At 47.7% G+C, this 71,434-nt stretch overlaps 1 protein-coding gene across 1 annotated transcript; it reads left to right on the top strand.

Moving 5' to 3' along the window:
- Positions 1-23,269: 23,269 nt before the first annotated feature.
- Positions 23,270-70,445, top strand: KANK4 (KN motif and ankyrin repeat domains 4; the record flags this gene model as incomplete). The annotated part of the gene is made up of 15 exons (XM_080691432.1): positions 23,270-23,689; positions 24,031-24,366; positions 24,582-24,660; positions 29,301-29,380; positions 31,061-31,252; positions 32,308-32,340; positions 34,117-34,219; positions 38,720-40,624; positions 41,838-41,949; positions 44,479-44,697; positions 46,840-46,927; positions 51,192-51,411; positions 54,808-54,950; positions 61,790-61,990; positions 70,323-70,445. 15 exons carry the CDS (start codon positions 23,270-23,272, stop codon positions 70,443-70,445), a joined length of 4,254 nt encoding a protein of 1,417 aa, XP_080547558.1.
- Positions 70,446-71,434: the final 989 nt, after the last annotated feature.

The following is a 71,434-nucleotide window of genomic DNA, read 5'->3' as shown; positions in this document are numbered from 1 at the left end:
TTTCTGATTATAAAGTAGTTGTGAACTTCATATTTTTAAAAATTTTTACTTTCATTTTAGTTTTACTTTTTGTGTGTGTGTGGTTCTCTGAGTGAGACCCAGGGGCCTTCTACTTCCAGGCTATACCCTTGGCCCTATTTTGTTTCGTATTTGGAAACAAGGTCTCACTAAGTTGTTGAGAGCCTCACTAAATTGCTGGGGCTGTCCTCGAACCTGCAATCCTTTTGTCTCAAACTCTTAAGTAGTGGGATTACAACCATGCGCCAACACGCTGGCTCATTTCTTTATTCTTAAAATAGGTGAGCATCCCTTCCTCCCTGTTTTGTCGAGGATTTACTGAGCTAAAGCACCTGCTCAATGAGGGCCTGGTGCCACGTGCTGACCGCTATGTCCCTCCTGAGTCCATACGTCAAAATCTTAACTCCTAATGTGGTAGTAGCAGGAGGTAGGGCCTTCGGGAGGTGACTAGGCCATGAAGCTGAGCCCTCTAGAATGGGATTGGCGCCCTTATCCCAGAGACCCCACTCCAGGCTAAGGGAAGCCTGCAGTCTGCAGGCTCAGGTGGTCCCTCAGCAGAACCTGGCCATCCTGGTGCCCCAGCCCCAAGCACTCAGCCTCCAGAACTGAGGCATAATTGTCTGTTTACAAGCCACTAGTCTCTGGTGCTGTTCTTGTTATATCGGCCAGAACAGACTAAGGCACCTGTTCTTCTAAGAGCCATCCTGCAGCCAGTGGGGTGTGTAGGGGAAGGTCTAGGGGGTCACTGGGGAGATGATGGCCAAAAGAGGGAGGAGAGGCGAGGGGACCCTGCCCCTCACCCAGCTGCTTAGCTTCACCGTGGGCGGGACCCTGCCACCCCTTTGCCTGTTCTTTTTTCTCTGATGTCTGACTTCCCAGGGAATTCTGTCCTTGGGGTTCCCTCCCTGGCTAGATGGTGGTGGGAGGAGAACAGGGCCCCTTCATGGTCTCATCTCAGGGCAGCTGTCCCTGGGTGTCAGAAACCCTCCTTGAAAGGCAGCTGGGCTTTTGAAAACATGAACTGGGCCAAGTTCTCTGTGGTTTCCCTAAGGCCAGGGTGGCTCTCTGGCCTGGGCCAGGGAAGAGATCCCCCAGGAGCGAGGGCAGCCTGGCTGGGCAGCTGGCCTGTGAGTGAGAGGGTGCGAGGCGCGGCTTGCCCATGAGTTTCCTAGCCAGCGGTGGAGCCTCTCTCCCAGGCTCATCTAAAAGAGGATCCTCCCTGCCCAAGCAGCTGCCAGGGCTGAAGCAGTCCTGGCCATCTCTTACACTTGGCCTGCTCCAAGGCTCTCCAGGGGGCTTCCCCGCTGGCCGCAGAGGAAGGCTTGTCTGCATTCACCCCTCAGAATGGCATTTGCCCTCCCAAAGCCAAGCCTGACCCGTGCAGGCCACATCTTCCTCGGCCAGGAGTCTAGGAACAAAGAGTAGCCCAGAAGCCAAGGAGCCACCTGCCACCTGCCTGCCCCACTGGTGGGGGTGATGGCTGGAGCCTCCCGGACAATCTGCTTTCAGCCTGTAGCACAAGGGAGCATCCGTCCCAGCTCAGAAAGAGGACTTGAGGCCTCTGCGACATTATAGCTCATAGTTCTTGGTTGCCTGTGGCCCGTTACCGTCCTTCCTCCAACGCTGCTCCTCTGCCTCCTTCCCTTCCTTCTACTGTGCAGTGAATATTGACTGATCACCTGCACTGGACCAGGCACTCCGCTAGGCAAGGAGTTTACCGTCCACCAGAAGAGACGAATAATCAATGAGCGGGTTAGGTGAGTTTCCGGAGGGAGGGGTCCAGTGCCACCTGGTGCGTGGGAAAGGGGAGGTGCTGACAGATAAAGCTGTCTTCAGGGTTGGGCAGGAGTTCCAGATGGAGAAGGGAGGAGAAGAATCCCTCAGAGGGAGCAGAAGGGAGTCTGGAAGTCACTTAAAGCTACCCCCCTGCACACAGGAAGCTCAGGGTGACCACAAATGCCCTGTGTTTGGGTTTTTCTCCTACAAACTGAGAGCAGTGACAAAGTCATAACTGGCATTAAAAAAAAAAAATTGCCCGCCCTCCCTCCCTTCCTTCCTTCCAATGTGTGATCCACCAGAAAGACTTAAACATGCAGAATTAACAATAGTTTGAGGCAGAACAGGAGATGTGCTAGAAATTGGTGGACATGCAGGCAGGACAGAGAAGGAGCTTTCTGAAGAAAGCCTTGGCGGCTGGGCAGTATTAAGAGAGATTAATATTTAGGACTAGAAGGAGTTGAGAAGAGGGGCAATGTAGGCAGATCCTTGAAGGAGGGGAAGTATAGACAGGGAAGAGGAAGGGCATCCTGAGGCTGGTACAGTGTAGGCAAAGGCACAGGTGAGGGTGGGTTGCATTGGCGAGGGCCAGAGGAGTCGGGGAGGAGGCCAGAAAGGTGGGCAAAGATCCATCTGGGATCACATGGAGGGGGGCATTTGGCTTGCATTCAGGTTTTGTTTGACCTACACCTTTTTTTTGGGGGGGGGGTACTGGGGTTCCTGGAAGCCCTTCTACCTCCGGGCTACACTCTCAGACCTATTTTTACATTTTTATTTGGAAACAGGGTCTCCTAAGCCAGCGCACGCGGCTGGCTTTGAACCTGCGCGATCCTCCTGTCTCTGCCTCCCAAGCGCAGGGATTACAAGCGTGCGCCACCACGCCAGTCAACCTACACAGTATTTTTTAAAAGGAAAGAATTCAGTCAACATTTAAAAATCAATTTTCACATAAACCCACGTTCCTGACTTTTTTTTTTTTTTTTTTTTTTTTTTTTGTGGTACTGGGGTTGCTGGAAGCCCTTCTAGGCTACACTCCCAGACCTATTTTATATGTTTATTTGGAGACAGGGTCTCTTAAGCCAGCGCGGCTGGCTTCGAACCTGCGCGATCCTCCTGTCTCTGCCTCCCAAGCATGGGGATTACAAGCGTGCGCCACTACGCCCGGCTCCTGACCTTTTTTTAAATTCAGGTCTGGCAACACTGGACTTGAGCGAATCTCACATAGCCACATCTAGCCAAAAGGCCATCACTGGTCCCACAGCCAATAAGCTTGTCCGAAGCCTTTACCATTAAGTCACTCTAGAAGTCTGGACATGGGGGTGCACACTTGTAATCCTAATACTTGGGAAGCTGAGACAGGAGGATCACAGGTTCACAGCCAGCCTCAGCTACTTAGTGAGGCCCTCTGCAACTTAGTGAGACCCTGTTTCAAAATAAAGGATAAAAAAAATCGGGCTGGGACTCCCTTAGAGTCCTAAGGCTGGACATCCATCCAGCCGTCGGATGCCCTTCCTCTTCTGTCTGTACTTCCCCTCCTTCAAGGATCTGCCTACGTTGCCCTCTTCTCAGAGGTAGAATGTCCTTCAATTCCATCTTCAGTAACACACACACACACACACACACACACACACACACACACCACTCTAGAGTTGATACATGTGCACAGAAAGCAGCAAATAAAAATGCTGGGGTGGAGAAAGGAAATTCCAAGCCATTTGCCATTGTAATCCCTTTATCAGATTAGGGAATTAGTTTTACTGCTATTTGGGAACACTTTAATTGTGGATAGAAAAGCAGTTAGGCAGGACAGAGGATGCTGATGCTGGTGGCCTGGGTAGAACGCTCTAGCAAGTGAAGGACAGGGTGGGGCAGCTGGTAAAATGGAAGTCCCGGCCTGGGTGGGCCCTTCTGGGCTTTCCAATTCATAGAAACATTTAAAGTAATGTAAAGGTGAAAACTCTAAACCGTGGAGAACTGGTAGTGAGGGGATCTGGGACAGTTGGGAGCATGTTCTAAGCTATGCATATAGGCCAGGCTTGGTGGTACACGCTTATAATCCCAGTACTTGTGAGGCTGCAGGAGGATCCCAGGTTCAAAGCCAGCCTCAACTACTTAGTGAGGCCCTCCGCCATCTAGTGAGACCCTGTTTCTTTTTTTTTTTTTTTTTTTTTTTTTTTTTTTGGTGGTACTGGGGTTCCTGGAAGCCCTTCTACAGAACTCCAGGCTACACTCCCAGACACCTATTTTTTATATTTTTATTTGGAAACAGGGTCTCTTAAGCCAGAGAGGCTGGCTTCGAACCTGTGGGATCCTCCTGTCTCTGCCTCCCAAGCGCAGGGATTACCAGCGTGCGCCACCACGCCTGGCTATTTCTTATTTAGAAACAGGGTCTCTAGGCCGGGCGTGGTGGCGCACGCTTGTAATCCCCGCGCTTGGGAGGCAGAGACAGGAGGATCCCACAGGTTCGAAGCCAGCCTCTCTGGCTTAAGAGACCCTGTTTCCAAATAAAAATATTAAAAAATAGGTGTCTGGGAGTGTAGCCCGGAGGTAGAAGGGTTTCCAGGAACCCCAGTACCACCAATAAATAAATAAATAAATAAATAAATAAATAAATAAATAAATAAATAAATAAAAATCAGGAAGGGGGTGTAGCTTAGAAGTAGAAAATCCCTGGGGCCAAATAAACAAAAAAGATTGAAATGATAAGTCCTTGCTTCAAAGGTTCACATGAAGATTAAGTAAAATGGAGATGTGCTCAGTGCATTGTGGAGGGTGGTGGGCATCCCGTTGCCCCCTTGAGGAAGGGCAAACCCATCTCCCACTCTCTGGATTCCTCGTTCTGTGCCCTGCCCCGTGCTGGGGAGGCTCGAAGGGCATGAGTCTGGGATGAATTAGAGCATTCACAATGGATTCGAATCCTCTTTCCTGTGCTGAGTAGCATTCAGATCTCAAGCAGTTTATTAACAGCTGCCTTCACGTCCTGTTGAGGATATTTCCCCTGGAATCACTTCTATTTATTCAGCTGAAGGAAAATTCCAGAAGCTGGGTATGGTTCTCTGACAGGAGGGCTGTGGCCTGTACTGGCCCCTCCTGCTGGTGGGGAAAGCCACCCCTCAGGATGACGGGGATCCAACCTCACCTTGGCTGGGAGCTTGCCCTTCCCAGAGCATCTTCTCCCCAGAGCTCCCCATTCCACTTTCCCCTTCCCTCCTCTCCTCCCACCTCCAGCTCTGAGTTACAGTATTTCTTTTCCTTTGTAACAGCTCCTTTAACAAAGCAAGCCTTTAGATTTAGGTCAGTATTGTTAAGTAGTGATTGAAGCTATTGCAGCCAGAGAAGTTGTGATGTGTCTGAAACTCGCAGAGCGGAGTGGGTTGTGTGTGTGGGGTGGGGGGACTGGGCAAATCTGAGTTCGGATCCGGATTTCCTGGCCCTCGAGCCGCACAGCGGCGCTGTATTGTGCTGCCCCTTACTTTATCGCTGGCGGGCGGCTCCTGAGCAGAGAGGATCTTGGGAGGAAGGAAGCGGCCCTAGCTCTGGCCGTTGGAAGAGGCTTTTTGGGAAGTGTGAGGCTGTGGGCCTGGAGTTCTGGGACGAAGCTGGAACACCAAAGAGGGTCCTGGGTTTGCAGTGGACCCAGGGTCAGTCCTTATTGTCACTGGAGGGCTATGGGCTTTTATTATACGTTTGGCCCTTTTCTTGCACCTTTAGCAGCACGCCATAAGAACTCTTGCTACTCTGAAGAGAACCTCTTTCCCAAGTCAGGTCACATCTCCCTGGCCCTCCATTCCCATGTCCAACAAATCAGCTCCTATCAGTTCCCTTTCCCCTTCTCAGAAGAGCTGAGAGAGCTATTCAGACGGATTCCTTTGCTTAAATGTGCATACTGGCCCAGTGCGTTGATTTAGTGCAATTTTTTTTTTTTTTTTGCGGGTCTGGGGATGGAACCCAGAAGCATTCGACCTCCGAGCTACATCCCCTGCCCTATTTTTTATTCTTATTTTTGAAACCGGGTCTCACTAAGTAGCTGAGGCTGTTGGCGAACCGTGATCCTCCAGTCTCAGCCTCCCAAATGCAGGGATTACAAGCGTGCGCCAACGCACCCGGCTAGATTTAGTGCAAATTTAATATCACAGTTGCCTCATAGACCAGGTCTTGCCATTAGAAGTGCAATTTGTCACATCTTAAGTATTTTTTCCCTCTTTTCCCCACTTCTGGGGCTTGAACCCAAGGATACTCAACCACTGAGTTATACCCCCAACCCTTTTTATTTTTTATTTTGAGACAGTGTCTCACTAAGTTGCTTAGGCTGGTCTTGAACTTGCAATCCTCCTGCCTCAGCCTCCCGAGTCACTGGGATTACAGGTATGTGGCCGGCTACATTTTCAGTGTTCTAGTAGCAAATTAAGTAAAATAAAAACAGTTAAAAGTAATCATACCATATTTTATTTAGCTCAATATATCCAAAATACTAACATTTCAACATGTAATAGGTACCCTCAAAAGAGGGAGATTTTACATTCATCTCTCGTACTAAGTCTCCAAGTCCCGGTGTCTCTCATTCACAGCACATTTAATTCAGACCGGACTCATCTCAGGTGCCCATAGCCACAGGAAGTCAGCGGCTATAGTATTGAGCAGCTATGAGCCTCCAAAGTTCTGTCAGGAAGATCTGCAGGTGCCGGAAGCTTTGGGGCCCTTTGGAATCTGGGTGTCATGGATGGGGCACTGATCACTGGAGCTGGGGTATAACACATCATAGCCACTTGTGCCACCCTCACCTGTGTGCTGGTTGGGGTGGATGACCTACACTGGAAATATTTCCCTTTCCCACTGATTGCTGTGGCACATGCCTGTAATCCCACTACTTGGGAGGCTGAGAGGAGGATTCCATGTTCAAGGTTAGCCTCAGCAACTTAGTGAGACCTTCAACAATTTTTTTTTTTTTTTTTTTGGTGGTACTGGGGTTCCTGGAAACCCTTCTACCTCTGGGCTACACTCCCAGACCTATTTTATACTTTTTTATTTTTGGAAACAGGGTCTCTTAAACCAGCAAGTCTGGCTTCAAACCTGTGCAATCCTCCTGTCTCTGCCTCCCAAGCGCGGGGATTACAAGCGTGCGCCACCACGCCTGGCCATGACCCTCAACAATTTAGTGAGACCCAATTTCAAAAAAGAAACTAAAAAAGGGGCTGGGGGTATATTTCAGAAGTAGAATGCCCCTGGGAGCAGGGTGTGGTGGCGCACGCTTGTAATCCCAGCATTCTGGAGGCTGAGACCAGAGGATCGCGGTTGGCGGACAGCCTCAGCTACTTAGTGTGGCCCTCTGGGGCTGGGGGTGTAGCTCGGAGGTCAGATGCCTCTGGGTTTCATCCCCAAATCCCCCTCAAAAAAAAAAAGAATGCCCCTGGGTTCAACTCCCAATGTCAGAAGATATTCCCCTTGCCCTTGCCCTAACTGTCCTTTGTTTTTGTGTCCTCCCTCGTACCCTACAGTATCCCCGGCTTAACTCTTTTCCATCTTGTGAGCCCAATGCTAGGTTAAGCCGGGCCACACCATTGCTCTGACCTGCCTTGGACCTACTGGATGCGCGTCAGGCCCCTGCCCTTTGACCTCAGCTGCGCTCTTACCGTCATATTGGCCCCATCGTCTCTCCCCCCAGCCTCCCACTGACTCAGGAACTCTGCAACTCTTGCAAGCTCTTGGCTCCCCAGCACGCCCTCTCCTGCTTCCCACTCTCCTCTCACTCCACCGTCACTCTGTCTGCTCTCCTCTCCCACACCAGAGCGATGCCTTAAATGTCTTCTCTTAGCTAGGTACTTAGGAGGCTGTGGCGGGAGGATCACAGGTTTGAGGCCAGCCTTATTAACTTAGTGAGATCCTGTTTCAAAATAAAAAATTAAAATAGGGCTAGGAATATAGCTCTGAGGTAGAATGCCTCTGAGTTCAATCCCCTGTAGCCCCACAAAAAAAGCCTCCCCTTTTTCTCCCACCCCACAGACTCTTCCCATCAGACCAGCCCTTGGGTAAAAGCCACAGACTCCAAAGCAGAACCTCTGGCTTCAAATCTCAGCTAACTGGGTAATATATTTAACTCTGTCTTAGTCTGTTTGGCTACTGTAACAAACCGCCATAGGCCGGATGGCTTAGAAATCAAAGGAATTCACTCCACACGGTTTTGGAGGCCGGAAGTCCTAGGTCACAGCACTGGCAAAGGGCCGCCTCCTGGTTCACAGGCGGTCGCCTCTCTCTGTGTCCTCACGGGGTGTCGGGTGCCAGGCAGCTGTCTTGGCTCTGTTCTGCCTGCAAAAGGCCCCATGTCCTAACACTGCCACACCGGGAGTTGGGATTTACCGTGTGCATCTGGGCGGTCCACACACATCCATTCCTCAGCAAGTTCTCTGTGCCTCGTTTCCTCATTGTAAAATATAAAAGAAAGTCACAAGAGCACCCAGCTCCTGTGGCTGTCATGAAGGTTTAAATCGAATGTCCGGTGCCCCTTTTAGCACAGTGCCTGGGATAAACACTGGCTCAGAGGCCTCCTCTGCTTGTGCCTCGGGCCATCCTTCTCCTTTGAGTCTTCCCTGGCAAAACGACTTCCTCAGAACTCCCCTGTCCCTCCCAGGAGCTGCTGCCCGATCTCTGGAATTTCACTGGGAGACGCAAAAGAGCAGCCCCACCTGCTGCCTCCACCGTCCCGCTGGCACTAGGCATCAGGGCCCTGCTCTCATGAAACCAAGTTCTGGGCTCTTGGCCTTCAGAGCCTCCAGCACCTCCCCGCACAGAAGGGCTCTATGTTCTCACACCTTTGTGTATCCCAGCAGCGGCCACCCTGGCTCCTCCTCCTCCTCCTGTGCTGCCTGCGTGTGACTCTCCAGCCTCCTCAGACCCCGCTCTGCTCTCTTGCTTCCCGTCGCAACCCAAAGTGACTGCATTGGGATGGAGGACTCTCGAACGTGCATCCCTGATCTTCAGGCTTCGGCGATTGCCTGCTGAGCCGCTCTCTCAGCCTCCCTGGGTGCAGCCCTAGCCAGGCGTGCCCAACACCACAGCAGAACTGCCCCTCCTGCTGCTCCCAAATCTCTTCCCCTTCTGATTTCCTGGACCCAGTGGTCCCCACCTCTCCAGTCACCCAGGTCTGAAACCCTGACGGTATCGACAGCTCCCTCCTCCCCCTCACCCAGCGCTGATCTAACCATGTGTTGATGTATTTGATGTATTTGGTGGCCAGCAGCTGGATGATCAACGACTCCCATCAGGTGCCAACTCCTGCTGGTTCCTTCCGACCTTTTCTCCAGAGGATCACTTTGCAAGTCCTACTGCAGCACTATGATGAACATTTTAAGTGTCTCAACTGACTCAACCTGTACAACTCCACAAGGGAGGAAAGTAGTGTTTCTGTTTCATACATGTGGACACTGGGGCCGGGGAAAGTTAGGGAACTTGGTAAACACACTGTTAAGTAGCAGGGCCAGGGTTCAACCCCAGACTTACCTAACTTGAGTCTTAGCTCACCCCTTAATCTTTCCACAAGCTTGCCTCCGGCAAGTCAGGACCCAGGATATGCAGCTTGCAGATTCCTTCCTTTCTCTCTCTCTCTCTCTCTCTCTCTCTCTCTCTCTCTCTCTCTCTCTCTCTTTTGATGGTACTAGGGACTGAACCCAGGAGCATTCTACCTTTGAGTTACACCCTCCAGCCCTATTTTTATTTTGAAACAGGGTCTCACCAAGTTGCAGAGGGCCTCTCTAAGTTGCTGAGGCTGACTGTGAACCTATGATTCTCCTGTCTCAGCCTCCCAAGTACTGAAATTACAGGCGTGTGCCTGGTATCGACACTATGCCTGAGTTTCCTTGTAGAATTGCTGAACACCCTGGACCATACCGATGTGTTCTTCGGTGTTTGTGCATCATGTTCTATTCACCCTGTGATACAGGCTCATCCCTGGACTGTTTCTGAGCCTGTGCCCAGACTCTCACTGTTAACACTTTAGGGTCTTGACTGAGCTAAGGTCCCTGCTGTGGCATACAAGAGCCAGCAGTAGGAATGTGCCCATGCTCTGAACAGGGCCGTTGTTAGGGTTTGTATCTGCAATGACCACCCTCCCCTGCACAGCTCGCGTGTTGAAGGCATAGTCTCCAGTGCAGCAATGTCCAGAGGTGGGGAGTGGTTGGACGATGAGGGCTCTGTGGTTTAATTCATTCGATGGCTTCACAGTTAGAATGGACTCCTGGAAGGAGGTGGGAGCTCTAGGCAGATGGGGCATGACTGGGGGAAGTAGGTCACTGGGTGTGTGTCCTTGGGGACTGTATTATCTGCTTCTGTCTGCTTCCCGCTGTCAGGAGCTGAGCAGCTCCCTTCTGCCACGCTCAGTGTTCTGCTTCACCCCAGGCCCAAAGCAATGGCGTCAGCCAACCGTGAACTGAAACCCTAGAACCATTGCCCAAATCAATCTTTCCTCCTCTAAGTCATGCTTGTCAGGTATTTTGGCAATGAAGAGCTGTCTAACACAAGTTTATTTCCCCTTCTCTGTGTCTGTCTCCCCAACTGTAAAATGGTGGCACAGGCCTGCAATCCCAGTACTTGGGAGGCTGAGACAGGAGGAACACGGGGTCCTAGCCAGTCTCACCAATTTAGTGAGGCCCTCAGCAACTGAGTGAGACCTCGTTTCCAAATAAAAAATAAAATAGGGCTGGGGATATTGCTTGGAGGTAGAATGCCCCTGGGCTCAATTCCAGTACCCTATAAAAGGCGAAGGAGTTGGATCAGATAACTGCAGGAGCCACCCCACTGTTTGCTCCATATACGACAGGGGGGCTGCTATGCAGCACAGAGAGGGCACATGAGACTTCATCCCGGCAGCCACAGAGCCGAAAATTATGCAGGAAGACAAAGCCAACATAGAGAAAACTGCCAGCCGTATCAGATGCTGTGTAATTACACCTGCAATTTCAGATTATATACATTTGTGATAGCTCAATAAAGGAGAAGAAAAGCTGCTATTCTCCTAAAAGAAAAAGAAAACAAATAAATGGAGCATTTAGTGAGAAGTATTAACTCTGGCTGGAACTCTCACCAGACTTGTGACTCTCTCTTCTCTCTCAAAATCAGTTCACCCTGTAAATACTCGTGGCGCATCTGCTGATGGGCTGGTATCCGGGGACGCGCCCCCTTGCTGCAGGCAGAGTCCTGTGCAAACTCAGTTCTCGTGCTATTCCTCTCCTCAGGAGACTTGGTTTCCTACTCCACAGAGTAAAACAAGCAGACTCCCAGCCCTGCCTTCCCTGTCCACCACTGCCCTGTACTCTGGCCAGGTGCCTGATTGATTAATTGTTCCTCAAACTGTTCTCCAGGTTTTCCTCTTGGACTCCTCTGCCTGGTGAGCTCTCACTCATCCTTCAAAGCCCAGATCAAGCATCACATCTGTGACGCCTTAGCCATACCCTCATAACACCGTGTGTTTTTATTTAGGTCTCTGCTCCTCATTTTGAACTGTGAGTTCCTTAAAGGGAAGAACCCTGTCTTATCCACCCATGAATCCACAGAACCTGGCCCAGGGTGTGGCGATAAACTCGGCTGGTCAGCTGCTTGCACGCCTCTGGAGAGGCTGGTCTTTTGACCAGCAAAGACTCTCTCTTTTCCCCTTAAACAGCTGGGCTGTTCAGCTTCATGCCCAGTGGCCTATGGAAGTAATCGCTGTCTCTCAACAGTAGCGGGAAGCCCCAGCCCGGGGAGCCTCCCCTTGGCCCTGCAGGGGACTTTCAGAAGCAGAGGCAGAGGAAGCCCCACGCCCAGGGACTTTAGCAAGGAAGGCATCTGTGTGTGGCCTGGCTGCGAGGTCTCAGCTCCACCGCACAAGTGGGTAAGTGTGTCAGGCAGGCTGCGGGCTGCACACACATGCCGAGGGCCGGTCCTGACGCCTGCTGACCTGCAAAGAAAAGAAGGCATTGTGTGCAGGGGCGGTGAGCCAAGGGAAATACTCGCTTGTTCTCTGTTGAGCCCTCCCTCTTTTGAAACAGAAAAGCCCTGAAGCGAAAATTCCTCCCCAGCTCCAATACATCCTGCCCACCGATTTCAGTTCAGTTTCTGCCTTCAAAATATTATTTAAAGTCTGGCATGGTGGTACATGCTTGTAATCCCAGCATTTGGGAGGCTGAGACCAGGGGATTGTGGTTCACAGCCAGCCTCAGCTATTTAGTGAGGCCCTTTGCAACTCAGTGAGACCCTGTTTCAAAATACAAAATTAAAAATTAAAAATAGAGCTGGGGGTGTTGCTTGGAGGTAGAATTCCCATGGGTTTAATCCCTAGTATTGCAAAAAAAAAAAAATCTCATATAAGTAATTCATTCATTCAACAACAATGTGGCTAAGAAGTGTGGGTCAGCACTGTGGTGGGCACAGAGAAGATGCGGTCCTTATTATGTTATGCTCTTTATACAAGTGTCAGGTGTTTGAGTCCATATGGAGCCAGCTCCTCTCCTCCTCTTGGTCCTGGTTTCCCTCTGCTCCTCAGTGCTCCTGCCACAAGGCCTCTGCCCGGCCTGTGCGCTGCCTTGACACCCTGGTCCTGTCTTGGCCCCTGATAGTTACCTGTTATGATCCCATCCGTGTCCCTAGACCTGGGCCTTTCAGACAGGTATGGATAGAGCCATGGCCCCATCTGGCCATTAAAAGCTTAGGCTGGTACTATTGTGGTAGTGCAGTATTTGGGAGGCTGAGACAGGAGGACCATGGGTTCAGGACAGCCTCAGCAACTTGGCAAGGCCCTCAGTAACTTTGTGAGACCTTATTTGAAAATTTAAAAAAAGGGCTAGGAGTAAAACTCAGAGGTAGAATGCCCCTAAGTTCAATCCCTACCCCCCAAGAAAAGCTTAGGCAGGAACACTCGAATTCAACCCCAGCTCTGCTTTTGGCCATCTTTGAGTTTTTGACCCAACTATTAAACCTGTCTGAGTTTTAGCTTCCAAGTCTGTCAAACAGACACACACACACACACACACACACACACACACACACACACACACAAAAAGGACGGACACTGCTGGGGAAGAACAAATGATCATAATGTGGTACTTGGCACCACACCCAACGCACCATAGCAGCTCTCAATAAGCAATAACAAGCAACTAACAATGGCTGAGCACTACCTGGCCTCTCCCTTCCCTCAGAAACAACAGCCAGCACAGCCTCTGACTGTTTTCTACATGTCAAGTGCTGTGTTAAGTACAGGCATGTAGCCATCTGGACAGCCTTAGAAAGTGTGCAGTGTTAAGTTGACGTGTTGTTTTATACCTTCCCGGATCTGAGGAAGCTGGCTCAGAGGGGTAAAGCGACTCGCCCAAGGTCACATCACCTGCAAGCTCAGGGGCTAGGATTAGTGCCTGGGTCTGTCAGGCCCTTCCCACCACATACCCGGATCCCAGGCCTTGCTGGGACCAGCAACACCAGCATCCCGGAGAGCTTGTTGGAAATGCAAGTTCTCAGGCCGCCTCCCACACCTGCCCGGGGAATCAGCATCTGCATGTTAATGAGCTCCAAAGGACATTCACATGCATAACATGATTTGAGAGGCACTGAACTACAGTTGACAAAATGCTCTAAAAAGTAGGCTGAAGCCAGGTGTGGAGGCACATGCCTGTCATCCCAGTACTGGGTGGAGCCACATGCCTGTCATCCCAATACTGGAAGGCAGAGACAGGAGCCTCATGGGTTCTAGAACAGAGTCAGCAAGTAGTGAGACTATAATCATCCTAGCGAGACCCTGTTCCAAAGTAAAAATAAATAAATAAATAAAAATAGTGAGGGGTGTAGCTGGAAGGTAAAATGTTTCTGGCTTCAATCTCTAGCACTAATAATAGTAGTAGTAAGAAGAAGAAGAATTTGAAGAACTAAATGAGTGATGTGTGCATATATGCCTCTACCATCTTGTACTCCATCAAGATGTATGACTACAAAGCACCAATAAAATTAATAATAATAATAATAATAATAATAATTAATAATAATAATAATAATGCAGGTTAGAGTGGGTATAAACATTACCTGGATGGTTAGTTAAAACAGAGATTCCTACCTACTGCTTTTCTCCACCACATCCATTGCTTTCACATCATGGGTTCCTCAGAGTTGGTACTGAGGATGTGAATGGGATCCATGAAATCTTCTGGCTCAGATCTTAGTCCAAGGTAGCTCATAGTTTATATCTGCCATTCAGCAAGAGCTGGGCTGGACATGGGCCTCTGCCTAGGACCACTGGCAGCAGCAGCCCCCTGATTTAGGAGAAACCACACCACTGGCAGGGAGGTGCATCTCTTTCCCAAGCTGTGCAAGACGGAGCTATGGATGCCTTCATCAGCCACTCCAGCTCCCTCTGCCCTGCCTGGAGAATGGCAGACAAACAACATTAATTTGTAACCTAAAACCCTTGTATCTGGCCTGAAAATATGTCTTTGCGGTGGGAACTTTGACAGAGTGCTAGATCTGCAAAGAGCATTTTATATAAAATTGATATCTGTGTAACTCAGCTGCTGCAAGCTGGTTTAATAGCAATTAAACACCTCAAGACTCCTTGGAACTTACAAATATAATTCAAGAAGTAATTGTGTTTTATTGACTAAATAATTTTAAGTTAATTATAAAGTCATTGCATTTTTTAGTCTATGTCATTTCAAATAAGTCTATCTTATTTATAGACGTATTGCATCCCCCAACAGTGTTGTTTATATTTTAATAATCATCTGAAATTTAATGAGCGTGGTCGGTGATGGAATTTAAGGCTAGGCTCATTCCTTAACTAAATCCTGATATCTGGTTTCTTTTTCTATTTAGATTCCACTGGCAATTTGCTTTATAGACTGTTACAGAAATAGGACTCGAAGTCAGAGAATGCTGAGGTTAAGAGCTTGGTCTCTGGAGTCAGACAGACCTCAGTTTGAATTCTAATCCTGCCACTCACTAGACATGTGTCTCAAACTTGTCATCTGTGAAAAGGACATAAGAACACCTACCTGCACATTATACGATCATTGTGAAGTTATGCGAGCTAGCCTTTGTGAAATAGAGGTCAGTGTCTGGCTAATAATTATTATTGCAGCACTTTAGGTACTTTTTACTATTATTTGTGTGTGTTTATGGGGAACAGGGGGAGAGATACTGAGGACTGAGCCCAGGGACACTCTACAATCCCAGCCCTTTTTATGTGTTTTTTTTTTGTGTGTGTGTGTGGGGGGGGTCTGCGGATGGAACCCAGGGGCATTCGACCTCCGGGCTACACCCCCTGCCCTATTTTTTAATTCTCTATTTTGAAACCGGGTCTCACTGAGTTGCAGAGGGCCTCACTAAGTAGCTGAGGCTGTCCTCGAACCGCAATCCTCTGGTCTCAGCCCCCCGAATGCTGGGATTACAAGCGTGCGCCACCACACCCGGCTTTATGTTTTATTTTGAGGCAGGGTCTTGCTAAGTTGCTGAGGCTGGCCTTAAATTTGCAGTCCTCCTGCCTCTACCTCTTGAATAGCTGGGGTTACAGGGGTGCACCATTGTACCTGGCCTGCTGTCGTCATCATCGTCATCATCATCAGTTCTGGAAAGTGAACAAGGGACATTCTACTTCCAAGCTACATCCTCAGACCTTTATATTTTTAATTTTGAAACAGGGTCTTGCTAAGTTGCTGAAGCTGGCCTTAAACCTATGATCCTTCTGTCTCAGCCTACCAAGTACTATGATTAGAGGCATGTATCACCATGCCTGACTCTGATATTGTTATATATATATTTTTTGTGTTACTAAGGATTGAACCCAGGGGCATTCTACCTCTCACCTATACCCCCAGCCCTATTTTCTTTTTCCGGTACTGGGCATGGAGCGCAGGGTCATTCTACTTCCGAGCTACACTCCAGCCCTATTATTTTATTCTTTCTTTTGAAACAGTAAGTTGCAAAGCACCTCACTAAGCATCTGAGTCTGGCTTCAAACCTGTGATCCTCCTATCTCAGCCTCCCAAATACTGGGATTACAAGCGTGCGCCACCATGCCTGGCTTGCTATTATTATTTTTAAGTCTCAGTTTTCTTGTCTGTAAAATAGGTGGACAGTTAATTAAAAAACATTAGCATGTGATTATTCAAGATTTTGTCTTTGGAGCCTTCTAAGTAATTCTCTTCTAAGGAAATCTCTGGCATAGTCTCCTTGGCTGTAAATGGAAGTGACCCAGGGATGGGCAAGCCCTGGGGAGAGGGAGGCAACACCAGGATCCCAGTGAAGAAGGCAGGGAGGAACTTGGCAGAGGCCAGGGGTGGTGGGATGGCACCCCAGCGGGGCTAGGAGTCTGCACAGCGAGGTTGGGAGCCAAGCTTCTGCAGCAGTTGCTGTGCTGGAAATAAATACTTAGACTAGCAGAGAGAGAGGCAAGCAAAAATTTAAGACTTTTGCTTTGTGCTAAGAATGCACTTCCCCTCTAGTATTTTCTCTAGAGACTGCAGCGGAGGTTTGGATTGCTTCCAAATAATTTTTTTTTCTACTCAGCTGCTGCTTCTTTGCGCACAATACTGACTGACTCAGATTGGGTTGTGAAACAGCCATCTTTACCTCGTTTACAGAGGATCCATAACAGCAGCATACTGGGCCAGAATAAGGAGGAGGAAAGGACTTAGTAAGAGAAAGTGCTTAGTTGATGTTGGCAAGCCTTTTTATTATTGTGCATGGTACTTTCGCCATAGCCAGAGGCTGTAAGCAAAGGTCACAGTAGGAGTATGAGCAGTTCTCTGGCAGCATTACCGCAATACAAACTCCATTATTTCCCTGTTTGAACTGGGGACACTGCCATGTTGTTTTCAAATAAACCATTAGTTCCATATCTTCCAGTATCACAACTGCAGACAATGCCGTCAGCATGCGGTTTATAAAGGAAAGCACAAGATTAGGGATCTAGAAAGCAGACTCTGACCTTGGCCAGGATAGGTGGCATGGGCAAGACACAGAGCTGCAGTGCCCATTAGCAAATGAAGATGCAGTCTGAGGTCCACCCCCGCTCTTATTTATTTATATTTATTTATTTATTTATTTATTTATTTATTTATTTATTTATTTTCTTTCTGTGATACTGGGGATTGAACCCAGGAGCATTCTACTATGGAACTATATTCCCAGCCTTGTTTTATTGTTTTATTTTGAAATAAAGTCTTGCTAAATTGCCAGGGCTGGCTTCAAACTTGCGATCCTTCTGTCTCAGTCTCCCAAATACTGAGATTACAAGTGTGTACCACCAGGTCCAGCTGTGTACTTCTCTTCGAATGGTAGAATCAGCAGGACTGATTGGGTGCTCTCCGCCTGCAAGGCTTTGGGTTGGAGCCTTAAAAAGTTTGCAGAGGCATGAACAGGAGCCTTGCTTGAAAAGCCCATAATCTGGCTGGGAGTGAAGATGGGAGCGATTGCCTTTAAACAGTCTGCCTGTGCTGTGCTGTGAATGCTGAACCATCGTATGACCCCTTTAAGCTTCTTTGAGGTGGATGTGAATTTCGGCATCATATTTTCTTAGTGACTTTACCCAGGGCCTTAACTTTGCTTTCTATGTTATTTCTAGGTAACAGAATACCTGAAACTAGGTAATTTGTAACAAACGGAACTACATTAGGTTCACAGCTTTGAGGTCTGGGGAGCCCCAGAACTTGGTGCTGGCTCTGGTGGGAGCCTCCATGCTGTGTCATCCCTTGGCAGAGGCAGAAGGCTAAGGGCAACTGAGCAAGAGCGGGCCAAGCTCACTTTTATGACAACTCCCTCTCCCCGTCACTAACACTCCCCCGGAAATGACTTTAACCCATCCGTGCATGCAGAGCCTCCTGACCCACTCGCCTCTTATGAGGCCCTGCTGCACTGGAAATCGAGTTTCTTACATGTGAACTTTGATAAATACATTCAAGCTTAACCCCACGTTAAAGAAAAACAAAAACTAGACCACAATAGTATATAACCTTCCTTTGTAGTGCCAGGTGACACACTGAATGAATCCTTCAAAGGCAAGTTGACATTAATGGAAGTTTCCTGAGCCCTTCCTATCTGATTCTCCTCTCATGATGCTCGTCCTTCCTTGGGCCAGCTGTGGCTCAGGCCGCATGCCCGTCATCCTCGGTTGACCCCTACTGCCTACGTCCACTGCTCTGCAGACTGAACTTGTAGGAACTAGGTGGGGTGTTGTGAAATGATAACAAAAGCCTTCCAACTTGCCCAAGAGATCTGGAAACATCACTGGCTTCACCCCGGCATCTGGGGAATCGCTTCTCTGGCTCCGTTTGGAAGAAACGGACTTTGCTGAATGTGCAGGCCCTATGTACTTGAGCCAAGATAAACCTTCCTCCCCACCCAGAAGGCAGATGCCACAGCCCACGCAAGCTCAGCTGCCTGCACCTGCGGCCATGCCAGGCATCCAGGCCGAGGCCTGAGAGGGCTACAGCTGGAACTGGACCAGGGACAGCTGGGGTTGGGAGCTGCTCAGAGAGGGGCTGCAGGGATGCCCCGCTGCAGAGGGCGGCTCTCACTATTCCTGGAGATGCTTTCACTGAAGAAACACAGGGAGGGGTGGAGCTGTGTTCCCTGAAAAACATTCACACCAAGTTGTGGTTCCCGAGCGATCTTGATGGCGGCCTGCTTTGGCAGAGCCCAAGACCATAGAAGCTACTAAGCCCACTCACTCCCACTTCCTCGTGGGAAATAATTTAGTAATACAGGACTGAAGAATAAGAGAAAATAATTAAAGTGGTAATTCAGCAAATACTCAGGATAATAATCAACAAAAACTATTAAAAGTAATTTTATAAGTAATATAAGTTAATAGACTAGAAGAGATTAAAAACCAAGCAATGCTAGTACCGCATGGTAGCGGTCGAGGACAGCACCTGCTCTCGCAGGCTTACAGAAGAGGAATTCGCTGAGGCTGGTCTCGAACCTGCGACTCACCCCCACCCCACACCACCCTGTCTCAGTCTCATAGGACCTGGGATCACAGGTGTTTGTCACCACCTACCTACTCAAGAGGGATGTGTCAAAGGCTATGGAGTAGCTGAGTGTCACCCCACCCTCCATTGCTTGCTTGTAGCCTTGGCGCTCCCAGGGCATGTTCCACTTGGAAGTCTGGCTTGGCTGTCTCTGCCTGCTGAGTAGAGGTCCGAAGGCTGCCTCCTGGCGGCACAGGGTCTGGCACTGTGAAATCTAGTTCAGGTCTACTTCAGAGGAGGGAACTAATTCAGGCATAGGAAGGGTGTCCACGAGGTTCCAGGAGCTGACAAAGCCCAGCTCCTGTCTTCTGCAGTAATAACAATCTGTCCTTCCCAAGAACCACCGAGCTCCGAGCTCCGGCCTGGGCTTCGGTGCCTACTCAGGAGCTTTATGGTGTCGTTCGGTGATAATGGAGGCCAGCCCTCCTTGCAGTATACAGAATTAATGTTCTTCCCAGACGCTTGTAGCAGACTTATGTTTGCTTATTAGCTCCAAGGTTTATTAACCTTTAATAACTCGCTTATTTTGTCCTTAGTTCCTCATAAAAATGAAATCCCGTGTAATTCTGTCAGTTGCCTGTAGGAACTGGAGAAAACACATGTATTTGGGATCCATTTATGACTCCTTTGGAAATGTTTACCCTCTTCCACTGGGCCAGGGACTCTGCTTTGAAAATTATGGATCTGAAGAGCTGAGGCACAGGGAGGGAGTTCACTGGAGAAGGGGGAAATGAGGCTGGAGGAAGGGGAACTCAAATAAGTCTGCGTCCATACATAGAGGTATCGCTGCCAGTCTCAGGGCCAGCAGGAGGGAACGGGAAGCTATCTAGTGGGTACAGCGCTTATGTTGGAGATGGTGAAAAGGTTTTGAGTATGCCCATGGTGGTGGTGGTGATACCACAGCGGGGGTGCGTTTATTTTATTTTATGTGGTAGCAGGAATGGAACCCAGAGGCATTCTTCCTTCTAGCTATACCTACAGCCCAATTTTATTTCTTATTTAGAAACCAGGTTTCACTAGGTTGCCGAGGACCTTGCTGAGTTGCCAAGGCTGGCTGTGAACCTGTGATCCTCCTGTCTCAGCCTCCCAGTACTGAGATTACAGATGTGGGCCACCGTCCCTGGCTATGAATGCATTTAGTACCACTGAATTGCATATTTTACAAATAGAATGATACATTTAATGTTATGTAATTTTCTATAGGTTTTATTTTCATTTTATTTTATTTTGTTTTGAGGTACTGGGGTTGGAACCCAGGGGTATTGTACTTCCGAGCTACACCCCCAGCCCTATTTTTTAATTCTTTTTGTTTTGTTTTGTTTTGTTTTTGTTTTTGGTGGTACTGGGGTTCCTGGAAGCCCTTCTACCTCCGGGCTACACTCCCAGACCTATTTTTACATTTTCATTTGGAAACAGGGTCTCCTAAGCCAGCGCACACGGCTGGCTTCGAACCTGCGCGATCCTCCTGTCTCTGCCTCCCAAGCGCGGGGATTACAAGCGTGCGCCACCACGCCCGGCATTTTTTATTCTTTATTTTGAAATGAGGTGTCACTGAGTTTGCAAAGGGCCTCGCTAAGTAGTTGAGGTTGTCCATGAATGGCGATCCTCCCGTCTAAGTCTCCCAAATGCTGGGATTGCAAGTGTGCACTACACCCAGCTTTTTTCCATAGGTTTTAAAAATTAGATTGTGGTAATGTTTGCACAACTCTGAATACAACTATGGAATTGTGTAAGATTATATTTATTTATTTATTTATTTATTTATTTATTTATTTCCTTCTTTCTTTTTTCAGTACTGGGAACTGGAACCCAGGGGCATTCTACCTCTGAACTACATATCCAGCCCTATTTTTTATTCTTTATTTTAAACAGCTCTACTCACTGAGTAGTAGCTGAGTCTATCCGTGAACCATGGTCCTCCTGTCTCAGCCTCCCAAATGCTGGGATTGCAAGCATGTGCCACCATGCCCTGCTTTTCATAGATTATATTTCTTTTTCTTTTTTATGTGGTACTGTGAATGGAACCCAGGGGCATTCTACCTCCAAGCTACACCCTCACCCCTACTTTTTATTCTTTATTTTTGAAATAGGGTCTCACTGAGCTGCAAAGGGCCTCACTAAGTAGCTAAGGCTGTCTGTGAACCACGATCCTTCTGTCTCAGCCTCCCAAATGCTGGGATTACAAATGTATGCCACCACACCCGGCTCTTATAGATTATATTTCAATAAAGTTGTTTTAATATTCTTTCTAAGCCATGGTGGCACCTGTAATCCCAGTACTTGGGAGGCTCAGTCCCCATAGTCCCAGCTTCTCAGGAGGTGGAGGCAGAAGGATTACTTGACCCACGAGTTTGAGGTTTGCCTGGACAATATAATGAGACTCCGTTCCAAGAAATAAGTAAACGAAACGTAATCACAGGTGAATGTATGGAGTACACACTGTGCTCCGGGCCGGGCACCACGCTCCTATGCCTCGTCACCTGCAGTCCTCACGTGGTACACTGAGCTGGGTTCTTTTTGAGCAGGGAAAGTTGCTCAAGGTCACACAGCCAGGACTGGAACCTGATCTGGCTTTCCTTCAAGCCCGCACACCTGGCTCGCAGCCACCTGAAGTTGGGATCCTCCCCCACACCTGCCTGAGCACCTGGCAGGCTGGCTGACGTGACGGTGTCTTCAGAGGGAGACTTAAATCTCTGAGGTGGACAGACCTCTGGGGGGAGTGAGTTTAGAAAACAGTGCCTCAGTCAACAGGGTCTTGTGCAATAGTGTGTATGGGGGGTGGTGCTAGGAGTTGAACCCAAAGGCATTCTACTACCAAGCTATACCCCCAGCCCTTTTTATTTTGAAACGGTCTTGCTAGGTTGCTGAGGCTGGCCACAAATCTGTGATCCTCCTGTCTCAGCCTCAGATTGCAGGTATGCACTACCACCCAGCACGTTTATAGCAATTATTAAAAAGCAAGCATAATGATACCTCTTTAAGTGGTTGTGTGATGAAAGTTTAAACAAACTTTAATTCATACTTATATTGATTGTGTTATATTCATTGTATTATTAAGATTCATAGCTAGTATATTTTCTTCTTGAACAGACTCTACCAGATTCTTCTCTAAGTGTTCATCGGCATTACCATTATTTAGTCCCTCCGATAGCTCCATAACTTGTAAAAAAATATCACTAGACCCATTTTACAAGTAAGAGGCCAGAGAAGGTAACTGATGTGTACAGAATTTCTCAGCCAGTCAGTGGCAGAGCTGGTGTTTCAGCTGCATCTGTTTGACTTGGAGCTCAGACTCTTTACCACCTCGGCCCCTTGGGTTCAATCCCCAGTATCAAAAAAGGAGGTCTGCCGGGCGTGGTGGTGCACGCTTGTAATTCCTACGCTTGGGAGGCAGATACAGGAGGATCGCACTGGTTCGAAGCCAGCCCTGCTGGCTTAAGAGACCCTGTTTCCAAAAATAAAAAAGTATAAAATAGGTCTGGGAGTGTAGCCTGGAGGTAGAAGGGCTTCCACGAATCCAGTGCCACCAAAAAGAAAAAAAAAAGGAGGTCTGGGAACTTAGCTTAGAGGGAGAATGATCCTGGGCTCAATCTCCAATATAAATAAGCAAGTAAATAAATAAAATGTATCAGAGAGGCAGTACGTTCCTCTGTGTTTTTCATATTACCCTAGCATTCAAGGTGTATTTCCCGTTTTTATTCTGATGCTTAACATAGACAAATACCAATTTCATAGCTTTGTTGACTATCACATCCTCCTGCACCCTTCTGAAAGTCTAATCATCTCTAGATGAAGCAAGATGCTCTCAGATCTTCTGAGGAAAATAAATGGTAACAGCCAGGTGTGGTGGCACACGCCTGTAATCCCAGTACTGAGACAGGAGGATCGCAGGTTTGAGGCCACCCTCAGCAACTTAGTGAGGCACTCTGCAACTTAGGGAGACCCTATTTCAAAATAAAAAATAAAATAGGGCGGGGGGTGTAGCTCAGTGGTAAAGTGCCCTTGGGTTCAATCTCCAGTATCACAGTAAAATATAAATATAAATAAGTAAATGAGAGGAACACAGAACTCTGCCTCAGGAATCTTCACTCCTAGGCAACCCAAGGGAAGTTACTTAGACCATCTGTCTCATTTTCTTTACATGTCCCTGGCCTGGATGCTTTAAGTGCTGGTGTGAGATGGGATGTGAGGTAGGGTAGAGAGAGGTCTCCAGGTGGACCAGGTGTGATACAGGCAGCATTTCAGGGTGACACTGGTGTCAGCATCAATTTCAGCCTGGGTTAGACAGGAACCTGCCCTGGCCTTGGAAAGCACACCCAACCGGGTCCGTGGAGGTCCAAACTGCCTCCAACGTGTCTTCCCCATGGGTCTTCACGTCCTGAGACAGCCTCTCTTGGCTGGAGCCTGGGCAGTCAAAGGGACAGAGGCACTCTAATCCTCCTGCTGAGCCTGTGTAAAGAAGCCCAGGGGCTCTTTGGGTCCTCCATTGGACCATGGCACTCCTGTCTCCTTTGTGTCCAAGAGCTGTGCAGGGTTGGAGAGCCCAGAACCTTGTGCCCACATCTCATTCCTGCTTCTTCCCCAAAGAGCCTCAGCAGCTGTGGGCTGGACTGCTCACCATACCTGCCTGGACCACTCAGAGGCCTTCCTCCTCCCGCTGCTGCCTCCTACCTGGCTCCTCTACCCTCTCCTCCCAAGTCACTGGTCTTTACCATTTAGAAACCCTGCCTGAGCTGGAGCCAATAGATAGTAATTTGGTTGTCACAGTTTATCTTCCTGCCAGAATCGGTGTTTTTGGGTGCTCAAGGGCAGCAGGTTGGTGGGGTGGCAGGAAGTGGGAGCTGCCAGTCTGGCCCCGGGGACCACTGGCCCTGTCTTGGCTCTGCCCCTCTGGCCGCCAGACTTCCAGTCACGTAGGGATCAGAGGCTCACGCAGTCCTGGGACCCCAGGAGGGAGATGGGGAAGGATGTTTCTAAAGCAGAGCCAGGAAGAAAGTGATGCACCCCTGAAGGGTTTTAACCTCTAAGGAGGCTGTGTCCTCATTAGGAACAATTTCATTAATGAGCCACATTGGCTGCAGGGGGAGGGAGGAAAAGCAGGTTTAATTGACTGCTCAGATGAGCTCCTGGATTCAGAGGCGCCTGGGAGGAAGGCGTGTGCTGTTTGGGTGTCTTTAGCTGAGCCCCTCCGAAACTATGGCAGCTCTGGAAACTAACTTTCTGACTGAAGAACTACATTCTCCCTTTCTGCAAGATCCAGGATAAGCTCATTGAGTGCTGGATTCCTTTCAGACCCCATTTACCTATTCCTGGAAGCAAAAAGGAAGTCAGTATTTGCTTTTCCAGCAAGGTCACGGATCACCTGACCAAGTTCCTCCACAGCTGGGAAGCAGACAAGGTTGTGCTGAACCCCACAGATCAGCTGGGATCCTGCAGCCCAGAGCTGGCTCTGTGGGAGGGAGAGGAGTTCTTCCTGCTCCCTCTGGGCTGTGCAGGGGGAGGATGCTCTAAGGGTAACCTGCCTGCAGCTTTCCCCTCTTACTGTTCTCTCTTCTTTTGGGAAGCTCTGGATCCAGCTGCTGCAATGCAGGCAAAAATGATAGACACTTGCAGAGAAATGTGGAAATGGACTTAATGAGATTGTGTTAATGCATTCTTTATTGAGTATGAGTTATCTCCCCGCGTTCCCGGTCGGTGGGAAGAGAGCGGCTGGAGAACTCGGTTGGCAGAATCTTTTTAGCAGCCTCGCTCCAGCCTCTCAGTGGTTAGCAGCTGCTGTCAGATGCCTCTGGCTTCCTGGTCCAGGAAACATTTCCACTTAAAGGCTTGAGGTCCTGGGACAGGGAACGAAAAGCCCTTGCCATCTTTGCAGAATTGGTCCCAGGTACGGGTGATTTTTTTTTTTCCTCTCTCTCTCTCTCTCTTTTGAAAAGACTGCTTCATCTTTGAAAGTAACTGTTCGGGGTTTGGTGGGGTTGCTGTCTGGCATGCTACCTTGCTAAATATTTGACTTTGTAAGGTTGAATTCTCCAAGAATTCTCGTGGTAATGAGACTGTGCGTTGAGCCAAGCTCTCTTTTCAAGGAAACCCAAGGTGCTATTTATTTTGGCTCGCAGCCTGTTCCAGGATGAAATACGGCATTTTTATTATTGCAGAATAAAGAGGGGTTTGAAGAAAACAAAAAAGCAGAACGAGGTTTCAGTTTCAGACTAAGGAAGGGAAGGGTGCTTTGTATTGGGATTTGAGGTTAGTAATGAGGTTGAAAATGGCATCATCAAGGAAATCAATCTGGAGGGGGGAGGTGTGGGTGATGCTTCTGGAGCGGGGCTGACCTAGGGAAGCAGTGCTCTCTGGTGGGGGGCGGGTGGACTTCTGGACCACTCTCTATTGTGGCCTGGGAGTTACACGTGGACTGTGATTGCTGTCCAGCAGCGGCTGCCTTGGTCTCCGCCTCCTCACTGTCCCACAGGATTTGAAGGGCCCTGTGGCATGATGGGGGCACAGAAGCTCTCCAGCCCCGAAGGAACCCAGGGCTTTGGGCTGGCCACTGAACCTCTGTACTGTGGTGTCCTGATTCATAACTTAGACCTGTTTCTCAGGATTGTTTCTGTGAGGGTGGAATGAGAAATCGTTCCTAGAGTAAGTGCTCAGCACCTGTTAATTTCTCTCCATGGATTTTCTTCATTGTTGTTGTTGTTGTTGATTTAAGAACCATGCTGAGTGTCATTTTAGACACATCGATTGGACAGGAATGAGACTTGTAAGAATCCTGACCTTCACAAGCTTCTGGGTTACTAGAGAGCAACAAAGCTGTACCTACTCAAAACATCTAGAACATGGTGAGCTAGTGAGAGAGGTGGGGCCCTAGCTGGGGAATCCTTGGGTAGGTCACAGACAAATGAAAAGTTAGGTTAACAATAGCAGATATTGGGGGGGGGAGTTGATGAAGGAAACAGTTGAAAGGATGCCATGTCCTTAGACAAAGGTATCACTACCCATCTCGCTAACATGTACGGTGGGTAGTGGAGGGAGACGGGCGAGATTCAGAGGAAACACTCCAGGTGCTGTGTGCCTGTATGTTTGTGTCATTTTGAACCTCACTATGGTGTCTAATTACAATGCGTCAATAAAAGAACAACAGCAGGTATTAAAAGGTGCCAAACACTGGAAATGCAACTTAACAGAGGGAGGAATAAATTGCTGTTTGTGGAAGCTTTGAATGTTCCAGAGGGTTGCAAACTTCCATTTTAAAGAGGAATGCTGTCCAGCGTAGCTTTTTTATATTCTGTTGTATTACAAAGGAGCATGTGTTGATGTGGCAATTATTCTTGTTTTCCACTCACCTAACCACATCAAACATCCACTTACTCGAAGGAATCCCCCTTAGCTCAACTCCAGGACCCTGGAGGAATGTGGGGGAGGTGGTGGGGGAGGGGAGGGTGATGGAAGTGGGGGGCTGGGTGGCCCCCTCCTGTCCTTCTTGTGCTTAGAGACCTTTCCTGTGAAACGTTGCCCCTCCTCAGAGAGTTAGGGTGTCGGCTCCTTTTAATATCCATAGCCTTGAAATGACTAATATTAGTAAAATTCAAGTTGAAGAGAAATCTTAGAGGTCTCTGCAGAGTTCTTTTTAATGAAATTTGACCTAATGTGTGCTGAGTACTTATTTGAAGTCATACAATACGTGGTGGTCTGAATTCCTAATTCTCGCCAAAGGCAGCAAGTGAGACTCAGGTCTCCAAAGTGCTGGTGAGAGTTTGTACAGCCGAAAGTCCTGCTGCACCCAGGGGCCCCTCTTTCTCAGGAGGGACCCTGGGTGCTGGCATCCTGCCTTGGAGAAACAGAGTTCTCCTATAGCCCAGGAGACTTTAATAAAAGGGATTCTCCTCCTCCAGGCCCAGGAGACTTTGCATGCACCTGATGGGAGAAGTCGAGAAACACCAGTTACAGACATCTCCCTTCACAAGAAGAGCTAGAGACCAGTCAGAGCATCTTTGAGCTGAGCTGGTTTACAAGGCTGGGCAAATGTTTACAAATCACTTCTGCTCCTGCCAAGCGCAATGGCACACACCTGTAATCCCAGTAGTTGGAAAGCTGAGATCAGTGAACCATAATTTAGCAAGACTTTGTTTTAAAAATAAAGTAGAGCCGGGCATGGTGGCACACACTTGTAATCCCCACGCTTGGGAGGCAGAAACAGGAGGATCACGCAGGTTCGAAGCCAGCCACGCGCACTGGCTTAGGAGACCCTGTTTCCAAGTAAAAATGTAAAAATAGGTCTGGGAGTGTAGCCCGGAGTTAGAAGAGCTTCCAGGAACCTCAGTACCACAAAAAATAAAAATAAATAAAAATAAAAAAATAAAGTAGAAAAAAAATAAATAGAGTTGAGGGTATAGCTCAGAGGTAGAATATCCCTGGGTTCAATCCCTAGTACCAAAAAAAAAAAAAAAAAAAAAAGCTGCTCCTGTTCCCAGCACAGGTTTAGAGTTGGTGAGACTGGAGGGTACTTCACATTTGCTATGTGACCAAGAGCACACCTATCATCTCAGCCTCAGTCTCTCTATCTGATGTATGGGAAAAATAATACTCCTTTTTGGGGTATGGTGAGAGTTTCAGTCAGTATTTCCACTGCTGTGACCCAAAAAGCCTGTTCACACACAATTTAGAGGAAGGAAGATTTATTTGCTCAGAGTTTTGGAGATTTCAGATGTTAAGTCTATGTCAGGCTGGGTCTTCAGAGCTCAGGGCATGTGGTGACAGGAGAGAGAGAGAGAGAGAGAGAGAGAGAGAGAGAGAGAGAGAGAGAGAGAGAGGGAGAGACTGACTGACTCAGCTCTCACATCATGAAGGCTGAAAGCATGAAAGCAAGCAAGGGGGTTCAAAGACAAAAGCACAGTCCCTAAGGCTATATCCCAGGGACCCACCTCCTAGGTTACTGTGTAGTAAATCCATTGCAACCCTCATGACTTAACTATGTCAACTCTGACATAACTCTTCAGGGGACATTCCATATCTAACCATAATAGTGAGGACTGCGAGAGATAATTTGAGTGTCAGTTGTTCCAAGTTCTCCCCATGGCTCGGTAACATTATGGTGTGGGGGTCAGAGGGGTACACGGGGAAGAGGAGAGGCTGTGACTGTGGAAGCAAAGAGCCAACCATCACTCTTTTCTTACCCGGGTTGTGCCTTATCCCAGGCACTTCCAAGACCCCCTTGCCTGCCAGCATCACCCACAGGCAACTGCAGACCTGGGGCCTGGAGAGAGGTCATGGGGTCCTCTATCCAGGAGGCTTCTGTTTATCTCACCCGCTCACCCAGTTAGAACCTCCCAAGCCCCTCCGCTGTGTGGCTCCTTCATGGCCCTGAATAGCTCCAAGGCCATCCAAACTCTTCCCTTCCTTCTCCCTAACCACTCAAATATTCCAGCTCTGTGCCTCCATTAAACTCAAGTGCTTTGCTTCAGAGGTAAGCAAGCAGTGTCTGCAGTCCTTCTGTGGGAGCATCACGTCTCTGCCCTGTGGGCTCTGTCAGCCTTCCATTGGGAATGGCCCCTGGGTGGAACATGGTTTGGAGGAGCCAAGGCAGGACACGGGGTGCTGGGTTTGGAGGAGAAGCAGTGCTCACCAAAAGGGGTTGCACCAAACTTTCTGTAGAATGTCTTTCTTACTTGGCAGGCCTTATATTTTTCTTCTCTAGTTACTCCTTGGTTCCTGGGGTCACTCCTCATTGTTCTCTTTACCCTCAGTTTTCCAGCCCCTCCTCGTCACCAGGTCATTTCTCTGGCCTGGAGTTCATCAAGCACATTGGAATTCCTAAAACAATCCACCCCCAGTGCTGTGGTGTCACACAGCATTTATTATTCTGATGTGAGCAGAGTTACATTTTCTGGGTGACATAATGTAATGGGGGTGGGAGCTACATTGTTTATGATTTTAAGAGAGAGTCCTGGGAATGGATTAAAATTTCAGAGGAAATATACAGTCAAACCAACAGGTTTACTAATTCAGTCAAAAGGATATTCTGAGTAGGTAGTGACTGATAATCGTCTGACCACCTGGGTTGAATTTCCCCTTGTTCTGCTCACAGTTAGAAATCACCTCTAATGTCAACTCCTTGTCAGTACTTGCAGTTAACTCGTCTTGGTCTTGTATTTGACCAGGGCATCACAGATTATTTCTCAGTATTCTGTTCTAACTTTTTCACGTGATGGATTATAATTGTTTTACTGTTTTTATTACAATTGTCGATTATAATTGTCAGGGGAGGTAGATTTTCACCGCTGGTCTTGTGGAAAGTGCACTGGAGTGACTGTCAGAAGTCCTGGGTTTGTTTCCATGCCCTTTGTTAACAGGCTGAGAGGCCTTGGACAGAGCAATATACTTTTTAGCTTGAAGAAGACATGATGAAGACATGCCTAGAATTGGGGTCTAAGACAGGGATTGGTGCTGCTTTCTTTGGTGCCATGTTTCCTCAACTTGTTCTAATTCTGATGAGATTCTCCACTTCTCTACCCGTCTTTCTTTCAGAAGTGTCCGGGAATCTTACAGACTTGGCAGCTGAAGAGTGCCTGAGGGTGAAGTATTCCCAAAAATGGAGAAGGCAGATGGTAAGCAGGTGGCTTCCTATTGTGTGATATAAAGGGAGCGTGTGGACCTAAGGGGATAGTTGCTATAAATCCTGGAAAGAGTCTAGAAGAGGTCTACAGGAGACATTTCCCAAACAGTCAGTGCAGGGAAGCCCAAACCAAGTATTTCAGGTATGAACCACAGATGGTAGTAGAGAGAGAATGAAATCAAAGTCTTATAAAACAGAAATACTGGACCTGCATAATTTTCAGATCCTCTTTTCATTTCATCAAACATCAAGAAGGGAGTCAGGGTGGGTGGCTCATCCCAGTACTTGGGAGGCTGAGACAGGAGGATCACAAGTTTGAGGACAGAGAGCCTCTCCAATGTAGAGACTCTGCAACCAAAGGCCCGGGATTGTAGCTCAGAGGTAGTCCTAGGTTCAATTCTTAGGACCACACACAAGATAGGTAGGTAGGTAGGAGATAGATAGATAGATAGATAGATAGATAGATAGATAGATAGATAGATAGATAGATAGATAGATAGATATCAGGGTGTTCCCCTCCTGTTGTGAGTGAGGAATTGAGGTGGAGGGAAGAGGGACAAGGTGCTGAAAGTGCCTCCATGCTCACCCGGTGTGACTCTGCTGCTCTTAGTGTCTCTAAGTGTTGGTCCCTTCCTGTGTAAGGTAGCTTTTCTCTATTAAGAACCACTAAAAATGTTATGACCTAAAATCATTTATCATTCTCACCGCCTCTGTGAGTTGGCAGGGCCAGTATTCCGGTCTGGGCTGGCTTGGCTGATCTTTCCTGGGGCCGTTCGCTGGGTCTTCTGGGTGACTGGGCTGAAACTGGACAGACAGTTTGCAACCACCTCGCTCAAGTGCCGATGGTTGACTGTGTCTCCCGGGCCATCGGCGATGGCTGGCTAAGTGAAGCTTATCGTGCAGGAGGCTGGCGGAGGCACGTTCACACATGTTGGCAGGGGTGTTCAAGGGCAGCGAGAACAGATGAGTCTCAGTGTGTCTGTGTATGCCACATCTGCTGTTGACCCCTGGCCAAGGCCAGGCACAGGCCCACCATCGTCACGCTGGCAGGGGAAAGCCCAAAGCCAAGGAAACAGTGAGGTGATTTTTGTCAACTGTCTTCCATACCTCAACTAAAAACATGGGGAGGAGGGTGTTGGGGATTGACCCAGGGGCATTCTACCTCCAAGCCATACTCCCAGCTCTACTTTATTTTTTATTTGGAAACAAGGTCTCTCTAGGTTTCTGAGAGGCTTGCTAAATTGCTGAGGCTGTGATCCTCCTGTCTTAGCCTCCCACGTACTGTGATTATAGGTATGTACCACCATGCCTGGCCTTTAATAGGTTTGGCACCGGGCGTGGTGGCGCACGCTTGTAATGCCCGCGCTTGGGAGGCTGAGACAGGAGGATCGCAGGGGTTCAAAGCCAGCCTCAGCTACTTAGTGGTGAGGCTCTCAGCAACTTAGTGAGACCCTGTTTCCAAATAAAATATAAAAAAGGTCGGGGAGTATAGCCCGGAGGTAGAAAGCCTCTGGGTTCCACCCCCAGTACCACCAAAAAATTAAAATAAAATTTTTTTAAATTAAACCCTAGGGTTGGCAAAGAACTAAAGGGGATTATGCATGTAGATTCACAGGTAACTATAATCTAGCACAGTGAATGTCTTAATGAATATTCCCTGTCCTTTCCCCAGAAACTTGCTGGAGGTCTTAGTCTAGACCCCGGTGTCCGGCTTCTGATGAAATGCTTTTTCCAGATCACGCACTGTCAGGAACCAGGAGAGCCTATAATCCTCCTTGTATCACATGACCCTTTCCGGCGCAGGACCAAGGGATCAGACATCAGCTGCAGCCCTGCTTCTGCTATTTTCCAAATGTATTGCCATGTATTTCAAGAGCCCACCTTTCTCCCCAGAGAGCTGCCTTCACACTGCATTCCTGGAAGTGATCCCACGGAGCACCACTGATTCCCTTAGCAGCCAGGAGCCCTCCAGGAGCCCTCTCTCCTGCCACTTGCCTCCCCATGGCTCAGCATCTTAGTCCCACCTGATTGTCCACAGTAGCTCTAGAAGGGCACCCTCCCTTCAGGCACAGCCTGTCCCAGAGCACAGAGGGAGGAGCTTCCCTTGCTGCTGTGGCCTTTTGAAGAGGCTCGGCTAATTCCCATTCTTTTGGGCCCTGTTTTTGGTTGCTTTCTCTCTAGTTTCTGTTTTTCCCATTTCCTTTAAAACCAAGCATAAACTTTTGAACCTTTCAATTTCTGGCTTTAAATGCCTTTAATGGTTCACTTACCTGCCATACTTCACTCTCTCCTTCAAGAGGACCCTCCTCCCTGGCCCCTCCCTCTGTGTCTGTGTGCAGCTTACAGCTCATAGGCCCTGCCCCAGGGTCCGTGGATCGGCCATGCTTTCCGAGCAGGACCCTGGCAGGATTTCTGAAGTGCTGAGCCTCAGTACACTACTGTACAGAATAGTGTATAGTACCACTGTACTGTTTTCTTCTCCCCTGCCCCATTTTCCAGTTTCTCCAGGATTCTTTTATTAGACTCTCATCCCCTCTTGAGGCTCTACTCCTCACTGACTTAGATATTCCAGGAAGGGAGTCCTCAGCAAGTCCTCGCTCCTCTGTTCAGAACCAGCCCACCCCGTCCTTAGGATCCTCATTGAGAACCTGCTCGGTGCCGTGTCCCCTAATAGCACAGCGACTCTAGGAGTTGGGTGTTATTATCTCCACTCTACAGACAGAGATATTGAGGCACAGGGAAGTGAAATACTTTGCCCAGAGCCACATAGATAGGAGATGACAGCCAGGATTCACATCCAGCCAGCCTGGCCGTGTGTTGCTTTATCTCATCCAAATGTCATTTTGAAAAGACCATTCTAATTATTTCTTGCCCTGGCCCAATGCCTGGAATTCTGAGCTCCCGCATTTCTGTCACCAGGTAGAATTAACAGGAGCGGAGCTTACTGTGAGGGTGAGTCCCTGTGTATCGCTACGAGGTTCCTCATCAAGGTCCAGCATTCCTCTTGCACTGGGAGAAACAAAAGGACCACAGAGTGGCGGGTGGCAGGCAGGACAGAAGACAGCGCAATGGCCCATGAGTGTGTGTGTGTGTGTGTGTGTGTGTGTGTGTGTGTGTGTTTGTGGTTTAGGAAAGTGCCTATTAAACCTCTTCTCCTTGAAAGCTGCTCAGTCTCAGACTCTTTTGCCTCCCTTATGGAAGATTTTGCCTTTGGCTCTGCTGTTTCTTACTTGATGCTATTATTGTATTTGTGCTGTGCACCTTGCCCCCCGGGGGGCGCTGAGCAGAGGCATGAGCAGGTAAATAATGCAGCCTCTCCTGTGGGAAAGGTCTTTGCCTTTTGGGTCATAAATCTGCTCTCTACTTAAGACAAATATCTCTTCTCTGAATTGGCCTGCTCTTGTAATCCAGGAGGCTTCTAAACAGACCAGTAGGCATAGGAACGTAGCTGAATAGAGTTCCATTGTGTGGATAGATCACATTATTTTTAATTCATTTATCTGTTGACAGACACCTAGGTTGGTTCCATAATTTGGCAATTGTGAATTGTGCTTCAATAAATGTGGGTATGCAGCTAGGCGTGGTGACTCACGCTTGTAATCCCAGTATGTGGGAGGCTGAGAAAGGAAGATTGCAGGTTCATGGCCAGCCTTAGCTACTTAGCGAGGCCCTCAGCAACTTAGTGAGATTCTGTTTTAAAATTAAGAATAAAAAATAGGGCTGGAAGTGTCACTTGGCGGTAGAACCCCCCTGGGTTCAACCCTTTAGTTCTGAAAAAAAAATTAAATTAAATTAAAATTTTTAAGCCGGGCGTGGTGGCGCACGCTCGATATCCTCGCGCTTGGGAGGCTGAGACAGGAGGATCGCACAGGTTCAAAGCCAGCCTCAGCTACTTAGTGAGGCTCTCAGCAACTTAGTGAGACCCTGTTTCCAAATAAAATAGAAAATAGGTCTGGGACCCAAACGTTAAAAGCCTCTGGGTTTCATCACCAGCACCACACACAAAAAATTTTTTTTAATATGGATATGCATTAATCATTATATTATTTTTACTTTAAGTTTTTTGAAAGATACCGAGGAGTGGTATAGCTGCGTCATATGGTGGCTCCATCCCTAGTCTTTTGAGAAACCTCCATACTCCAGATGTTATACTGTCTACTACATAAGATGTTCAAGTTGAAACAATGAACACAGACATGCTTTTTCTGGAGTAACAATGGGGACAGTCCTTAAATGGGATTATTTTGGGAATGAAAATGAGGCTCGAGGAAGAAGAAAAGAGTTCAAATAATGTCACGTCCATATATGTAGGTATGACTACCAATCTCACTAACATGTGCACAGAGGGAGGAGAAGGAAGCAGAATGGGATAAGGAGGGAAATATATCAAGCGCTGTGGGCATGTATGAATTCAGCACGTGGGACCTCACTATGATGGACAATTACAGTGCACCAGTAAAAGTATATTAAAAAGTACAGCTGCGTACAATTAGAAAACTAACAGGGAGCAATAAAAGACATCGCTCCCATTTAGTAAAACTGCCAGGGAGCAAGTTGGTATAAGAAAGATCATGTGGGTGAATGGGAACTTATATGAAATTTTTAGGAGTGCTGGAGGAGCATTTACTCCTTGAAGACCAGGTAGCTGCTGCAGAAGCCCTGGAACCCAAGAGGCACCATTGTGTAGATCGGCCTGTTCCCTGACGGGGTTGCGACACAATTGCCCAGAGGCCTGCGGCTCTGCTCTGCAGTGGCTGGCAGGCTCAGTTAGCTGTGTCCGTGTGCATGAGTTCAGCCTTCGTGCCTACGGTGGGCTTCATTTCACTCTTTGGTGACGACTGTGTCCCTGAGCACTAAGAGTCGCCTGGCAAGCACATGGCCTCTGTGGGGAGCGTTCAGCCCAGGCTGTTATCGCCCTTGGGGAAGAGCCAGCCCCTGTGTGCCCAGTATCACCATCATCTCACCTCCTTTTTAGCCTGTTCCCTTTCCCTCCATTGCAAGAGCTTCCCTCACCTTGACCACATCAGCAGTGTCCACCTGGGCTCCAGGCTTCTGCTTTAATCTCCTTCTAGTCCTCTGCCTAGGCTGGGGGTGGAGCTCAGTGACGGAGCGCTGGCCTGGCATGTGCAAAGCTCTGGCTCGATCACCAACACCACACAACAGCAGTAATAATAGTCCTCTGCAAGCGTGCTCATTCGGAAATCACATTTGACTGAGTTACTCCCTTGTGGCGTTTTTGTTGTTGTTTGCTTTGTTTTGTGGGAGACTGAACTCAGAGACATTCTACCTCGGAGCTTTAGTACAGCCCTTTTATTTACTTTTATTTTGAAACAGGGTCTTGCCAGGTTGCCGAGGCTCTCACTAAGTTGCTGAGACTGACCTGGAACCTGTGATCCTCGTGTCTTGGCCTCCTGAGTACTGGGATTACATGCCTATGCCGCTACACCTGGCTACTCCCTTGTTTAAAAGCCTTGAGTGACGTCCATTATCTACAGAGTAAACTCAGAGCTTGTTGGCGTGCACATAAGTTGCTCCTTGGCCTGGATCCTTCTCACCCTTCCAACTTTCTCTACTCCTCACTCTTCCCTACCATACTTTAAGTTCTGACCATATAAACAGCATTTACAGAATCCTGGAATGCCACATAATGTCACACAACCATGTCTGTGCACATTCTCTGACGAATGATTATCTAGAACATCTATCCTGGCTATCTATTGGGGAAAACCACCCTGAAACTTGGTGGCTAACAATCATAAGTGGTCCTCATAGGGGCCCTTCCTATGGTTGAAGTCAGTGATAGCCAGTGACTTTCATGCTAATGTTTGACATCAGGGCTAGGTTGGCTGGATGAGCAGGGGCTAGCATCTTCCCCTCTCTCTGCATATGTCTCTCTCTCTCTCTCTCTCTCTCTCTCTCTCTCTCTCTCTCTCTTTGAGGTACTGGGGATAGAATTTAGAACTCAGGGGCATTCTACCTCCAAACTACACATGAAGCCCTATTTTTTATTCTTTATTTTGAAACAGGGCGTCAATGAGTTGCAAAGGGCCTCACTAAGTAGCTGAAGCTGGCAGTGAACCACAATACTCCTGTCTTAGCCTCCCGAATGCTGGTATTACAAGTGTGTGCAACCACACCGGCTCTGATGACTTCTCTTTGGGGCTGTCTGGGCTTCCTCACAGCCTGGCAGTCTCAGGGAAGCTGGACTTCTTACAGGGCAGCTGACTTCACAATGATGTGCATTTTAAGAGATCCAGGTGGAAGCTACAAGGCTTCTTATGCCCAACCATAGAATTCTGCCAGCATCATTTCTGCCACATCTTTTTGGTCAAAACAGTCATAAGACAGCTCAGATTCAATGGGATGAAGAAGCTGGGCGTGGTGGCATCTGTAATCCCAGTACTTGGGAAGCTGAAATGGGAGGATCACAGGTTCAAGGCCAGCCTCAGCAATTTAGCAAGACTCTCAGCAATTTAGCAAGACCCTGTTTCAAAGTAAAAAATTAAAAGGGCTGGAGGTGTAGCTCAAGAGATAGAATGTCACTGGGTTCAATCCCTAGGAGCAAAAACCAACCAACCAACCAACCAACAAAGGGCAGAAACAGAAAGACTCCACTTCTCAATGTGGAATTATCTTGTTTATCTGAAAGGGGTAGAAACTGATAGTGCCATCTTGGAAATTAATTGCTATGGTGTATTTTACCCTCTTGTTCTCCCAGCAAAGTCCTTTTTTTTTTTTTTTTTTTTTTTTTGGTGTTACTGGGGGTGGAACCCAGAGGCTTTCTACCTCCGGGCTATACTCCCAGACCTATTTTATATTTTATTTGGAAACAGGGTCTCACCAAGTTGCTGAGAGCCTCACTAAGTAGCTGAGGCTGGCTTCAAACCTGTGCGATCCTCCTGTCTCAGCCTCCCAAGCGCGGGGATTACAAGCGTGCGCCACCACGCCCGGCTCTATTTGTTCATTTAATACGTCACTTTTGTGATTTCATCTCTCGCCTACCAAGACAAAATTAGTCTCTAGGTCCAAGGAAATAATCCTAGAGAAACTGGAAAAATAAGTCAGAGAGGAAGACTGTGCCTTGAGCGCATCTGTTCCCTCTTACCACCCGCCTTGAGTGTACTGGTATCTCTCCAGCTTCATCAGCAGGCCTATGGGGACAGGCGCTGTCCCTGACTCAACTTGATGTCCTTGGAATCTAGCTTAGCAGCTGATACACAGGTGCTCAATAAATAGTGGTTAAAGTAAGTGAATTGAATTACTGCCACGTTGCACTTTTGTACCCAGGGCCTATCCCTTGGAGCCAAGCTAGCAATCAATCAAAGACCTCGTACTGAGTCATATGAGTGAATTTCCACTAAGTAGCCTCCATTCTCTGTATTTGGGGCTTCCACAAAGATAACTGTAATGTTGAGCATGTGTCAACTGTTTATCAGGGGCTAGGCATCACTTTAGGCACTTTGTGTTCATATTAACTCATTGGCCTCATGTCAGTCTTATCTATTATCGCTCCCATTCTACAGATGACCGGTGATTTCCCCAAGGTTGCATAGCAGAGGCCCAGCCCAGGCTGCAGACTCTTTACTCTTAACCTCTTCTGAGTGCAGCTTCTGTCACAGAGGTAATAGGAGATATCACTTGAGGACTGAAGGAACAAAGTCTATTTACCGTGAAGAAGGGAACTTGGAGTCAAGTCCCTAGGGACTCAAAAGGGGTCAACTGACCTGCTCTTAGTGGCCTTTGTGAGAGTCAGTCGGTGGCCACTGCATGGACATCCATGGTGTGTTGGTTGTAACAAGGAAGATTCTCATCATGGTCTCCCCTGTACTACACGCTCTGAGAGCCACAGGGTCCACACCTCGTGGAAGATGTATACGTGCGTGTGTGTGTGTGTGTGTGTGTGTGTGTGTGTGCATGTGGAAGATGTATACGTGCGCGCGCATGTGTGTGTGTGTGTGTGTGTGTGTGTGTGTGTGTGGTACTGAAGACTGAACCCAGGGATATTCTACCTCTGAACTACACCCCCAGCCCTTTTTATTTTCTAGTTTGAAACAGGGCCTCACTAAGTCACGAAGGCTGGCTATGAACCTGCAGTCCTCCTGTCTCAGCCTCCCAAGTACTGTGATTACAGGTGTGTGCCACCATGCCCAGCTGCCTGGGTCCCTTTTGATAGTCACTGGCCCTTCTCCCTCACCACCTCTTTTTTCAGTCTGTGAAAAACAAGGTCTTTCCTTAGATAGCCTGGTTTTTGAAAGTGGAATTCATGTTTGTTAAGCACTAAGAAGTTTTCGGGGGGAAAATAAAGCATTGGCCACGCATGATCACTTGTTCCAGTTCTCTCTGATCTTTATGTACCTAAAGGCTCAGGCATATGAGGAAGCTTTGATAATACTCAGGACACAACTCCTTGATACCTCCAGCTTTAGCAAGATTTAAGAGCACCAGTATGAATAATGAAATTTTCTTTTATTCTTCTTGTGTGTGTGTGTGTGTGTGTGAGTGTGTGTTACTATGGATCAAATCAAGGGCATTCTACCACCAAGCTATACCTCCAGCCCTATTTTATTTTTATTTTTTGAAACAGGGTCTTAACAAGTTTCATGAAAGTCTCACTACTTGCTGAGACTGTCCTCAAACCTGCAATCGTCTTGTCTCAGCCTCCCACGTACTGGGATTACAGGCGTGTGCCACTATACTAGGCTTGCAAGTTTCTTTTTTAAAGCTGAGAAAATCATGTATCTCATCCTTCAAAACATTCCATGCCCCAAAATTGCCAATTAGTACCCTGATTTGGCAAATTCTTTGCTGGTCTGCAGGCAAATTCCTTAACAGCAACTGAGATGACACACCGCAAATTAGAAAATATTTTCTCGACCTTTTCCCTTGCAAACACTGGCTAAATACACATTGATTTAATAAAATGATTTCCCAGCCAGGAGTGGTGACGCACGCCTGTAATCCCAGTACTTGGGAAGCTGAAACAATAGGTTTGCAGCTTCAAAGATTCTCAGCCACTTAGCAACACCCTGTTTCAAAATTTAAAAAAATAGGTCTGGGGGTATAGCTCTGAGGTAGAATACCCCTGGGCTTAATCCCCAGCAATATATATAAGTATATAAATATATAAATCATATATATATGATTTCCCAGTATAGCCAAAGCATCTCAGCATAATTTAGAGGCTGACGAATGTAGAAGCCTCACATGATAGTGTTAAGTCAAAATCACAGATACTCAGCTTCATCACCCTGTGATTCTCGTTAATTTTGTGCTTCTTTTTCTTTTCTTTTTTTTTTTTTTCTTCTTCTTTTTCATGTCTTATGGCTCCTAGCCAAAGACCAGCCCTCTCAGGGGGATGAAGAGAAAGACTCTCCAAAGAGTCACCCTTACTCTGTGGAGACCCCGTATGGCTTTCACTTGGACTTGGACTTCCTCAAATATGTAGACGACATTGAGAAGGGGCACACCATCAAAAGAATTCCTATCCACAGAAGAGCCAAGCAGGCTAAGTTTAGCACTTTGCCCCGCAACTTCAGCCTTCCCGACAGTGGGGCTCGCCCCCATGCCACTCTTCTTCAGCAAAACTGGTCCCCAGGGGTGCCGAGGAAGGTGTCGCTGGGGACACAGGAGCAAACCCAGTCGCTGCTGCCACTGGGTGATCCTCCCCAGGCCTCAGCCGGCGGGAGCGAGGTGAGCTACCACAGGAAGGCGCTGTTGGCGGAGGCCACCCGGCAGCCAGGGGCCCCTGCCCCCGGGGATGCAGAGCTCCCCTCAGGGAGTGGCCGGCCCCAGCTTTTGAGAGCCTCCAGCATGCCGGCCACACTGCTGCAAAGCAAGGCCTCAGAAGAGCCGAGGCCAAGCTCCGGTCCCCCCGCACCTCTTGCCCTCCCTCTACTTCAAGGGGAAGGCAACATCTGTGAAGGCATCTTTGGTCCTGCAGAAGGATTTGCAGGTGTTCACAGCTCCAGCCTGCAAGCATCAGTGCAGCCACTGGTCATGGAGGTGGGAGACCTGGTGCATGAGATCCCGGAGCTGGTCCAGGAAGGGGCTGATCCCGCAGAGGCTGAAGTGAAGGCCCCAACTCACCTGTTTCTCCCAGAGCCTCCTTTCTCTGCCCAGAGTCCACTTGTAGTTCTAGAGAATGTGGAAGACGAACACCAAACAAGAGAAGCAGAGGTAGTGCTTACGCCAGGCTCCTGGACTCCCAGCCCCCCACCCCTGCCATCACCCATCCCAGAGAGTGAGCTTCCCCTGGAGGAAATTGAGCTCAACATCAGTGAGATCCCACCCCCGCCACCCATAGAGGTGGAGGTCAGGAGCATTGGCATCCGGGTGACGGAGGAAAGCTTGGGTCTTGCCGGGACCGAGCCCAGCGACGTCACCAGCCTGCAGCAGCAGATCTCTGCCCTTGAGGGGGAGCTGTCTGGTAGAGCCCAGGAACTGACCCAGGTCAGAGCTGCCCTCCAGCAGCAGGAAGAGGAAATCAAGGCCAGGGAGCAGAGGATTCGAGAGCTCGAGGGCACTGTAGCCCAGTTAGAAGAAAAGCTTAGCCAGCAGAATGCCAGAGATGCTCAGGGCCACGCCGATGCCCGTGGACTCTTCCCAGGGGAGTCATGTGACAAGAGCATTGAGGTCAACCTTCTGAGCATCACAGACTCTGAATGTTGGGGGGCTGGTGGAGAGGAGAACGGCTTCCCAGGGCGCCAAGATGGTCACACACCAGGGGATCAGAGTCCCACAGAACATGTACTACCACACCAGCTGCCACTGCTTCAGGGGCCCGAGAAGGTCCTCGCCTCCCCTGTACCTCTCCCCTGCCTCTCCATGGAACTCAGGATCGAAGAAGCCAGCTCTGAGCAGGAAGAAAGCCTGCAGGCAGCCACTGAAGGCCTGGCCAGGGCCACAGGGGTCTCTCCACGGAGCAATGACAGAGAGGCTGGGCCAGCAGCCAGGGACGAACTCCCAGGGAGGGAGTGTCCAGGCAGGCCACCAAGCTCACCAACGGATGTCACGATTGGGCAGTATGTGAAGAAGATCCAGGAACTCCTGCAGGAGCAGTGGAGCTGCCTGGAGCACGGGTACCCGGAGCTGGCCAGCGCCATCAAGCAACCCGCCTCCAAGCTCAGCAGCATCCAGAGCCAGCTGCTCAGCTCCCTCAACCTGTTGCTATCAGCCTATTCTGCCCAGGCTCCGCAGAAGGAGCCTGCGGCCCCCACCTCCTCCCCACCGCAAACGGGTAAATGCTGGTGCTCGGGACTGGGGACCCTTATTTACATGACAAGCCCATGGGAAAAAGGTTTTTATTGCATGAGTATGTTTTTAAAAATATTTTAGCACCTCCAGGAACCCAGCAGACTAAAAACTGAGCTGCATAACAGTGGGGACCCGTTTCCTCTACTCCTGTCCTTGCTGTAGGGTTGGGGCTGACTGCAGGGCTGTCACAGACAGCTGTGCAGATAGTGTGAGCTATGAAGACGCCAGCCAGGGAGAGCAAATAGGAGCTGAAATCCAGCCCACACTCCACTGACCAAGCCATGCACCTGTAACACTGAGTCACCACCTAGAGGGGCCTGTTCTCATTTGCATCATACAAAGGCCAAGGAAGGCCCTGCCACAGGTGCTTCTCCTCAGCTTCCTTCCTCATTTCCTGGGCTCTGGCATTCCTGCCTTTCTTTCCAGCTCGCCTCTGTCAGAGGTTTCCTTTACCTGGTTTTGGAGGAGCATTATATGGAGGTCTGGGAAAGTTTGCTGAGCATTCTCTGTGTGCATGCCTGTGAGCAGAGGAGATGCTTATGTGCACAAGCAGCCCTTGGCTAAGCAGCTCTTCCTCTTCTGGCAGGTCACAGCCTTCTCTGTTGAGCCACGTGGTTTGCTCAACGGGCAGCATGCAAGGCCGCTTCCTGCCATGGGTCTCTAGTCGGGCTGCTTTCTCATTTCAATGCTGCTTCTAATTTGTGTCTCCCATACCACTGAGTACAGCACAGGAAGATTTGTGCCCTTGCTCATAGATCTGCCATGAGCCCAGGGTTATCATCGCCCCCACATCACAAGTATCAACTCGCACATAAAACAGAAAAGTCTGATGAGGTATCTATAAGCAGAGATGGGCACTGGACCACCAGCCCAGAGAGCAGAGTTCTACTCCTACTCTGCCCGTCAATGAGCAGGTCTGAGCCTCAGATTTCGTAGCCATGAGACAAGGACAACAATGGTACCTACACCACTGGGTTCCCTGAGAGAAGAGCATGGTCCAGTAACTGTCATGCACATACAAATAGGGCATCATTAACAGGGACAGGTCTACTGACATTGACCAAAAGCCAGGCTGCCCACAAGGTCCCTAAAACATTTGATTTGCATTGTCTGGTTTAGCCTGTCTCTCCTCAAAGCAAAAGTCCTGGATTTGCTACCCCAAAGTCATTCTAACCTGTGATGTTGTGTCTGCCTAGAGATCTCCCCGTCGACCAGCCTTAAATCCATAATGAAAAAGAAAGACTATGGCTTCCGAGCAGGAGGTAATGGGACCAAAAAGAACCTTCAGTTTGTTGGGGTTAACGGTGGGTAAGCATCACTGTGAAGCTCAGACCGCCTTCCCTGCTATCTGTCCCACTCTGTCCTCAGTGCCCTCTTCTCCTGGGGGGAGCATCTGGTTTTCATTCTTCCACAAGGGAATTACTCTCCTTAAAACTCCACATCGGGTTTGTACATGTTCAGCTCCTTGCCAGATGTGCTGGTCAGTAGAAAACTTTGCTTTCAATAAGTCTTGGCTTTGGTCTCCCCCAGGGCCAGGACTCCAGGTGGTTCCTGGGAGTTTGGGGGGGGGGGGCTACAAGCCCTTTAAGGAGATTCTCTCCAACACTGGAAACTTGTACCAACTCTTAATATACTGAACTTCAAATTGTATCCATTTACTTTTTTTCTTCCTTTAACTTGCTTAACTCAAGTTTGGGGAATGAAGAAAATTAGTCTGTTGATACAGAACACAAACCAAGCCCCCTATCATCCAGGGCATTGAACACAAATTTAGAACACAGTCATGCATTGCTTACTGAAGGGATTGGGGAGAGGCACGTTCTGAGAATGTGACATTAGGTGATTATTAATGTCTGAACATCATAGAGTATTAAGATGTCTATGCCATCACTAAGCCATATGAGCTTATGAGACCTCTGTCATATGTAGCCCATCATTGGCACAGCACATGACTGTTTTCTAAATCAGCTATTCAACATTTACTGAAGGCTAACAATATGCCAGGTGATAGAGATAAACAAGTCAAATAAATCATGTTGCCTTCTGCTAGCTCTCAGGTAAGTCAGGAAGCAAGAAGGAAATGCTGATAAGCCAAGAGAACCTCTGCTGGACAAGGAAGGGCAGGTGGCTATGGAAGCCGAAGGAGGCGCACCAGCTCAGCCCAAGGCAGGTCCTGGAGGCTGCGTAGAAGTGGCAAGCCGTGCTACCTGGAGTCATGCTGGCAGGGAGACCACTACATGCTGACGAGGGTGGTATCACTGCGGCAGGTTCTGTGAGGGACACATCAGAAATGATGAAACAGTCCAGATATGGTGGCACACACCTGTAATCCTACTACTTGGGAGGCTGAGACAAGAAGATCCCAATTCTGAAGGCTCTAGTTTAATTATTCTGAAGTACAGCTCACATATTGGGAACTAATCACCCCCAATGTTCTGACATGCGGCCAAGGCTAAGGACCTGTGTTCTAATGGAAGTAGCTCTTCCTCCCACCACTCTATCCCACAGCCCTTTTTTATTTTATTTATTGTTCTTATCACTCTCTGAATATATTGTTTGTTTCCATGTTTATTTTCTGCCTATCTTATCTTAGCACGTAATTTCCCTGAAGGCAGGGACTTTGGTATAAGCATTTAGAGCTCTGTCTAGCAAATAGCAGATGCTCAATAAATTTCTGTTGAATGCATGTATGAACTTCCAGGTAAAGTTTTTATTTGTTTTGTGGTGCTGGGGGTTGAACCCAAGGCCTTGTGCATACCAGGCAAGTGCTCTCCCTGTGGACTACATGCCCAGCCCCATGTAAAGATTTTTATAGAAGGATTCTAAGATGGATAGTTTTTGGTCTAAATAATATGTCCCCCATTTTTTTTTATCACAAAAGCAAATAATTGGTTCCAAGCATAATAGAGAAAGAAATATCTGGGGATTAAGCAAGACAGAATGTAACCATGCCAGGGAGCCAGCTGGGGTTAGGAAGCCAGTGAGCACCAGGGCTTATGTGGAGGCCACTGTTTGGAGAAAAGGCCACAGCAGGTTCCAGGATGCTGTGGCCACTGGTCCCATGGCTGTATCCAGTGTCCTTGAAATTCACATATTAGCAGCAGCATCCTTCACTGGGGTCTCCTGTTGAACATCAGCAGAGGACTCAGTAGATCTTGCAGGCCTTTGCCCCATGGTCTCTGGTGTGATGCTTCAGTAGGGTCTCTTACAGCTGCACACAGGATCATTGCCAGAGCCAGCCTGCCACTAGTGTGGCCTGAGCCCTTTCTTTTGCTGCCCCAGCCAGTAGTTCCACAGGCCTCGAGTGAGAAAGGCAGATGCTCAGGTATTGGACAGAGCCTGCTGGAAGCAAGTGCCAGCGAGTCCACCCCTTACCAGGTGTTTGCTTGGCTGGAGCAGAAGAGCTGACGGAGGTCCCCCTGATACCCAGGGATGTGAAGATTTGTGAGGCAGTTGAGGGAGCTCGGGTGGAGGTAGGGATGTTAGATCTGCACTCCTCTCTAGACTTAGCATTAGGATTCCAGAAACCTGCTTCCCAGAGAACCTGCCCGGGTCATCTGAATCCACAACCATTTCAGGGACATCTGTTCTATGTGTTTACTGCAAAGAGCACCATTCATTCTCTGTTATCCACAAATGGTCCCCGGCTTGGAGCCAGAGCTATTTGCTGCCTGTCTCTCTGACTCCACGGCTGCTGGGAGCCTCCTCATCTTGGCTGGCAGCCGTAGAGATGGAGGATGTGGTCTGTCAACCGGGGAGTGTTACCTGAGGCTCGCCTCATTCTCCTTGGGGTTGACATGGCCCTGAAAGGACAAGTGACCTTCCCTCCTTCTCCAGCTATGAGACCACCTCCAGCGAGGAGACCAGCGGTGAGGACAGCTCCCCTGAGGACCTGTCTGACAGCGAGGCTGAGAAGAGATGTGACGGCCCAGAACACAGGTGGGCCAGGGATGCGGCCCCCCGCGGCGAGGCTGGGCAGGGCGCCCCCGGTGGCGGTGGCAGCACAGGCCAGGAGAGTGGGCCTGGGGAAGAAGTCCCCCATCCCAAGGCTGAGAGGTGAGTCACGGCACAAATGGGCACTTGTTCCTCTGCAGAGGGGCAAGGCCACGTGTCCACCCTTCTCTCCAATCATTTGTCCATTCATTCATCCACTCCTCTGGCAGTGTTAGTTGAGTTTCTGTCCTATGCCAGGCTCTGTGCACTGGCTGAACCCAACAGACACAACCCTGGCCTTCATGGAATATTCCACGGCCAGAGCTCTGCGTATAGAGCCAGTTTATGCCCAACACTGGGCAAGTGACAGACTTCACAAGTATTGTTTTGTGTAATCCCTTTAACAATCCTGCAAGGTAGTAATGACCTAGAACCCCCACTTTCAACACGGAAGCAGAGGCTTAGAGAGGTGGAGGGAATCAGCTAGTAGAGCAAGAATTGGGCCAGGGGTCTTCCTATTCTTACCCAGAGCTTTTCTACCTCTCCCATTGGCCATGTTAACATAGCTTATATTCTTTTTTTTTTTTTTTTTTTTCTGCACTGGGGATCTAACCCAAGTTCTACCACTGAGCAGCACCCCAGCCCTTTTTATTTTTTTTTTTTTTATTTTGAAACAGAGTCTCTCTAAGTTTCCCAGGCTGACCTCAAACCTGAGATCCTCCCGTCTTAGCCTCCCAAGTATTGCGATTACAGGTGTGTGACGCTGCACCTGGTTGATATAGCCCTGGATTTTAAAGTAGTGGGAGGCATGTGCTATGGAGAAGTATACTGCCTCTGGGATTGACACACCTGGATTCAAGGCCTGCCTTTGCTGGGGTGTTACTTTTGGCAGGGTCCTTAGGCTGTGGTCATCTCCATTTTTCTAGCTGAAAAATGTGGATAATAACATGCTGTTGGGTTTGATCTGAGGACTATGTGAGAAAAAGCAGTAGCACAGTGCCTGCCCCTCGCAGGTTTTTAATACAAGTGAAATAGATGCTGAGTCAATACCATCAGCATCGTGCCACCCAGCCTGCTCCTGGAGGAGCAATGAGCAAGACCCTAGCAGGTCCTCAGGCAGACCTGCAGGCTACCCCATCATGGCAGCCCCATAGCCTGTGAAGAGTGAGCGGGACCTCTTAGGGACCAAGGCTACTAAGTCCCGGAGAGGCCTCTGGGTACCAGATCTGCTCTCATAATAACCAGGAGGAGCACTCATCACTGTGACACCTAGCATCTGTGCTTCTAATATGGACTCTACTGGTACTTACAGTGTCCTTTGGGGAAGAATGACCTGAAGAAACCTGCTGTTATAGATTGGGTTCTTTGGATTTTTCTAGCTACCTAGGAAGGAAGTGTTTCATTCAGAGGCGAGTATAGTGGTACATGCCTGTAATCCCAGTACTTAGGAGGCTGAGACAAGAATTTACAGGTGTGAAACCAGTCTCAGTAACTTACGCAAGGCCCTCAGCAACTTAGCAAGACTCTGGGGTTTTTTTTGTTTGTTTGTTTTGTTTTGTTTTGTTGTTGTTTGTGTGGCACCAGGGAAGGAACCCAGGGGCTTTTTACCTCCGGGCTATACTCCCAGACATATTTTATACTTTATTTGGAAACAGGGTCTCACTAAGTTTCTGAGAGCCTCACTCAGTAGCTGCGGATGGCTTCAAACCTGTACAATACTGTCTCAGCCTCCCAAGCGCTGGGATTATAAGCGGGCACCACCACACCCGGCTAAGACTCTGTTTTAAAACAAAAATTAAAACGGCCAGGGTATAGCTCAGATAGAGAAGTAGAATGCCCCTAGGCTCAATTCCCATTACCACAAAGAAAATGGGAGGAAGAGAGGAAGGGAAGGAGGGATGGAGAGAAGGGCGAAAGAACACATTTCCTTCAAAGTCAGAAAAGCAGCGCTTTACTTCCCAGTGCATGGGAGCTGCAGGTGGGCCAGAGTTCCTACAGTCCCCACAGCTTGCTTCATGGGCTCCAGCCCCAACAGACCAGGATGAAAAGGTGTGCCTTCCTTCAGCGAGTTCAGAACCCCAGCTGCGTTGTCCTCGGGGGCTGTGATCGCCGGGCTTTTCTGAGGCGCACCCCTTAGCCTGGAGTAGTAGCTCTATCTTGGTGTTTGAGCCACTGAGAAGTGAAAGAGGAGAGTGAACGTCTTCTTTATCAGCATGGAGAATGGTTACATAAATGCATCTATATGTGTGCGTTTGTTTTCTTTAGATTTAAACCCTCCGAAGAATTTCTTAACGCATGCCGGGCATTGAGCCAATATCTGCCAGATACTGGGACCACCACCGACCAGCTCTTGGTACTGAGATTTTTCATTGTCATCTAAACCTTTCCCATGGGTGACTGGGTTCCCCTTGCCTGAGGCAGTGTGCACACAGGAATGCCCCTACCCGGGACGTTCCGTCATATACCCAAATGCTGCCACCTAAGGTGATGGATTATGTGGAGGCTGTGGAAGCGAGGATCCACGTGCTCGGGCCAGGGCTCAGAGGCACTTGCCAAGCATCATTAGGGACGGCAGTCTGAGTCCCTGTCGTCAACTCTGTGGCTTAGGCTCAAAGCTGCCCTGTAGCCAGGTGCGGTGGCGCACACCTGTAATCTCAGCACTTGGGAGGCTGAGACAGGAGGATCAAAGGTCTGTGGTCAGCCTCAGCAATGGAGCAAGGCCCTCTGCAACTTAGTGAGACGCTATTTCCAAATAAAAATAAAATAGGGCTGAGGATATAACTCAGAGGTAGAATGCCCCTGGGTTCAATCCCCAGCAACACACACACACACACACACACACACACACACACACACGCTTCCCTACAATTGGAGAGAGCTGTGAGCAGAGTGGAAGAGAATACGGAGAGGGAGCTGTGGGTTCTAGTCCCGAGGCCTCATCTGCAAGATACTGGGCAAGTCAGCTCAGTGTCCAGAGCGTCAGCATCCTTATCTATAGAATGACAGTGACGGGCGGCACATGTTCATCACCCTCAATCCCTGACATTTAATGCTGTAGTCCTCACTGATCACTGCTGTGTGTGTGTGTGTGTGTGTGTGTGTGTGTGTGTGTGTGTGTGGTGTGTATGTTTCTGGGGCTTGAAGCCAGAGGCATTCTACCTCCAAGCTACACCTCAGTCCTTTTTATTTTTTGCATTTTTGAAACAGGTTCTTGCTAGATTGCTGAGGCTGGCTTTGAACCTGCAATCTTCCTGTCTCAGCCTCCCAAGTACTAGGATTACTGGTGTGCACCATCACACCCGACCATTGCTTTTCTTAAATTGTAGTTATGGGTTAAGAAACTCAAAACAAGCCCGCATGGTGGCACACATCTATAATCCCAGTTTTTGGGAGGTTGAGTCAGGAGGATCACAGGTTCAAGACAAGCCTCAGCCATGTTGCAAGACTTCCAACAACATGGCAAGACTCTGTTTAAAAAATAAATAGCTGGGCGTGGTGGTGCACTCTTGTAATCCCCGCGCTTGGGAGGTGGAGACAGGAGGATCGCGCTGGTTCCGAGCCAGCCTCGCTGGCTTAAGAGACCCTGTTTCCAAATAAAAATATAAAATTGGTCTGGGAGTGTAGCCCAGAGGTAGAAGGATTTCCAGGAACCCCAGTACCACCAAAAATAAAAAATAAATAAAAAATAAAATAAAAAGTCAAGTATGATGGCACACGCTTATAATCCCAGTACTTGGGAGGCTGAGACAGGAAGATCGCAGGTTCACAGGCAGCCCCAGCTACTTAGCGAGGACCTTTACAACTTAGTGAGACCCTGTTTCAAAATAAAGAATAAAAAATAGGGCTGGGGGTGTAGCTTAGAGGTAGAATGCCCCTGGGTTTAATCCCCTGTACCACAAACAGAAATATCTAAATGGAAAGACTGCAGGTGTAGCTCAAAGATAGAATGCCCCTTGGTTCAATCCCCGATTCCACAAAAAAGAAACCCAAAACAAGAAAACATATCTATTTGCTCCTTTCCACCTTCAAAGCCCACAGAAGTTTGACTATGTAACATTTGGGTTCGTGTGTGTGTGTGTGTGTGTGTGTGTGTGTGTATGTGTGTGTATGTGTGTGTGTGAGAGAGAGAGATACTTGGGGTTGAACTCAGGGTCTTTTTATCTTCAAGCTATATATACCCCCAGCCCAATTTATTTTATTTATTTTTTGTGTGTGGAACTTGGGATTAAACCCAGAAACATTCTATCTCTAAGCTACATCCTTACCCCTATGTTTATTCCTTATTTTGAAACAGGGTCTCATTAAGTTGCAGAGGACCTCACTAAGTAGTTGAGGCTAGCCAGGAACCTATAATCCTCTTGTCTCAGCCTCCCAGGCACCAGGATTACAAGCACACACCACTATGCCTGGTTCCCCAGCCTATTTTATTTTTTATTTTGAAGCAGGGTCTTGCTAAGTGCCGAGACTGGTCTTGAACCTCCAGCCTTAGCTTCCCAAGTACTGGGATTGTAATCATGTGTCACTATGTCTAGCTGAGATTCCTTTAATGAAGAGCTCCTAGCCAGGCATGGTGGTGGATGTTTATAATCCCAGCATTTGAGAGACTGATACAGGAGGATCCAGGTTTATAGCCAGCCTCAGCTGCTCAGGCCCTTTACAACTTAGTGAGACCCTGTTTCAGAATAAAGAATAAAAAATAGGGCTGGAGGTGTAGCTTGGAGGTAGAATGCCCTTGGGTTCCATCCCCAGTACCAAAAAAAAAAAAAAAAAAAAAAAAAAAAAAAAAAAAAAGTAAAGAAAAGAAAGAAAGAAAATAAAAGAGCTCCTGGTACGGGCACATTTCCACATCTTGTTTAAGAGCTATCAGATCCAAAATGGAATGACCTATAAGCATTTTAAAAACCTATGTTGGCCAGGCGTGGTGGCGCATGCTTGTAATCCCCACGCTTGGGAGGCAGAGACAGGAGGATCGCGCAGGTTCGAAGCCAGCCGCGCGCTGGCTTAGGAGACCCTGTTTCCAAATAAAAATGTAAAAATAGGTCTGGGAGTGTAGCCCGGAGGTAGAAGGGCTTCCAGGAACCCCAGTACCACCAAAAAAAAAAAAAAAAACCTATGTTGCTCTCCTCTGCAAAAGAACCCAAAGAGCAAAAGCAATCAGTCGGCAGTGTTTATTACTTGCCTGACTCATTTTCCTATCTTAGCTGATTTGGCAGTTCTCAGACTGCTAATGAGCCAATATGCCAGGCGGATGGCGACCAAAGCTCCAGTGACTTATTCTTAAACATGTTACAGAGCTAAGTTCTGTCCTAGCTCTTCATTTAAAACTCACCACTGAGGCAGGTGTGGTGCCACAGGCTTGTAATTCCAATACTTGAGAGGCTGAGACAGAAGGGTTACAGGTTTTCAGCCAGCCTCAGCAACTTATTGAGGCCCTCTGCAATTTAGTGAGATCCTATCTCAAAATAAAATAATCAAATCAGGCTGGGGGTACAGCTCAGAAGGAGAATGTCCCTGGGTTCTATCCCCTGTACCACAAATAAAAAAATGAAAAATAAAAATTCGCCACTGTGCTCCTTATTATTAAGATCTCTCTCCAGATCTTCAAGATTTGAAGCCAGACATGAGGGCACACTCCTATAATCCTAGGACTTGGGAAGCTGAGATAGGAGGATCACAGGTTCAAGGATAGCCTCAGCAATTTAGTGAGGCCCTCAGCAACTTAGACCCTGGTTCAAACTAAAAAGTAAAAAGGGCTAAGTGTGTAGCTTGGAGGTAGAATGTCTCTGGGTTTAATCCCCACCATATCTCGCACACACACACACACACACACACACACACACACACACACTCCATAGTAAAGGAGATGTTCTGATATTTAATAGTCCTTTAGACACAAGTGATTACACAATTTCTTTCCTAGAAGAGTGATTAGAGGCAGTGTATAAGTAAGCCTGACACCACACACAAGTTGGGACATCCCTGCCACATCCCTCCATGTTATCCCTGCCTCGGAGAGAAAAGGGACTGTGTAAGGACCTCATTCTATTGGGCCATGGAAATAAGGGAGTTAGCCTAATTTTTACTTTCACTTTGTAATAGGGACAAATAAGGTTCAAACAAGTTGTATGAATTCTAAGGACTTGAACCTGATTACATTGGTAATCAGGTGCTCTTAATCAGTGCTCTTAATCCAGTGCTCTTTTTAAAATGAAATACATATCCCAATAGCTTCTCCTTCCAGTAATTCCAATACTTGGGAGGCTGAGACAAAAGGATTACAGGTTTGAGCTGGGAGTTTGTGGCACACGCTTGTAATCCCCAAGCTTGGGAGGCAGGTTCAAAGCCAGCCTCAGCTACTTAGTGAGGCCCTCAGCAACTTAGTGAGACCCTGTTTCCAAATAAAATATAAAATAGGTCTGGGAGTGTAGCCCAGAGGTAGAAAGCCTCTGGGTTCCACCTCCAGTACCACACACACACACACACACACACACAAAAAAAAAAAAAGATAAGAAAAAGAAAAGAATTACAGGTTTGAAGCCAGCCTCACCATCTTAGTGAGGCCTTCTGCAACTTAGTGAGGCCCTGATTCACTAAATTGGAATGTCTTCGGGTTTCAGAGGCAAAGCTTGAACACTATCAGCCAAGAGTGGTTCCGTGTGTCCAGCCGGAAGTCGTCCAGCCCTGCTGTGGTGGCCGCCTACCTCCTGGGAGTCCAGCCTCACTCCCCGCATCTCCTGAAGCTGCTTGTCAACCTGGCGGATCACAACGGGAACACGGCTCTCCACTACAACGTGTCACACGCCAACTTTGCCATTGTGAAGCTGCTGCTGGACACAGGTAAGGAGCAGTCGCATCTGCAATCCCATGCCTTGACAGTTTCTTTCTTTCTTTCTTTTTTTCCTTCCTTTCTTCCTTCCTCCTCCTCCTCCTCCTTCCCCCTCCTCTTCCTTCTTCCCGCCCTCATCCTCATCTCCTCCTTCTCCTTCTTCTTCTTTTTCTTCTCCTCCCCTCCTCCTCCTCCCCTCCCCCTCCCCTCCTCTTCCTCTTTTCTTCCTCCTTCTTTTGCAGTCTTGGGGATGGAACTCAGGGGCATTCTACCTCTGAGCGACACCCCCAGCCCTATTTTTTTATTCTTTATTTTGAAACAGGGTCTCACTGAGTTGCAAAGGACCTCACAAGTAGCTGAGGCTATCAGCAAACCATGATCCTCCTCTCTCAGCTTCCCAAATGCTGTGATTACAAGGATGCGCCACCATGCCTGGTGGGTGTTGTTGTTGTTGTTGTTGTTGTTGTTGTTGTTGTTGTTGTTTAAGAGACAAGGTCTTACTATTTTGCCCAGGATGAGCCCAAACTCATGGGCTAATGTGATACTTTTGCGTCAGCCTTCTGAGTATCTAAGACTACAGGAAGGGCCATTCTTGTCCCATACTTCTTTCTAGAAGGGAAATTCTTCAGTGTTCAGAGTTCCTCCTGTATTTCAGGAACTGGGCCAGACTATCTCACCTGGATTCTGTTAAGTTGGGTCCTGCACTCATGTGACTTTGTGTCACATGACCTCTGCAGGGCAAGGGAGGGGCTGAAACCCCCGCGAGAATTGGGCGTTCCCACGAGTAAAACCCCCATCTCGCGAGATGCATGCCTTTAAAAGGAGAGCCCGCGTCCTCTAGCTTCGGACAGGCGCGCGGGCCCCATGGTGCCTCGCCCTGATCCCCGGGAGAGCCGTGCCATTAAAACTTTACATGCCACGTGTACCGGACCTCTCTCGTGTTTTTCACACTCCGCCGTACTCACTTATTTTTATTTTACTCGCATTTAATTTTTTATTTTACTTATCATTTGGTGCCGAGACCCGGGAAAAAAGGAAAAAAAATGGGGAGGGACCCAAGAGTTCTCCCGGGTCTCGGCACCAAATGATAAGTAAAATAAAAAATTAAATGCGAGTAAAATAAAAATAAGTGAGTACGGCGGAGTGTGAAAAACACGAGAGAGGTCCGGTACACGTGGCATGTAAAGTTTTAATGGCACGGCTCTCCCGGGGATCAGGGCGAGGCACCATGGGGCCCGCGCGCCTGTCCGAAGCTAGAGGACGCGGGCTCTCCTTTTAAAGGCATGCATCTCGCGAGATGGGGGTTTTACTCGTGGGAACGCCCAATTCTCGCGGGGGTTTCAGCCCCTCCCTTGCCCTGCAGAGGTCATGTGACACAAAGTCACATGAGTGCAGGACCCAACTTAACAGATTCTATCAGTTACTCTTCACAATACTCCTGTGATGGTAGTGCTATTATTTCTCGCATTGCAGTTGAGGAAAGTGACATTTCATGGAGTATTAAAACTTGCTTGGATCAAAGTGATGGTAAATGATGGAGTAGATTTTGTATTTGGTCTTTCCAACTCCAGAGCTCCACGCCACTGCCCTAGGAAAGTCACCATTTCCTGTCTTAATAAAATACTTTTTTTCTTGTGGTGCTGGGGATTGAACCCAGGGATATTCTACCTCTGAGCTACACCCTCAGCCCTTTTTATTTGATCCTCCTATCTCAGCCTCCCAAGTCCTAGAATTACATGCATGTGTCACCATGCTCAGCTGATTTAAATATATTAACGCTATAAATTTCACAATAATCCTAAGAGGTAGACTCTGTGGTTATCCCCTTTCTACAGAGGAGAACATGCCAAAAAAAAAGCTGTCTTGATCTACTGAGTTAGGTTTATTATTGCCACATAGGCTTTTCCTGTGAGCAGTAGCATGATAATTATTTGGTTTTCCACACAGTTCTGCCCTGGAGAGGTGGGATTGTTTATATAACAGACATCAGTCCATGTCGGGCAATCCCTTACTTCTCCTTTGGTGGAAGGGACCTGAATGCATGTCCCCAAGCTTCCAGAGCAGGGATTTATTTCCAGTTCTCCTCTCTCTCCTATAAATATGCCAGTTTAAGCCAGGTATGGTGGCACATGCCTGAAATTCCAACTACTCAAGAGGCTGAGATCGGAGGATCGCAAGTTCAAGGCCACCCTGGGAAACTCAGTGAGACCCTGTTTCCAATAGATATATATATGTATATATAATATACATAAATCAAACATAAATGTATGTATATATATGCATTTATATGTATATATGCACCAGTTTTTTATTCTCTTGTGAGCTTTTTCTCCCTCCATTGTTCAAGTGAGAGGGTCATCTCTGGAAGATTTCCCATGTTTATCTTATGGCGTTTCTCATTTCCCCGGTACATGGCATAGAGATTAGAAGGCCCTTGGAAAGGACTTACCAACACAGGCATCAGCTTGAGTCCCACACAGCCTAAACCTGAGAGACAGACCTGAAATATGTGGTTGTGGGTGGCATGCAGTATGTGAGGGACAGCCTCGAGAGCCGAGAGCCCTGTGTCCTGGTCCCACTTCTCCTTCACATGGACAGTCTGTGCCACTTCTCTGGCCTTCAGTGGCCTCATCGGTAAGGGGGGAGCCATGTTTTGTACTCAGGTTTAGGAAGTAAACTTATGGTCTTTGACCCCTTTGGCCATTTCTGGCCCTATTTTAGACTTTCCTTGATGGGTGTCCTTGGGTTATAAAGAAGAGTCAGGAGTTTTAAAGGCTGTTAACATAAGCCGGAGCCGGGCGTGGTGGCGCACGCTTGTAATCCCAGCATTCGGGAGGCTGAGACCTGGAGGATCGCGGTTCGCGGACAGCCTCAGCTACTTAGTGAGGCCCTCTGCAACTCAGTGAGACCCGGTTTCAAAATAAAGAATAAAAAATAGGGCAGGGGGTGTAGCCCGGAGGTCAAATGCCCCTGGGTTCCATCCCCAGACCCGCAAAAAAAAAAAAAAAAAAAAAAAAAAACATAAGCCGGGCGTGGTGGTGCACGCTAGTAATCCCAGCATTCAGGAGGCTGAGACCAGAGGATCGTGGTTTGTGGACAGCCTCAGCTAGTGAGGTCCTCCACAACTTAGTGAGACCCTGTTTCAAAATAAAGAATAAAAAATAGGGCAGGGGTATAGCTCAGAGGTAGAATGCCCCTGGGTTCCATCCCCAGACCTGCAAAAAATAAAATAAAATAAAATAAAATAAAATAGGCTGTTAACATACACCTATGACTGTCCTTGTGTGGAGAGCATTGCTCTATTCCATGCCCTTAGCCCGTACTCGGTGCCCTGTTGAACCAGCTAGCCCCAAGTCTGGCTTCAGCGCCCCCAGGAACTAGCCTAGCACCTACTACCCTTCTTGCAGGCGTCTGCAACGTTGACCACCAGAACAAAGCTGGCTACACTGCCGTGATGATCACTCCCCTGGCTTCTGCAGAGACCGACGAAGACATGGCGGTCGTCTGGAAGCTCTTAAGAGAAGGCAATGTGAACATCCAAGCTACTCAGGTATGTGGCATGAACAGGCCCCCCTGCTCTTTAATGAATGTGAGAAACCTCCCAGCTCTGGCCTGCTGGTGGGGCAAGAGATTCCAGGCAGCTCCCTGGGAAGGTTTTCACCCAAGAAGGCTGGTCCCTCCCAGCCATATCCATCAGAAGCCTGAATATTTGGTCTTCTTTTTTGTTTGCTTCTTCTTGGCGGTATTGGGGATTGAGCCCAGGGGCATTCTACCTCCAAGCTACACCCCCAGCCCTATCTTTTATTATTTATTTTGAAACAGGATCTCACTAAGTTGCAGAGTGCCTCACTAAGTAGCTGAAGCTGGCTATGAACCTGCGATCCTCCTGTCTCAGCCTCCCAAGTACTGGGATTACAAGTGTGCGCCACCACACCTGGCGCGTGCTTGCGCTCGTTCTCTCTCTCTCTCTCTCTCTCTCTCTCTCTCTCTCTCTCTCTCTCTCTTTCTCTCTCTCTCCATATACATATATATATATATATATATATACATATATATATATTTTTTTTTTTTTAAGACCCAGACAGGACAGGGCAATGGGCAGTGGGCAGTATAAAACTGGGTAAATTCCACCTGGAGTTGGCTTTTTGAACTAAGCATCCCTACAGTTAGCCTCCTGAGAAGGCCTGTGCCACTTGGCAGCTCTAGTTCAGCCCCTGTCAGTGACCTGCCTTGCTCATTTACCAAGGCAACTAGCCAGACAGAATGCTTCTCGGAGGTCCAGTTCTTTAAAGAACTTCTCACTTAGCCAGGCATGGTAGTGTATGCCTATAATCCCAGTGTTTGGGAGGCTGAAACAGAAGAATCACAGGTTCAAAGCCAGCCTCAGGAATTTAGCAAGGCTCTCAGCAACTTAGTGAGACCTTATTTCCAAATGAAAAATAAAATAAGGCTGAGGGTGTAGCTCAAAAGTAGAATGGCCCTGGGTTCAATTCCCAGCACCACACACACAAAAGAAAACAAAACTTCTCAACTTCATCAGACCTCCTCTCTCCAAAGGCTTTATTTTTACCCAGGGGCATGTACCACCACATCCAGCTCCAAGACTTTTAATAAAGTCATTAGTTCTCAGCTTGACGGAGAAAAGGAGTAACCGTGCAAGCAACCAGAAACTGGCTGATCAGTTCCAGGGCTTCTGAGGATCCCATTTCTCAAGTCTCTGCTTAGCCCAGAGAGTCACCACAGAGTTCTGCAGGTGACTAGCAGCCTGCTTGGTGCACCATCTGATGTCTCAAAATTACCAGATCTCAAACACTCCCATCTTCCTTCCCCTCTTCCAACCAGCACAAGTGATGACAGTGTTTGGGCACACAATTATCTTCTAGCTCTAGGAGCAGAGCCGGGGGTCACACTTACAAGAGCAAGTGCTGCCATGAGCCAGGAGGCTCCGTCGAAAGGGAGGCAGGATGCCCAGGTCCCATTTTCCTGGGTCACCTGTGCTTAAGGCTGAAAGGTCCTTGAAGGTCACTTAGCTGTACCCTCTTCTTTTGTAAAATACTAGATGGTCTCCAGTTTTCATTTAATGGTCTCCAACCTCACGACCTCCACTGTCAGGAAATTCACTCTCTGCTACCGTAGCCTGTTGCTCTAGGCAGCTCTGATAACTTTTCAAAGTGAGCCAAAACCAGGTATTTTGAACTTTTCATGGAGTGATTAAGTAGAAGCTTGAGGTTCACACCAAGAGAGATCTTGCAAAGAGCAAAGGTGTACAAGGCAGCTTGAGGTGTCTCCATTCAGCCTCTGGGCTCCTCTACTTGAGACCCAGGGCAGGAGCGTGGGCCTTACCCAGTGAGGCTTTGCCTTGGACAGGGCTCCACATGGAACAATGGGGACTCCCCAGACAGTTGCTTGCTATGTTTGACCACACAGTTCACTCTCTTTTCCCCCCTAGAGTGAGCACAGATGGTGGTATGACTATCAATAGCTGTGACGAGTCTGAGATTTTTATCCTATGTTGAAGCTAACAAGTTAGCACGCTACAGTGTCATAGATGCTGGCAAAAGACACGAGACTGTGGTGGACACAAAGGGCAATGTATTGCGCAGAGAGGTAGCCACAGTATCAGCGTTGCCCGATTCCTAATTCCCACAGTCAGTGTGGGGAGGGCTAGGTGCCTGAGGGGACTGCTGCCTTAGCTCTCCATGACTGTAACAAACACCAGTGATAAATCAACTTAGGAAAGGAGAGGCATATCTCGGTGGTAGGACACTTGCCTGGCATGCATGAGGCCCTGGTTCAACTGCCAGCTCTGCAAAAAGGGAAAAAAAAAAACTTATAAGGAGGAAAAATTTATTTGGCTCACAGTTCCAGAGGTTTCAGTCCCTGGTCACTCAGCCCAGTTGCCTTTGGGCCTGTAGCAAGGCAGAACATCACAGCAGGAATGTGTAGCCTTTAACACATGGGCCTTGGGGGAGCTTATCTATATGATAGCAGTTGTATTGCAGGAGAGAAACCTTGAGCTTAGGGACTTGAATCTTTTAATACTTTTTTTTTGTACTGAGGATTGAACCCCAGGGCATTTTTACTTTCAAGCTATACTCTCCAGGCCTTTCTTTCTTTCTTTCTTCTGGTACTGGGAATTGAACCCAGGGGCATTCTACCTCCAAGATATACCCCTAGTCCTATTTTATTTTTATTTTGAAACAGGATCTTGTTAGGTTGATGAGAACCTCACTACTTGCTGAGGCTATTCTTGAACCTGCAATCCTCCTGTCTCAGCCTCCCAAGGACTAGGATTACAGGCATTTGCCACCATGCCCAGGTAGGAGACACTATTTCTCTTTCCCAAGATTGTTTGCTATACATACATTCTTGAAAACATAGTCTGAGCCAGGTGCCTTAGTGCACACCTATAATCCCAGCTATTTGAGAGGCTGAGACAGCATGGTAGCATAGGAGCAGTGATACATACCTATAATCCTAGTACTTGAGACAGGAGGAACCCAGTTTCAAGGCCAGCCTCAGCAGCTTACTGAGACCTTGGCATAATCCCCAGTACCAAAAAAATAAACTAAAAAAAAGATAATCTGACCAAGTGTGGTAGCTCACACTTGTAATCCCAATGCTTGGGAGGCTGAGACAGGAGGATCACGTAGGTTCAAAGCCAGCCTCAGCTACTTAGTGAGGCTCTCAGCAACTTAGTGAGACCCTGTTTCCAAATAAAGTATAAAATAGGTCTAGGAGTATAGCCTGAAGGTAGAAAATCCCCTGAGTTCCACCCCCAGTACCACCAAAAAAAAAATTTTTTTAATGAAATCTAGAACAATTGGGCAGATAGTGCCTGACTCACAAGATGTGCAGAAAAACAAAAATTCCTAAGGAAAATTGAGTCCTAACAGCCTAACAATATAATCAACTCCAGGGCTTCTCACTCCCCCAGAACAACTGCAGACAGTGGCCTAACCTGGTGGCAAAGCCACTTTACACACCTCGCTCAAGAGACGTCTCACTGATGGCAACACGCAGATATCTGTGGATTCTCAAAGTATTTTCACCCATCTATAACTCCTATTCCAGAAGACGCCCCACACCTCTTTTTATTTTAAGTAATACTCTTCCTAGACTATGTGAATTTTTTCTAAATTGGCCTCTTGCAAGAGGGGCTATCCACTAATGATCAAAGCCAAGCCCTTCTCCAGAGGAAAAACTGCTGGTCTGGGAGGTAAGGGATTCCATTCCTCCCAGGTCACTGAAGGAGGGGCGGGAGTTCATAGCTGTAGGGGCTCCCACTCCTCCCCCCCATCCCTAAGAGTGAGGCGGAGCCAGGTTAAAGAGGAGTGCTCTGGGAGTAGCTATTTATTGTCTTAGTGTTTGCAGGGTCCGAGCAGGGCCTGTTGTACAGTAGGCCTCTGTAAACAACTCCTGAGCTGCATTACAATAACTTGGGCCAGGAGAGAGACGAGGGAGGAAGGGGCTCTGCGCCACGTAGGGGCAAAATGGAGGGCGATCACACATCTCATCTGGCTTAAATAACAGCGTGGGGAAGGGTCTGGGTAGAAACCTCATGGTCTGGTTTATCCGATAAACAATCATTACCTCAGAGCTGAGTAAAAGTGCACCAAAATAGGATATCGGGCTGGGTCTGGTGGCACACACCTGTAACTTCAGTACTTAGGAAGCTGAGACAGGAGTGTGCAGGGTTGAGGTTAGCCTCCGGATTTAGTGAGATCATCAGCAACTTAGCAAGACCCTGTTTCTAAATTTAAAAAATGAAATAACTAGGGCTGAGAGTGTAGCTTAGAAGTAGAATGCCTTTGGGTTCAATCTCTCTTACCAAAAAAAAAAAAAAAAAGCCTCCTCTAGAAAAATCTAGGTTCCATAGAGGGGGGAGCCCGGGCAGGTAGTAATGCACGCCAATGAGCTGAACACTTCTTAGATATGATTCTAACCCGCCTGAAGCTGGTGACAGCTAAAGCTTGCCTAGTATTGGCCAAGCACTTGGCTCTCACAGCAGCCCCACAAGACCAATAGTGCTGCTAATAGTTTCCATCCCCCTCAAATCAGGGAAGGCCCTAGAGGTTCACGTGCGTTCTTTCATGCAGGTACAAATGGTGGAGCCAAGAGTTTTATGATTCCAAACTCCTTTTCTTTTCTCTAAGCCCCAGTGTTCTGAGCAGAGAAACATAACCCGCAGGTGTCTGCAGATTGGCGTTCCAATCGGCCAACACACTATCGAACACATTCTCAGCACATCATAGCAACATGAAGAGCCACAGGGAATCCCAGAGGAAAGAAAAGTCAGCCCTTGCTTTATTCTTGCAATGTTTGCAAATCCCAGTATCTCATCAGAGAGACAAGCCTGACCTACCTGGAATCCAGGAGAACCATGAGGGCAAATTTACTGGAGATAGGAAAGTATAGAAGTATAAATAGTATATACAATCGGCCAGATGTGGTGGCGCACGCTTGTAATCCCAGCACTTGGGAGGCTGAGACAGGAGGATTGCACAGGTTTGAAGCCAGCCTCAGCTATTTAGTGAGGCTCTCAGCAACTTAGTGAGACCCTATTTCCAAATAAAGTAAAAAATCATAGTATATTCAAGAAAATCTACATGAAACAAAGATTGGCAATTTGTAATCAGAAAAATTGCCACCGTGCATTACTGTATACTTATATTCTTTGTCTTATTTGATACCCACAAAACTCCTATAAGATACACAGAAAATATCATTATATTAGTGTGTGTGTGTGTGTGTGTGTGTGTGTGTGTGTGTGTGTGTTACTGAGGATTGAGCCCAGAGGTGCTGTACCTTTGAGCTATATCCATAGCCCTATTTTATTTTTTATTTTTTTTGTGTGTGTGGGTCTGGGGATGGAACCCAGAGGCCCTTGACCTCCAAGCTACACCCCCTCCCCTATTTTTTATTTTTTATTTTGAAACAGGATCTCACTGGATTGCAAAGGGCCTCACTAAATATCTGAGGGTATCTGTGAACCATGATCCTACAGCCTCCCAAATGCTGGGATTACAAGCATGCAGCACCACGCCTGGCATATTAGTTTTTTTAGCAAAGAGAAGCCAGTATTCCGTGAAGGAAGGTTAGGTGGCCAGGGTCCCACTGCTGAACAGAGAAACAGAGCCTGGACTTGCTTTCTGACTTAATCCATTGAGGCCTCTTTCAGTGATTACAGGGATATTGCTATCAATGGCTACAAATCATAAATGGCCACCGGGATGTGCAAACAGAGATCTTACTGAAACAGGAGAGTTCTGGGTATCATTAAACTAAAAATACCAAGCCAGATGTGTATGGTGAGCACACCTATAATTGCAGTATTTGGGAAGCTGAAATAGGAAGATTACAGGTTCAAGGCTAGTACGTGGTAATTTAGTGAGACTCTGTTGCAAAATAAAAATAATTGGAAGAGTAAGAGAGGAGGATCGCAGTTCTCAGCCAGCCTCAGCTACTTAGGCCCTTTGCAACTCAGTGAGTCTCTGTTTCAAAATAAAGAATAAAAAAATAGGGCTGGGGGTGTAGCTTGGAGGTTGAATGTCCCTGAGTTCCATCCCCAGTACTGCAAATAAATAAATAAATAGACTAAAAAAAAAGGCCTGTGGGTATAGCTTGGAAGTAGAATGCCCCTGAGTTCCATCCCCAGTACCGCAAAAAAATATATAAATAAATCAATAGATAGATAAATAAAAAGAGCTGGGGGGCGCAGGCATGCTGGCATGTGCTTGTAATCCCAACACTTGGGAGGCTGAGACAGGAGGATCACGGAGTTTCAAAGCCAGCCTCAGGTACTTACTTAGTGAGGCTCTCAGCAACTTAGTGAGATGCTGTTTCCAAATAAAGTAGGTCTGGGAGTATAGCTCAGAGGTAGAAAGTCCCTGGGTTCCATCCCCAATAACACACACACACACACACACACACACACACACACACACACACACACACACGGCTGGGGGTATAGCTCAGACGTAGAATACCCTAGGTTTAATCTTTAAAAACAAAACAAAAATCAAAAGGCATGGTGCTGAAGCACTCAACTCTCACCTGCTCCATCACTCAACATTTGTCAGCACATACAGGGTGCCAGGTGCTAGGGAAACAGAAACAGAAAAAGACAGCCCCTGCCATTAACCCCATAGTTCCTGAGAAAGTGAGAGAGATCGACAAGTTGCAATACCAAGTGGTAAGTGCTGTGTTACGAATCCTACACCTGGGAGTAAGAGAAGGCTTTTAAGAGGATGTTGCATTTGACTAGAGTCTTGGGGGAGTTGAATTTTGCCCGGCAGAGAAGAGTGTGCCCCCTAGCAAGGGCAGAGGGAAGTTCCCATCAGTGTCTTTCCTCAAGAACCTCACCCAGTCCCCTGGCTCTGTGTGCAGGGCGGCCAGACTGCGCTGATGCTGGGAGTCAGCCACGACCGGGAGGACATGGTCCAAGCACTGCTCAGCTGCCAGGCAGACGTCAACCTGCAGGACCACAACGGATCCTCGGCTCTCATGCTGGCCTGTCACCATGGCAACACCGACCTGGTGCGGCTGCTCCTGGCACACCCGGCCTGCGACAGCAGCCTGACTGACAAGGTGAGACAGGCTTACAGGCCGTTAACAAGTAGGTGTTTAACTCCTGGTCCTGAAAAGTGCCTCGCTGGCCAACAGAGTTGGAGGAAACGTATGGCAGTAGCAAGGCGATCAACCTCATAAGACTGTTACAGAGCTGGCAAACTCACACCTCTGGGCAGCCAGATGAATTTTACAGAGTCATCTCTGCAGTTGTTAAACTAAGAACACTTCTCTGACATGAATCCACTGTACTCCATCTAGCCAGCCTGCTAGAAGGTGCACTACCAGACAGCTAGCCCCAGGCCCCATAAATAAACGTCCTTATAAAGTGGTAGCATTGGGGATGGTGGTGATGATAATGAAGATGTATCATGGGCTTACTCTACACAAGGTATTACACTAAAGTATTGACTAAGGACCAAGTCATTCAAACCCTAAACAACCTTGTAAGGTTGACAATTGCTGTGCCATTTTGCTCAAGGAAACAGGAGCTCTGAATGATCAAGTTACATACCCAACATCATACAGCTAGTGGAACCCGCTCCCGCAAGCTTCTAAACCCATCCTGGTAACTGTCCCTATCTCACATTGAGGAGCCATGTCTCCTGCTCCCTAATGACACCTCTATACCTATCAGAGCACCCGCTAGTATCAGTGAATCAACAGCTGAGTGAATGAATCCTGAACTTCCCAGGTCTGTCATCAGTGAGGGATCCTGTGTCGTATAGCTACAATAGGTAACATTTCTAAGTACTCGGGAACAAAAGTGTTTACAGGCATTACTGCTAATCCTCTCTGTGACTCAGTGAAGTAGACACAGCGATCACCATCCTTGGCTGACAGGGAGATGGAGGCTTAGAGATACTATGTCCTTCTAAAGTTACAAGCTACTGATTCTCAGAGCAGAGATTCAAGCCCAGACCTGACTCTAGCATCCTTACTGTTGGCATCACAACTCAATGGTTTAAACAGACATCTTTATATTTTTAATGACAGCACAATTGAAAAGCCTGGGGTAGCTTGTGTGGTGGTGCATGCCTGTAATCCTAGTATGTGGAAGTTGAGACAGGAGAATCACCGTTTTGAGGCCAGTCTCAGCAACTCAGCGAGGTCCTCAGCAACTTAGCTAGACCCTGTTTCAAAATCAAATAGGAGCCAGGTGTGATGGGGCATGCTTGTAATCCCAATACTTGGGAGGCTGAGACAGAGAGGATCTCAGGTTCGCAGCCAGCCTCAGTTACTTAGTGAGGTCATCTGCAACTTAGTGAGACCCTGTTTCAAAATTTAAAATTAAAATAAAAAAAATAGGTCTGAGGGTGTAACCTGGAGATAGAAGGCTCCTGGGTTCCATCTCTAGTACCAAAAAAAAAAAAAAATCAAATAGGATTGCAGATATAGTTAAGAGGTAGAATGTCCCTGGATTCAATCCTCAGTTAAAAAAAAAAAAATTGGTGGGGGAACCCTACCCAGGGATAGCACCTCTTTCTGGCCACATCTGAACTACCCGAAATCTATCCATCATTCATTCAATTTGAGTCCCTCATGTCACACCCAGACTGCAGGCTCCTTGTCCAGGGTCTCCAAGGTCTGTAAAGCCCAGCATTGACCCAAAGCTATTTCTGAGATAATTAGAGAGTACAGACCCTCTTGAAATTCATGCAGGAACAGGGTGGGCTGCTGGAAATATGAGCCTCCTTTTCCAAACACTGTAGAGTTGAGCAGAGGCCCTGGGTTAATTAGCTCCCCGCCAGGTCGCCCTGGAGAAGGAGGCAGCCCTTAATCTGGAACAGACCTGTAGATCAAAGGCCCTGGGTCCTCTTAGGAGTGACCATGCTGCTGTCAGATGAGGCCTGAGAGGGACAGGCAGGCCATGAGTTCTGGAAGCCATTGATCCCACAAGGATAATTGGGCAGGAAATCTGAGAGCTCTCCTGGGCCCATCAAAGTCATTCACAGGTAGGAGAACTGAATGGCTGCTTTCTAGAGGTGGAGGAATAGCCATGGGGGGAACAACTCAAGTGTGATTGTTAGAAGCACTGACCTTGAAATTCAACTCTCATCCTGCCTTAAACTTATGAGTAAGAAAGATAATTATTCAGGTGATGCTCAAATCCAATGAGGTGAATTTTTGAATGGATAAAGGTTTCCCCTAAGGTGACTCACCTACTTTGTGGGATGCCTGGGAATTGTGATCTGCCTGTCCCCCTAATATACTTAAAAATTAGACTGGAGCTGGGCATAGTGGCACATGCTTGTAATCCCAGTACTTGGGAGGCTGAGACAGAAGGATAGTAAGTTCACAGCCAGCCTCAGCAACTTGGGAGGCCCTCTGTAACTTAGTGAGATCCTATTTCACAATTTAAAATAATAAAAATAGGACTAGAGGTGTAGCTCAGAGGTAGAATATGCCTGGGTTCAGTCTCCAGGTTCAGTACTACACACAAAAAAAAATTAGATTGGTCCAAAGATTCCAACTATACTGTATAGTCCAACTATACTGTCATAGTCCGTCATAGTCCTTCTCAGTGCTATCTTGGGTTGTTGACTAAATTTTTTTTTCATTAAAATGGTCAGTAATATTACCTAAGGCAAATGTGATGGTGCAAGCCTATAACTTGGGAGGCTGAGCTAGGAGGATCACAGGTTAGAGGCCTCAGCAACTTAGGGAGAGACCCTGTTTCAAAATTACAAAAAAAAAAAAAAAATAGAGCTGGAGGGGAAAAATGTAGCTCAGAGATAGGATGCTCTTTAGTTCAATCCTCAGTTCCAAAATAATAGTAATAATAATAATAATAATAATAATAATAATAATAATAGCCGGGAAGATGGCGACTGAGAAAAGCGGGGCTTAAGAGCCCCGCTAACAAACAATCTCCATTACCACAAAATCAGCGCCTTTCATAGCCAGAAAACACCATCACCAGAGAAACAAAAAAATCACCAGTCTCCAGAGAGAAAGCAGACTGAGAACAGAGCTCAGAGCCACAGAGGAGATACACCGGCCTCACGCCCAAGGACGCGGCAGCAGCGCCATACTGCCGGCGGCAGCGGCAAGTTCACCAGACGGCTACAGCAAGCCAAGGTGAGCTGCTGCGGAACAGCCAGGCGGGATTTCTCGGCGCAGGGAGCATCTAAAGCTCCCAGTGGCTGAGCTCAGCACACGCTGCAGGGATTCAGAGTGGAAATCAAAACCAAGAAGAAATACGCCAGCCTCACGGCCGAGGGCATAGCAGCGGCGCCATATTGCCACCGGCGGCAGCAGCAGCGAATTCAACGAGTCCAGTACAGCTACATCTGCATACTCAAGAACAGTGAGTCAAATTGCGGGCGACAGAGGAGAAATCCCAGTACTATACTCCCTGGGACTTGACCCAGTGGGGGAGTGGCAGTGGCAGAGATAATCACACATAGGAGAACGTGCAACCTGGCATCCCCCACAGTCTAAAGCAGCTTCTATCGACTCTCTGGGTCAGAGACTTTGTGATACAACCCAGTAAAGGAGTAGTGGGGTCTGAGACACAACAGACTCGAGATCCAGAACACCTTAAGTGAAGTCATAGTGACCCAAGGGAAGAACCCAGAGAAGGCACAAACTTCCGAAATCATGGGAAAGAGGAATAATACTGGAGCAATGAATGCCCACAACCCCACAACATCAGAACCTGATAAAACAGAAAATCAGAGATTTCTAGAAGATCAAATCAGGAAAATAACTGTAGAAATAATAGAGGTGCTTCGAAAAGAACTCAGAGAGAGCCAAAAAGAGAAAGGATGCAATTAATGAAGTAAAGGCCTCAATTCAAAGCACAAACAACCGCTTAGACCACATGGAGAACAGAATCTCGCTCTTAGAAAACGATCATTCCAAAAATGAACGCATAGTTTCTAATCTAGAAAAAAATATCCGACAGCAGGAATCTGATATTGAAGAAATATGGGCCCATTTTGAGAGAGCTAACCTAAGAATAATTGGAATAGAGGAGGGAAAAGAAAGTGAAACCAAAGGGATCAACAATCTCTTCAAGGAAGTAATAGCAGAAAATTTTCCAAACATAGAGCAAGAGGTTGATACACAGGTCCAGGAAACTTATAGAACTCCCTTTAGACAGGATCGGAGAAGAGGATCCCCACGCCACATAATTGTCAAAATGACCAATGTGGAAGCCAAGCAGAGAATCTTAAAGGCAACAAAAACAAAGGGCCAAGTGACATTCAGAGGCAAGCCAATTAGAATCACTCCAGACTTCCCAAACCAAGTCATGAGAGCCAGAAGGGCTTGGAGTAACATATTCCAAACTCTGAAAGAAAACAACTTGCAGCCAAAAATTTCCTACCCAGCAAAACTTTCTATCAAATTAGATGGAGAAATAAGAAGCTTCCATGACAAACAGAAACTGAAGGAATTTATGTCTTCAAAACCAGCACTAGAGAAAATACTCAAAGAGATTAACTACAAAGAAGAAATAGGTAACACACACCAGAACCAGAGAAACAAGATTTTCCATCCAACAGACAACTAAGATTGGTTATCTGTGGAGATTCATTATTTATGTTAGTCTTTTACCTATCTCTAAATGGTATTGTTTGCCTTTATTGTTGTTAATTTTTAGGATTTCTAGTTGGAATATTAATATACCTTCAGATATAGCATTTGGAAATATTTTATCCCATTCTATTAGTAACTTTTAACTCTGTTTACATTGTCTCTGGATATACAATATATATATATTTTTTTAGGGAGTTTGTATACTCTTCTGTTGCCTGTGCCATTGAAATCATATCCAAGAAATCACTGCCAATTTCAATGTTGTGAGGTTTTATGACCTAGATTTTCTCCTAAAAGTTTATAGTCTTAAGATTTATATTTAGGTCTTTTATCTATTTTGAGTTAATATTTGTATATGGGATTAGGTAAGGGTCCAATTTTATTCTTTTCCATGTAATTATTATTTTTCAACAATATTTAGTTAAAAGATTATTATTTCCACCACCAAATGTTCGTGGAAACCTTGTCAAAAATAACTTGACAATATAGGGAAGAATTTAGCTCTAGGCTTTTATTTAACTCCAATGGTTTATATATCTGCCTTTAGAATAGTACTACACTGTTTCAGTTATTGTAGCTTTATATGGTTTGAAATCAGAAAATATATATCTTCTAGCTTTGTTCTTTTTCAAGATCGTTTTGGGTATCTAGAGTCCATAATCCATATTAGGATAGATTTTTTTTTCTGAAAAATAAATATATAAATATATGATAGTTTCACCTAAAAAAATAGAAAAAAATATTCTCTGGTAAGAAAGAAAGTAAAAAGAAATATTGAAATGTTAAAATAATAATAATAATAATAATAATAATAATAATAATAATAATAAATAATAACAATATCTACTAAAATAATAAGTGTTCATGAGTTTGAATCTGAGTTTGGAGGCTGTTTGCTTTTGTGTAGGTCCCTAAGCACTCCGAGCTTCTGCATGCTCATTTGTAAAACAGATATAGCGGTAGATTATACCTAAATACTGTTCTGTTTATAAAACCATACCTGACATCTAGGAGGTACACAGTAACTGTGATTACTATGACTAGGTGAACAGCAACAACTAAACCCAATCAACCAGCTCACCAGGGAGTGGGGAACCTCAGCGCTTGCAGGCAATGTCTGGAGGATGAAGGTCTGGATCAGGGGGCCAATCAGAGGCGGGAGAAGCCAGCTGGCCGCTATACTATTTAGCCCAGCGATTCTTAGTGGGGATGATCTTGTCCTTCAGGGGAGAATGGGCAATGCCTGGAGACAGTTTTATTTGTCACAAGTATAATCCAGGATGCTGTAAAAAAAAAAATCTACAATGTGCAGGAACAGCAAAGAATTATCTATCCCAAAATGTCAGTAGTGCACTGTTGAGGAGCCCTGGTTTAGGTGAGTGACGGAATCCAAGTGGCTTCAGACAGCCAGCTTTGTCAAGCACTGGATGGGGGAAAAGCCAGGGCGACTGCAGGGCTCTGAGCCTGGGAGGGAGGGTTGGGGGTGCCGAACGAGACCAGCAGGCGGGAATCTGGCTTGTGAATCTGGCTTGTGAGAGGGTGGAGCTGTTGGCAAAGCTGGCCAGTACAGAATGCCAGGCAGTGGACACTGCAGAAGGTGGACTCTAAGGTCACATGCCGCCTCCTGGCTCAGGCTTGACTCAGCAGCTCTCTCCAGGATGCCTTGGTTGAGCACAATCTCTACATCCACAAAGTGAGGAATTCCAGCAGGAGGAGATGACAGTAGCATCCTCTCTGCCCACAGTGGCAGGACTTGTACCTGCTGCTCTCCCTGTGCAGGGAGGGTCTGGCCTTAACATCAGCATACACCATTCCAGCAGTCCATCCTGTGGGGGCTCAGACATCCCCAACGGGTGTCATCTGGGGATTCCTGGGATGGCAGAAAGAACCTCATGTCCCGAGTTCTAGCATCAACAAAGTTTGATACAGGTGCAGAAGTTCTGGACCAGTCATCAGGCACTTCCCTTGGGTTTAGCAGGCACGTCCAGGAAATCGGCCATCCCGGCTCTGAGGACCTTCAGGGTGACAGGCCTGGGCAATGGGTAGTGGGGAGGATTGAGCAGCCCCAGGGGCTCGCCCTCAGAAGGCCTTTCTTTTTTTCTTTTTTTTCTTTTCTTTTTTTTTTTTTTTTGTGGTACTGGGATTCCTGGAAGCCCTTCTACCTCCGGGCTACACTCCCAGACCTATTTTATTTTTGGAAACAGGGTCTCTTAAGCCAGCTGGCTTCGAACCTGCGCCATCCTCCTGTCTCCGCCTCCCAAGCGCAGGGATTACAAGCGTGCGCCACCACGCCCGGCAAGAAGGCCTTTCTTGACAGCTACTTCAAAGCACCCATCAGGTTGAAAACTTCTGAAGGCAGAGATTGTGACTTGCTTGTCTTTGCCTGATAGATAGTGGGTTCCTGGTGAGTTCTCTTCATGTTGAAAGACACCTTCACTCCAACACACACACACACACACACACACACACGCATGCACGCACACATGCATGCACGTGAGCTGGCTGTCTGAGCCCCTCCATCGCCTCAGGTGTCCTATCCAGGCCTGCACTGTTGCTGAGCAGCTCACCATGTGTGACTCCCCCTTGAGGAACACTGCTTAGGCGTCCCCTCAGCCCCACTTCCCCTCTTCTCCGTTTCTGCAGTTGAGCCCACAGACGCAGCCTGTCACCTCCAGATGGGCCTTGTTTAAGGTACGTGTCCTCTGGGACCGGCCCGGGGTCTCACTGAGTTGCAAAGGGCCTCACTAAGTAGTAGCTAAGGCTGCTGTCCTAGAACCTCGATCCTCCTGTCTCAGCCTCCCAAATGCTAGAAATACAAGCGTGTGCAACCACACCCAGCTTGTTTTCTAATTAAAAAAAAAAAAAAAAACAGTATGCTGGGCGTGGTGGTACATGCTTGTAATCCCAGCATTCAAGAGGCTGAGACAGGAGGATCACGATTTGCGGAAAGCTTCAGCTACTTAGTGAGGCCCTTTACAACTCAGTCAGATCCTGTTTCAAAATAAAGAATAAAAAATAGGGCTGGGGGTGTAGCTGGGAGTTAGAATGCCCTCCATCCCCAGATCCCCAGTACCAGGGGGAAAAAAAAGTGTGTGTTAGCCGGGCATGGTGACACACGCTTGTAATCCCAGCGCTTGGGAGGCTGAGAACAGGAGGATCGCACAGATTCAGGCCAGCCTCAGCTACTGAGTGAGGCTCTCAGCAACTTAGTGAGACCCTGTTTCCAAACAAAGTGTAAAATAGGTCTGGGAATATAGTCCAGAGGTAGAAAAGCCCCTGGGTTCCACCCCCAGTACCACACACAAAAAAAAAAGTGTTAAAAACCAGATGATTGTGTGAGTGTGTGTGTGTGTGTAAGAGAGAGCGACAGAGACACACACTGAGGACTGAACCAGGGCTGCTTCACCACTAAGCTACATCAGTGGCTTTTTTTTTTTTTTTTTTTTTTGAGACAGGGTCTAGGTAAGTTGCTGAGGCTGGCCTTAAACTTATGTTCCTCCTACCTCAGCCTCCCAAGTAGCTGGGATTGCTGGTGAGGAAACACCCTTCTTTATTTCCACTGCCACAGACTTCCCAGGAGTGAGTGCTGTTCAGTGGAAGAGGCCCCCATTTCTTGAGATTCTCGTGACATTTAAATCCACACACACACACACACACACACACACACACACACACACACACACACTGGGGGTCTCTGGATGCTTAGCATAGCCCTCTCCATCCTAGGCATGCCCCCTCTCTCCCTTCTCCTCTGGGGCTGGGGACGGATGGGATAAAATTCATTTCTCCATTTCTTTCTCCTCTGCAGGCTGGCCGCACCGCTTTGTCCATCGCTCTGAAATCGCCTACTCATGCAGAAATCGCGGGGCTTCTGCAGGCTCACGCGGAGCAGGGCAGATCCCTGGGGCTGGAGGAGCTGCAGAACAACTAGTGGCTGGGAACAGAGGGTTCCTTCTCTGGACTCCCCCTCACCCTTGTGGAGGGCAGGGGTCACCACCAGAGGGCCGGCCCCCTCCCCTCCAGAGGGGAAACTATGTCAAGGATGCACATACATTCCTGTTGTTAATTCTGCGCATTAGGATGCTTTGTAGTGTTAGCCTTAGGCCAGCCCCAGAACTGCAGGGGCTTCAGGGCAGGGTCAAGGTGCAGGGTGCATTAGGGTCACCACCCAATTCAAAACATCTTAAACCTTGGATTCCTTGTGACTTTGCAGCACCACATAGCAAGCGGGCTGGCAGGAGCACCTTCGCACATTAGAAAAGCAATACTTTTTTACATGGACTTTTAAAGTGCGGTGTCTTTTTGGTTTTTAATCAAGTGTATACAAATATGACCCACTGAATATGCATGTCTAGAGAGGATGGGAGGAGATTTATGCTCCCAGGTAATTATTCTCAAGAGGACCCTGGAGGAATCACCGTGAAGACAGGTGAAGCTGAACAAGTCCCATTTGGGGCTTGGCATAGATGGGGTTGACAGAGAAATCCTGAATTCCGACGAGGTAGCAAGAAGCACATTGGCATCGATGCCAAGGACATAGACTTAACCGGTTCTGGTGGATCTAATTTACAGCAGGGAAACTGGAATCAATCCATTCCAATAATGCATATCACGTGTATTTTGGCAGAGTCCAGTTAGATCAGCTATTCCCAACCTGGGAAAGAAATGAATGAGTTTCCTTTTCCTCCTGGGGACGGGTTATTGTCATTTAGAAGCCACCCCTCTCCTCCATGGCCTCACGATACTCTCTGATGTTGTCCCCGTGAGCAAACACCTGTTCTGAGATGTCTGAGGCTCCAGGGCGGGGATAGGCCAGGAACCTTGGAGCTGCAGCAAGAGCCAGGCTGGGCAGGACCCAGGATGGCAGTACTGACATCTCTCCACTTCATAGTTCTTTCTTGAGCGCTCCCTTGCCCCAGG

This window comes from Muscardinus avellanarius (assembly GCF_963383645.1).
Source record: "Muscardinus avellanarius genome assembly, chromosome: 3".
Taxonomy (NCBI): Eukaryota; Metazoa; Chordata; class Mammalia; order Rodentia; family Gliridae; genus Muscardinus; species Muscardinus avellanarius.
This window is presented reverse-complemented; position numbering and strand designations above follow the sequence as displayed.